This window comes from Phragmites australis, chromosome 14 (assembly GCF_958298935.1).
Source record: "Phragmites australis chromosome 14, lpPhrAust1.1, whole genome shotgun sequence".
In the NCBI taxonomy this organism is placed as follows: Eukaryota; Viridiplantae; Streptophyta; class Magnoliopsida; order Poales; family Poaceae; genus Phragmites; species Phragmites australis.
In genome coordinates, this window is record NC_084934.1 from 10085190 (window position 1) to 10157278 (window position 72089).

General features: G+C 42.9%; 2 protein-coding genes across 7 annotated transcripts; both read right to left on the reverse strand.

Moving 5' to 3' along the window:
* Positions 1–29865: 29865 nt before the first annotated feature.
* On the reverse strand, positions 29866–34261 carry LOC133891100 (ras-related protein RABA2a-like). Its single transcript, XM_062331803.1, has 2 exons — positions 33921–34261; positions 29866–30525 (listed from the first exon to the last, which is right to left on the reverse strand). Exons 1-2 carry the CDS (start codon positions 34101–34103, stop codon positions 30022–30024), a joined length of 687 nt encoding a protein of 228 aa, XP_062187787.1. The 5' UTR covers positions 34104–34261; the 3' UTR covers positions 29866–30021.
* Positions 34262–37114: 2853 nt separating this feature from the next.
* On the reverse strand, positions 37115–46570 carry LOC133890767 (phosphatidylinositol N-acetylglucosaminyltransferase subunit A). 6 transcript variants are annotated; one of them, XM_062331298.1, is made up of 11 exons: positions 46179–46570; positions 44602–44698; positions 44414–44501; positions 40747–40881; positions 39805–40377; positions 39377–39531; positions 38807–38897; positions 38598–38714; positions 38349–38452; positions 37981–38071; positions 37115–37900 (listed from the first exon to the last, which is right to left on the reverse strand). In XM_062331298.1, exons 4-11 carry the CDS (start codon positions 40867–40869, stop codon positions 37808–37810), a joined length of 1347 nt encoding a protein of 448 aa, XP_062187282.1. In that variant the 5' UTR covers positions 40870–40881; positions 44414–44501; positions 44602–44698; positions 46179–46570; the 3' UTR covers positions 37115–37807. The 6 variants fall into 6 exon arrangements, with proteins under 6 accessions (XP_062187282.1, XP_062187279.1, XP_062187283.1 ...); XM_062331295.1 differs by lacking the exon at positions 46179–46570 and adding an exon at positions 45421–45539; XM_062331299.1 differs by lacking the exon at positions 44414–44501.
* Between the last annotated feature and the right edge of the window lie 25519 nt (positions 46571–72089).

Sequence of the window (72089 nt, forward strand, 5' to 3'; positions counted from 1 at the left end):
CCTTCAAGATGCTGGAGGAATTTTACTTCTCCGGCATGGAAGCACTGCCTTCAAGATGCCGGAGGGATTTACCTCTCTGGCACGGAGACACTACCTTTATGACCGAAGAGTCCGATATGCCAGACCCTAGGCTGCAGCATCGATGACTGAAGAGTCCGATATGCCTTTAATCTAGGCCTTGGTTTGGGAAAATCTTCGAAAGTAGTCCCAGAGGGTTTTGTCCGGTTCCTACCTAATAGTGAACAGGCTTCCGAAGGTCACCAGCTCAATAAATGTGCCCTGGAAGTTGCTGTGAAAGAGGTCTCAAAGTTGGGACCAGGCGTGAATAGCACCAGGGTCCAGTGCCTAGAACCAGCATATGGCTACCCCTTCCAGGATGAGAGTGAAGCATTTAGCCATGGTGGCCGGTCTGCCTCTGCTGGCCTCTATGGCGAGGGCGTAGGAATGCACAAACACATCAAGGTCTGAGTCGCCTTTAACTTAGGTAGCTTTGAAGTCTGGTCTGCAGGTCGGCTTGTAGGCAGAGTTGTAGTCTTGTAGAGGATCCTCACAACGCTGGCTCCAAGGATCCAGAAGCTGAACGTGATGGGTCCTAGTGTCGAAGAGATCATCGGCCCAGAGGGCCTGGGCCGGAACAGCGCAGGTTGTCACGGGGGTGGCGGTGGTCATGCAGGTATCTTGTTGCTTGACCCTCAGGGCCGCCTGTAGCTCCTCCATATGGGCCAAGAGTGCCACCAAGCGCAATTGACGCTCGGGTGGATTTGTGTTTTTAGCGGTGGCACCGACCACAGCCTCTAGGGGCGCAGCGGTGGCCTCGCTATGCCGTTGTTGCTGCTGCTAGGCATCCGAGGAAGGGAGCCCTTTGGCGGTGGCTATAGCTATGGTCATGGTCGGGTCGGTGGTGGTTGTAAAGCCCTCATTCCTCCCGGTTAGGGGACCGTCGTCAACATGGCCTGTGCTTAGTCATTCAGACTTTCGCATAGGCGTGGCTGGGGGTCGACCATCGTCACTGCGGCCTTGGTGGTATTCTTCTTGGGTGGCATCCTACTTCTCTTAGCACTTCTGTGTCCAAGTCCCCACTGTTGTTGCAAGAGATCATTTTGCGCTAACAAGTACGGTGAGAGTTTCTTCTAAAGAGGAGACTCAGGCTTGGAGACGAAGTTTGAGAGTAAGGGGTAGTGCGAATGTATTAATAGTAGAAAAGATTGGGGCTAGGGGGAGTATCACTATATGTGTTTGTGTCTATCTATCCTCCTCCTTCCCTAGATGATCATGGCCCCCTTTTATAGGGTTGTACATAGCTTGGTGTACAAGTTATCACTATGTACAATATCTAGGGCCCAGCCGAATTACATGGCCTTATCCTGGATAACTACTTTTAACCCTACATAGAAGACAAATATCTACCATAGCAACTATTGCGGTACAAGCAACCCTGAGGGGTGAGCAAATAGCCAATTGCGGCCCGACACCGCACTGTCTGGGGTGTCAGGATGACCTCTATTGTACTAGAGTGTTAGGATGAGCACCACTTGCACCGACATTAATTGTCCGTCACTTCATGTCAGGTTGGTTGCAGGGGGTGTCCTTTCTTCCCCGATATTATCTCTGGAGACCTGTTACATCTTCAAGCTTCTAGAAGGCCACATAGCCACTGGAGGGGTGGGTTCAAAGGGGTCCATAGCCTCCGGAAGCCAGGCCTCCTGCTGAAAGTCCGGAGATCGAAGGCTCTGAAGGGACCTTTGGTAGCGATCCCTTAGCATTGTCCGTAGGCTGGTCTATTTCCCCCAACTGGAAGGATGACCAGTGATCCCCCTCTAGCAGATCTTTCTTGAGGCTTGATCACTCACCCCGTAGTCTTCAGGAAGCCTGCCCAAGGTTCAGAGGCTGGGGCTACGGAAGGCATGGCTCTGGGACACTAAGGCTTCCCTGAAGCCCAAAGGCCCAAAAGCAGCCTCCGGAGGCTTAGGTCCATAGGCATATGCTAGTTGAGCCAAGGAGCCATCGAGGGTCCTTAACAACGACCCCCAGCAAGACTCAATGCTTGAATAAGATACAAGGAAGGATTAGCTTGAGGATGAAAAGATCTTGGAAATCAAACAACTCATCAAAGATGGCAAAGCCCTGGATTTCACCGAAGATGAGCAAGGCATAGTGTGGTACAAGCACAAAATATGTGTTCTGGACGTGAAGGCTATTCAGGATACTATTTTAAGAGAAGCTCATGACTCACATATTCCATTCACACAGGGGGTACCAAGATGTACCGAGATCTTAAAGATCAGTATTGGGTATGGAATGAAACGTGCAGTAGGAGAATATGTGGCTTTGTGGGACATCTGTCAATGAGTCAAAGCCGAGCATCAGAGACCAGTAGGACTGCTATAGCAATTGAAGGTATTCGAATGGAAGTGGGAAGAAATTAGCATAAATTTTATAGTGGGCCTACCTCGAACACAGTCGGGATATGATTCCATATGGGTCATAGTCGATCAGTTGATAAAAGTAGCTCACTTCATTCCCATCAAAGAAACCTATCAAGGTCCGAAACTAGCTGAGTTGCATATGTCATGGATTGTGTGTCTACATGGAGTACCTAAGATAATTGTATCTGATTGTGGTAACCAGTTTACTTCATGATTTTGGCAACGTCTACATGAGTTCATGGATACAATGTTGAATTTCAGCTCAGCGTATCATCTGCAAACTGACGGACAGACAAAAAGGGTAAATTAAATCCTTGAAGATATGTTGAGAGTGTATGCTTTGAAGAATGGTAACAATTGGGACAATAATTTACCCTATGTGGAGTTCTCGTACAACAAGAGTTATCAAGGCAATCTCAAGATGTCTCCTTTTGAGGCCTTGTATGGAAGGAAGTGTAGAACCATGCTATTTTGCAATCAGACTGGAGAGAGCCAAGTATTTGGCCTAAAAGTTCTGAGAGAAGCAAAAACACAAGTGCAAGAGATTAGGGATAATCTGAAAACTTCTCAATCAAGACAAAAGAGCTATGTGGATCACCGACGTCAAGAATTCACCTTCGAAGTAGGAGACTTTGTGTATCTCAAGGTGTCACCTATAAGAGGTCTACACAGATTCAAGGTCAAGGGAAAGCTTTCACCTCGATTTATTGGCCCGTACAAGATACTGGAAAGATGAGGAGAAATAGCATACCAACTTGAGTTACCACCTCAACTCTCGGGAGTACATGATGTTTTCCGTATGTCACAATTGAAAAAGTGTCTCAGAGTTCCCGATGAGCAACTACCGGTAGAGGAACTATATGTGCGAGAAGATCTCTCCTATTCAGAATATCCGGTCAAGATTCTTAAGATGTCAGAATGGGTTACCTGGAACAGGAGAGTGCGTATGTGCAAAGTGTAGTGGAAGCATCATTCGGAAGAAGAAGTTACCTAGGAAAGAGAAGATGATCTGAAGACAGAGTTTCCCCATCTCTTCCCTGATCCTTCTGAATCTCGAGGAGCCCACCGTGAAGCCACACCTGCCTTCTCCTTTCGAAGAGCCCACCGTGAAGCCGCCTTCTTCCGCGCGCTGCTCCCTCACTGAAACATAGGGCCTACGTGTCATCCCCCACCTCTGATCGTGCCAGTCCCCTTCGTCGGCCCTACCATGAACTCGAGCCACCCCACGCCCCATTATGGCCAAATCTGAAGCCTTAACTCCCCATCAACCTCTCTCACCATTCCCTATCTTCAATCCCTCTCTCAGATGCTCAAATCAATGAGGAAAACTGATGGCCTTATGGCCATTGATGCCAACCATTTCTTCTCTGTGCTCGGCCGCTCCGCTCTCTCCCTACCTATAAGAAGGATGCCACCTGAACCGCAGTGAGTTTCTACATGTCATCCACCCACTCACGCCTCGCTTCCTCGCTCATAGCACCATCGTTGCTCGCTTCTTCTCTACCTTCGGTGAGTGGCTCTGCCGCTCCTTTTCTTCGCCGGTGGACCGCCTCTAACCTAGCCGGTCCTCTCTTCACACTCGCAAGAGCACCAAGAGGTTTCCCCGACACTCCTCGCTGCCTTCCCGCCACTTGACGACCTTCTCCACCATGCACTGATGACCACCACTGCCTGTCTCTGATGCCAGCCGTCCCTGGTCAGCCTCCGGCCCCCCGAGCATGCCCACGGCACCGCGAGAGCGCCAGGACACCTTCATGACCCTCGAATCCCTCTCATTGCCACCAAATTTTTTGTCCCGTTGAGCTGACCGAACTCCACTGCTACCTCATCATTGCAAGCCATCCTCCGAGCCTCTCGACATTGAGAAGCCCGTGGTGAGAACCCCCACGCTCCTTTCTTTCTTTTGCTCTAATCCCTGTTGCAAACGGAGTCTGGACGCACTAGTTCGCATCTACGGTGAGCCTCCGGCTATGCGCCACCATAGCCCATGCCATGGTTCCTGTGTCGCACCGCCATCGATGACTAGAACCCCCCTAACCTTTCTAGTTTTTAATATTAGGTCATGTCTTTTATAGAAAAGCCCCTAGATCTTTAAACACTTATAATGTTTTCTTATGAACTCTCTTTTAGGAGATTCTTGTCCTCACGCAATCGTAGCAACATGTATTTTTGTTAGAATGATTTATTTAGCATTTTACTATTGTTTAATGTACTATTATTAGATAGTTGCATATGGGTTTTTTTGTATGACGATAAATAAGAGGTGAGCAGTTCGTGAACCTTCATGACCAGACTTTTGAAGATTTTGAGCAACCATCTGCTGAAGGCAAGTGTCCTTGAACATCTTGTACCTACTTTCGGATTTTATGAGTTGTTTATCCTTCTTGTATGCTTGTCTAAATTGGAATCCTATGATTAGGGTTTACTAGAATTTGTCTGATTTTCCTGATCACCATTGAATAAGTTCTTGGAACAAAGGGTAGATACGCTAGTCGCTATCATGGTTAGGTTATAATTTTAAACATGACTAATATCTATGCAACATGAACCGAAAATGGTAATTTTTGTATCAATATAAAATTTAGGGATCCTTGCAGGATGGTTGGCTTGATGATGGTGCGGGTATGCATGTGTGCGTGGAGCACAGTTGGATTGTGGTTTGTACCTATGTGGGATCTTAAGGACCGATTCTTGAAGCATGTAACCTGGCTAAACAGCACATCCATGAGGCTTATATGGGTACGGTCTGGCCAATTAATTTGCCATCCCTTCGATTATATAGGCTCCAGTGGATGGTTGAGTGGCACAAGAGGGGGCCTCTGCAGTGATGAAACCTTAGTGTGTGCTTACGGGTCGACGGGAGCTTTGTAAAGGCCTTGTAGTGAGACCCCGCCTTTACACACCAGAAGTGTGAAGCAATACAGGAATCACAACTCGTGGGTAAAATGTGCAAACTCTGCAAAGTATAGAGCTGGTAGATCAGCTATGCTCACGGTCAAGAGCGGCTTGAATTTCTTCTTGATTAGTTGGAATCAGGGACCTGGGATGAATGGTCGAGTAGTCAATAATGGGATTATCTAGTGAGTTTTGGTAGTTGGATGAAATCAAATGAGTTATTCCTCTTGTTTAAGTTGTGCCTTCACATTTAGTAAATAAGATGCCTATTCTTGGATATATAGGATAAGTTTGCTTAGTGCAGTAAACAAGTGTCTAACCTTTTCTTGTCTTAATCCCCATGTCATGCTTTCCTACACTTGTGGAGTATATTATGTACTCACACCCATTGCTTCTTCTCTTGCATTCTACCACTATTCAGAAGCTGACGATGAAGTTGCACCCTATGATGGAGTGGACTTCAACTCAGAGTTATTTTTCTAGGCTAGTGTTCCCCCGGTGGATGCATGTGGATGATGGAAGACCCTCTGGTGCTATAATTTTCTTTTTGCTGTGCTTTTATTTTAGACCTACGGGTCCTTTTATAATAATTCTAATGATAATGTAATTTTGGCACTATGATGATACACTAATGATGTAACGCATGTATGGAACTTGATTCTGGCATACATGTGGATGCACCTGGTTTTGTTCCTTCAAAAACTGGGTGTTACGTAGTGTTGAACCTTCTGGGAGTGCATCATTATGTAGATCTAGTAGCAGATCAAAACTTCTATCGGTCCATCCTATGAGGAGTTTCACATGGAGTAATATAACTAGGAAACACACCTTTGAGTAGTTCTTGCAACTTAGTTACAATTCTTGACTATTATCCTCTACTAACTTTTGAATAGCCTCTCATTCTTCATAAGGCTGCTGAATTGCACTGCACCATCATCTTCCCAAAGCTAAGTCCTGAAACAAATCCGAAATATCATCATCTTCGTTAGACTCCTCCCTAATCTCATCAAAACCACATTTCCCATGGTTTATAGAAGAGGAGCTAGCGTCTCCATGTATGTTCTATATTTTATACTTTTTTATAAATCCATCACATATCATGTGTTCGCACACTTCGCTTGCCTCTTTCCAAATTGAATTCACACACTTTCTGCATGGACACAATATTTTGTTTCCTACCGCTGAATTTCTAAATGCATAGGCTAGGATACTGTTCACCCCATGTAAATAAACCTTTCTATGCCTACATACATATTATATGTTAAATCCATGTTGAATACACAGAGCAGTTATTAAATCTGAACTTTTTTTGGTTGTACCTATCATCATTCATCGATGTTTTATCTATATTGCACCTTTGTGTGAGATGTTTCAAAATCGAATCAATAAACAGATAGTAAGCATAAAAATTAGCTGCCAATTTTAACTAGAAGCATACTCAAGCAAAAAATAAAATAAACAATATGAATATAATCAAAAGTCACATCTACATACTAATGACATTTCCACTTCCATTATAAAGAAATCTACTATATAGTAAAAGCTATCCATTCTCTTAAATTTTACTACGCCGCATCACCATCCCTGTTAAAAGCCATCGGATCTGCTCATCGGTACATTTATGTTGGGGTCTTTCTGGAATCTTCGAATCGTGATGCTTGACAACCGGGTCCTTCCTCTTTCTTCCAGGTCCTTCCCCTCGTCCCCCTCGATCTCTCTCGCTTTCCAAATCGGAGAGGCGCTGCTCCCACTGCCTCCTCCCCTCGCCAATGCGTGTCTCCCATGTCGCCGCCTAGCGCTCTCCGGCGCTAGCACTGACGCTCACCACTGAGCCACGCCGCCCCATGCTGCTGCGAGCAAGGACCCCTCCGGCTTTCCCGTGCTCTCCTCCCCACTACCTCCTATCACGTCCCAAATTCCATAATCACGTGGTTAAGCTTAATCATGCATCATTAGCGTCATATTTATTTTCGAGGTAAATTATTTTTGCGCACTACAACACTTTGTTTGAAATCAATTGGATGAGAGAAAGGAATCCGGGAGAGAAAAGGATTAAATTCGCAGTGAAAACAGACCCTTTTCACTTACCTGTGGGCCCCACATGTGGCCCCACCCTCCAACCACTCCAAAATGGCAGCCCACCTGCCCTCTCTCTCTCCCACCTGCTCCCTCACTCCCACATGTGCAGCAGCAGCTCCCCCTCCCCACTCAAGCTCTCACTCCCTCTCTCCATTTTCTTCCAAAATCCGAGCTCATGTGAAGGATTGGAGGTATGCATCTGGTACCATTGCATTCTAGAGCTCATAAGCTACTCATCCATCCAATTCATTTTTGTTTTATCGAAAGATTCGAGCCGGATTTGACGTCTTTTGGTGTTCATGGTTGAAGCACAAGAAACACCAGAGTTCTTCGATTTCCCTCCATTTCCTCCTCTTCCCGACGGTCACCCAGCTCCACAAGCATCTTGAGTAAGTCTCTTAGGCTCCCCATGGCAAGAATTCGTGGTTTGATGGATCAATTTCGAGTTTTAGCAAAGTTCATGAGTTTTTGAGATTTTTGACCAAAATGAGGATTTAGGTAAGATTTGAGTTAGGAATCGAGTTGCTAGGCTGATGAGTGAATTCTAGACTCCATAAAATATCTCAAACATGTTCCTCTTTTGAGGGGAAAAGATCGCAAATCGATTTGGCAAAGTTTCCCCTCAAATAGGAGCAGTTCTGGAAAGTCCAGAACCTCCGAAAAATTGTCAGGAGGTTCCGCAATCCGGAACCTTCACAAAAAAGTGCAGATAGTCTGCAAAAAAATACGGATAGTCCGCAAAAATGTAGAGATTCCACATAAAAGTGCGGATGGTCTGCAGTTACTATTTATCAAGCGCGTTGAGACTTGTAAAATTCATAATTAATTCATCCAAACACCAAACGATGTGAGACCAGTTGCGTTAGCTTCGTATGAGTGTGAACTATGTGTTAAAAATGTTGGAACTCCGGAAAATATTTTTGAGAATTAGGGAGTTAATTAAATGTGTTTCAGCTTGTTTAGGTCACGGTTAGTTGTTGCCATGTCCTAAAATTATGAAACCACTTTTGCTAGCCTTGTATTAACATGCTCTACACATTAAAAATACTATGACCATGAGATGAGTGTTTGAATTCCGTTTGTTAATGAAATATGCGCTGAGGTTTAATAAATCATTGAAATGGTTTCAATCTTTAACATTTCCTATTAATTGAATCTAAGCCCCATATATAGTGTATGACCATGTTTAGGTAGAGTGATTCTAGTGTACAAGTTGAGTCGATCAACGAATCAGCGAAAACACATTTCCTGACAATGTCTGGAGTGACCGGAAAAATGTCCGGAAGGTCCGGAGAAATCTCCGGATAGTCCGGAGAATCCCTGAATTGTGCAATGTCCGGATGTTCCGCATAATTTTGCGGATAGTCCGCATATGTCCGGAGGTTCCGCACTTTCGGCAACTTTTCAAATTGGTTTGAGTCCCAATTTTGTTCCAGCTCGTATGTTTGCACTTTTAGCATGTTTTGCGCATCTTATAGCATGCATTGTTGCATTTCATCCATACTCATGGCATTGCACGCGTTATTCTTTTTAGAGAACGCCGATCCGACTATCCCGGAGGCCGAGTTCGATCCCGACGTGCCCCACCTTTCTGATCCAGGGCAGCAAGGCAAGCTACTAAGCATATTGTGTAATTGGATAAGTCTAAAATTGATGAACTATGCTTATGTATGTATGCATGTTTAGTGAGTCAGTGTCGGGTACCAATGGGTAGAACCTATGCCGATTGCATTCTTCTTCCGTGAATACTTGTGTATTTACTTTCCTTGTAACCTGGAGAGGTTGTCAATGTCTAGGTATGAGTTCAAATTATATACTTAGTCATCCTTAGGTCATTCAGTAGAAGTCGAACAACGGCGCATTCCGTTGTTCGCGAGCATAGGACCTCCTTATGGTTACATACACTTGTTGAGGTTGAGATGGTTGTATGAGTGGTGAGAATGAGACGAGATGTGGGCGGTGCTAGGATGGTGTTTTATCCTGCCTGGATGTGGAGTTCCCCTAGGTAGGTCGGTAGAGAAAAACCGGACACCGTAGGCTGCTTGCATCGTTTAAGGCCGATCGTCGGGGTAGTTGGCTTTAGCACTTGCCTTACTCACCACATGCCGATCTAATGGTAAGGCGAGTCGAATACCTTTGCAGCTGTGGCTTTGTGGCCGTGGATATGGACCGTGTGAGCGGGCGGGCTTGTAAGTGGTACTAGTTTGCTCCGGGAGTAGTTCTAGTATCGCTGCGCCGAGCGATGCATGCCCCACACGGTTGGGGCTGGTTGGGAAAGGTTTTCACGAGTACCCCCTTGTGTGCACTTTAGCGGGTGGCACAAGCCGTATGGTCTTCGTGTCGTGTGGGTCCAGGAGTATCCCCTGCAGGGTGTATAAATAGTTTGAACTGCCACGCTCTCAGTCATGAGCATGCTATTGTTTCATTTGCACCTGGTCGTAGAGTTTCGAGTATGGTTTGTGGTTCGATATGTGGGATATGGTGATGTGGGCACTTGTTACTTTTTGATATACATGTTGTTACAGTCGCTCACACATATGTCTAGGATGCTTAGTGCACATGTTTTACTTAACCTGTGGTTCATCCTTGCTAATGATCAATGCATAATCCTTGGAGTCGAGCTATGTATATGTGCTCTATATGGTTTAAGTCTTGCGAGTACCTTCATACTCATGCCTGCGCTTTCAGGTACTGCTATTGCTGAGGGAGAGGCGGTGTTTGGCTACTTCGTGCCCGCCGATGTAGGTGGTGGGTAAGAGTAGTGCATCCTACTCTGGTTTTATCGTGCTTTTGTGATGGAGCCTAAGGGCGTATGGCTCCATCCCCCCCTTTTGTTGTATAGCTTTTATTCTTCCGCTGCTTAGTTCTTTTGCTGGTTAGGAGTTGAGCAGGTTTTAGCTCTCTTTTTGCTGTAAATTGTGATAACTTGTTGCATGCTTAAGAACTTGTAATATAATGTTAATTACTCACTCTTTCTTAAGCTTTGTTGTGATGTACATGCTGGAAAGGCATGTGTTCCGATCTTGGGCACAAAACACATGTCGGGACTACCGGGATGATATTCTGGTTAATCATCAAGGTTGTGATTATGAATAATGATCCTCCTAGTGATTAATTGGAATATTGTTTGGACGGTTCCATACAGCATGATATCAGAGCTTGGTTTAATTAAGTAGCCTAAACACAATTAGAATGTTGTTTAGTAAGTGTGTCAAACCCACTAAGCAACCAACTAAAGTTTACTTATGCATTTTCCTGTCAATATGTATGAATCTGCTATATTATGCCCCTAAGTATAACATATGTGGTTGTGATGCTTGATGGGGTGAGATGCATTTAAGAAAGATACGTGTAGTTCAGAAGCAAGCATACTTCCATGTTTCATTGCTCATTTTGCATCATGCCTTTGAACATGCATTTTCATCATTATGTGGTATACGGATTCAAATAAGCGAGATCCGACATAGCAAAATAGTATTAGTTGGAGTTTGATTTTTCACCTATGTCGGAAATAAACATTCACCTCTCTTTCTTTTCATTGCCATAACAGGATGAGAACCCGTGGCAGTTTGGGAGATCTTCCCAAGGGTTCTGATGAGAACAACCTCCACCGCCTCCACCGCCGAGCATGGCAGAAGTGCTCATGCAAATCGAGCAAAACTGTTAAGCTCAGACGGCGCTCCTCAAGGCTCTCGTGCGCAACACGGCCCCTCAAGGAGGAGGTGGGGCCGGGCGCTGAGATGATTTCTCGGATTTCTTGTGGACTCAGCTGCCTACTTTCACGCGTGCTGAGGATCCACTCGATCCATGCACCTCGCCAATCATCGGGTGTCTTGGGCGGAGTTCCGCTAGGTATTCCGTGATTTTTACATTCCTAATGGCCTTATGGAGATCAAGAGGCAAGAGTTCATGGACCTCAAGCAAGGAGGCAGAATCGTCATGGAGTACGTGCAGGTGTTCAACCACCTTGCATAGTATGCTCAGGATGAGGTCGACACCGACGAGCGGAAGCAATACCTCTTTGTCAATGGCCTCAACTCAAAGATGCAGGACCGGCTGTCCGCACACGAGTTCACCAACTTCAACAAGTTGGTTAGCACGTCCCTCACGATGGAGTTCAAGCTCAAGAACCACCAAGAGGAGAAGAAGCGCAAGAGGGGTCTGTCGCCTTCCGTGGGTGGGAGCTCTCAACGCGCCCGCACGGGGAATCCACCTCCACCATCTCACGTTTCAGCACCGACTACTCCACAACCGATGAGGTTAATGCAGTGTCCGGCCTTCTCTGCTCCCCAAGGACAACCTACAAGACCCGTCAGCTCCCAAGTGAGCGTGACACGTGGCCTTGGTGGCCCGTGCTACAACTGCGGCCGTGTTGGCCACTACGCTCGGGATTGCCCCTACCCGAGGTCGGGAGCCGCGGTGACAACCCCAAGGACACCACCAGCTCAGTCTGTGCCACAGTCCTCTCAGGCGACCCACATCCCCAAGCGTGGTCAAGCACGTCACACCACCACCGAGGACGTTCAGGAGGGTAAAACCGTCCTGATGGATAAGTTGCATATGCGTTCTAACTCTGTCGTTACACCTGCAGTTGTTCTTTTTTATTCTGGAGCTTCTCATTGCTTCATAGCGGCAACTTATGTTTGGCATCATGGGTTGACAGTTAGCACCATCCCCACACCTTACCTCATAGATGCGCCTGGAGCCAAGATCCTTATTAAGCAATGCGTGTCCAACACCTCGGTAATCATCAATGAGATGTCTTTTTGTGTGAATTTGTTAGTAATGGACTCGAAGGGGATAGACATCATATTGGGGATGAACTAGCTCACCAAGAACAAGACCGTGTTAGATTGTGTCCAGCAGACAGTTACTCTAAATGGTCCGTCTGGCATCTGAATTCAATTGAAGCTAGAGGGTGTCAAATCTTGTCTCTTCGCTTTGAAGGTTGTCCCCACCCTAGATCTGTTGAGTATTCCTGTGGTGTGGGAATTTCCAGATGAATTGCCAGGAATGCCGCCCGACCGAGCAGTTGAGTTCTCAATTGATCTCATGCCTAGAGCGGCTCCAATTTCCAAGAAATCTTACAAGATGTCGTCAGTTGAGCTGAAGAAGTAGCTTCAAGAATTGCTATCTAAGGCATTCATTCGTCCGAGCTCCTCTCCCTCGGGATGTTCAGCACTCTTTGTGAAGAAAAAGGATGACACTCTACGGATGTGTGTTGATTACCGTCCGCTGAATGAAGTCACAGTGAGGAACAAGTATCCTCTCCCTAGGATTGATATCTTGTTCAATTAGCTAACCGGTGCCCGAGTCTTCTCGAAGATCGACTTGAGACTGGGCTATCATCATATTAAGGTCCGGCCAAAGGATATCCCAAAGACGGTTTTCTCAACTCGCTATGGGCTATATGAATTTACCGTCATGTCCTTCGGACTGACGAATGCACTAGCATTTTTCATGTATTTGATGAACACGGTGTTCATGGAGGAATTGGATAAGTTTGTCGTGGTTTTCATCGACGACATTCTCACATACTCCAAGACTGATGTAGAGCATGTAGAGCACCTCTGTATTGTTCTTGGCCAACTCAGAGATCATTAGCTTTATGCTAAGTTCAGCAAGTGTGAGTCCTGGCTCAGGGAGGTAACTTTTCTAGGTCATGTTCTGTTAGAAAACGGTGTTACAGTTGACCCAAGCAAGATGCAGGATGTGCTCAATTGGGTTGAGCCCAAGAATGTCACTGACATCTGAAATTTTCTCGGACTCGCGGGTTATTACCGCCGGTTCATCGAGAATTTCTCCAAGGTTGCCAAGCCAATGACTGAGTTACTAAAGCAAGGCAACAAGTTCGAGTGGTCAAGTGAGTGTGAGTCCGCTTTTCAAACTTTGAAGAAGTTTCTCACCATCACTCCAGTTCTCATTCAGCCGGATATGAGCAAGGGTTTTGATGTCTATTGTGATGCTTCTCGCATGGACCTGGATGTGTCCTTATGCAAGAAGGTAAGGTTGTCGCTTATGCCTCATGACAGTTGAACCGCCACGAGGAGAATTATCTGACACATGACTTAGAGCTGGCTGCACACTCTAAAAATTTGGTGTCATTATCTGATGGGGACTTGTGCCGTATCTATACGGATCACAAGAGTTTGAAGTACATTTTCACTCAAGCCGATCTGAACATGAGGTAGCGAAGATGGCTCGAGTTGATCAAAGATTATGAACTGGAGGTTCATTATCATCCAAGCAAAGCGAATGTGGTCGTCGATGCACTAAGCCAGAAGGCTCATTGTCATTGCCTTAGAGTTGAGCCCGGGAATTCCACATTTTGTGACGAGTTCCACCAGCTTGGGCTCGAGATGGTCATGAATGGATTCATTGCCAACCTAGAGATCAAATTCACTCTTCTAGATGAGATCAAGGTAGCTCAGAAGGATGACAAAGGCATGGCCGAGTCCAAGAGAAGATGAAGATCGGTCAGGCCTTATGCTTTTCTGAAGATAAGCAGGGCATTCTGTGGTTTGGGAACCGTCTCGTGGTTCCGAAGGTTGAGGCTTTGAGGAAGAAGATCCTTAATGAGGCTCATGATTCATTGTTGTTCATTCATCCGGGGAGCACAAAAATGTATCAAGACCTCAAGCCATGGTTTTGGTGGACTCACATGAAGTGAGAAATCGCTCGGTATGTCTCCGAGTGTGATGTCTGCCGAAGGGTGAAGGCCGAGCACCTCAAGCCAGCCGGTACGTTCCAGCCTTTGCCTATTCCTTCCTGGAAGTGGGAGGAAATTGGGATGGATTTATTACCGGCTTGCCGAAGACCTCGAATGGGTACGACTCTATATGGGTGATTGTGGACCGATTGACGAAGTCCGTTCATTTCTTGCCCGTCAAGACCATATTTTTGGCCAAACAATATGCGGAGTTGTACCTCACCACGATAGTTTACCTTCATTGTATTCTGAAGAAGATTGTCTCCGATCGAGGCACGCAGTTCACTTCTCATTTCTGGAGGAGCTTCCAAGAGACTATGGAAACCCAGCTTTTTCAAAGCACGGCATATCATCCTCAGACAGACGGTCAAACTGAACGGGTGAATCAGATTCTTGAAGATATGCTATGTGCGTGTGTTCTCACTTATGGGAAGAGGTGGGACCTATGCTTGCCATTCACGGAATTCTCCTACAACAATAGCTTTCAAGCACGCATCGAGATGTTGCCGTTTGAAGCTCTCTATGGCAGAAGGTACCGAACGTTGCTAAATTGGTCCGAATCCGGCGAACGGACTTTCCTAGGTCCGGATTTGGTTAAGAAAGCGGAAGATCATATTCTGAATATCCGCAAGAGTCTTCTCACGGCTCAATCCAGGCAAAAGAGCTATGCGGATCGTCGCCGTCGAGACCTCGAAAAGAGCTATGCGGATCGTCACCGGCGAGACCTCGAGTTCGCAATTTAAGATCATGTGTATCTCAAGGTTTCACCGCTCAAGGGTGTTCATCAATTCCAAGTTCGAGGCAAGTTAGCATCTCTATACGTGGGACCATTCCAGATTGTTGCTCGATGTGGAGAGGTGGCATATCAACTGGACTTGCCTCCGTCCCTCTCTGCCGTGCATGATGTCTTCCATGTGTCGCAACTTAAGAAATGCCTCCGAGTTCCAACCGAGGTCGTTGATGTTGCACCTCAAGGGTTGCAGCTAGATCTTACATATTGTGAACGACCTATCCGGATATTGGATGTAGCGAAACGCAAAACTCGGCGTCATTCCATAAAATTCATCAAAGTCCAATGGAGCAACCACACCGAGGATGATGCAACTTGGGAGCGTGAGGATAAAATCTGCACTGAGTATCCCGAGCTCTTTACGAGCTTGTAAGCGTTGTGTGAGTTTTGTACAATTGGGACCTCTTGCATGTCTATGCTCATCACTATGTGGATTAAAAGTATTGCTTTGGGTTCCATCACTCACCGCGTGATAGTATCCACCGCGTGGTATCTCTCACAGCGTGGTTCCTAGACTCATCGTCCTCTCCTCGGCTTGTGCCGAATCTCGGGACGAGATTCTTCATAAGGGGGGAGGTTTTGTCACGTCCCAAATTCCATAATCGCGTGATTAAGCTTAATCATGCATCATTAGCATTATATTTATTTTTGAGGTAAATTATTTTGGCACACTAGAGCACTTTGTTTGAAATCAATTGGATGAGAGAAAGAAATCCGGGAGAGAAGAGGATTAAATTCGCAGCAAAAACAGACCCTTTTCACTTACCTATGGGCCCCACATGTGGCCCCACCCTCCAACCACTCGAACGGGACAGCCCACCTGCCCTCTCTCTCTCTCCCACTGCTCCCTCACTCCCACACGTGCAGCAGCAGCTGCAGCTCCCCCTCCCCACTCAAGCTCTCACTCCCTCTCTCCATTTTCTTCCAAAATCTGAGCTCAAGTGAAGGATTAGAGGTATGCATGTGATACCATTGCAATCTAGAGCTCATAAACTACTCATCCATCCAATTCGTTTTCGTTTTCTCGAAAGATTTGAGCCGGATTTGATGTCTTTTGGTGTTCATGGTTGAAGCACAAGAAACACCAGAGTTCTTTGATTTCTCTCCATTTCCTCCACTTCCCGACGGTCACCCAGCTCCACAAGCATCTTGAGTAAGTCTCTTAGGCTCCCCATGGTAAAAATTCATGGTTTGATTGATCGAGTTCGAGTTTTAGCAAAGTTCATGAGTTTTTGAGATTTTGGACCAAAATAAGGATTTAGATTAGATTTGAGTTAGGAATCAAGTTGGTAGTTTGATGAGTGAATTCTAGACTCCATAAACTATCTCAAACATGTTCCTTTTTTTAGTGGAAAAGATCGTAAATCGATTTGGCAAAGTTTCCCCTCAAATAAGAGTAGTTTTGGAAAGTCCGGAACCTCTGGAAAATTGTCCAGAGGTTCTGCAGTCCGGAACCTCCGCAAAAAAGTGCGGATAGTCCGCAAAAATGCGGAGGTTCCGCATAAAAGTGCGGAGGGTCCGCAGTTACTATTCATCAGGCATGTTGAGGCTTGTAAAATTCATAATTAATTCATCCGAACTCCAAACGACGTGAGACCAGTTGCGTTAGCTTCGTATGAGCGTTAACTACGTGTTAAAAATGTTGGAACTCCAGAAAATATTTTTTACAATTAGTGAGTTAATTAAATTTGTTTTGGCTTGTTTAGGTCACGGTTAGTTGTTGCCATATCCTAAAATTATGAAATCATTTTTGTTAGCCTTGTATTAACATGCTCTACACCTATGAGCCATGAGATGAGTGTTTGAATTCCGTTGGTTAATGAAATACGCGCTGGGGTTTAATGAATCATTGAAATGGTTTCAATCTTTAACATTTCGTAGTTAATTGAATCTAAACCCCTTATATAGTTTATGACCATCTTTAGGTAGAGTGAGTCTAGTGTTCAAGTTGAGTCAATCAACGAATCAATGAAAACATATTTCCTGTCAATGTCCGGAGTGACCGGAAAAATGTCTGGAAGATCCGTATAAATGTGGAAGGTACGGAAAAATCTCCGGATAGTCTGGAGAATCCCTGAGTTGCGCAATGTCCGAATGTTCCGCATAATTTTGTGGATATTCCGCATATGTCCGGAGGTTCAGGAGAATTCTCCGGAGGTTCCGCACTTTTGGCAACTTTTCAAATTGGTTTGAATCCCAATTTTGTTCCGGCTCGCATGTTTGTACTTTTAGCATGTTTTGCGCATCTTATAGCATGCATTGTTGCATTTCATCCATACTCATGGCATTGTACGTGTTATTCTTTTTAGAGAACGCCGATCCAACGATCCCGGAGGCCGAGTTTGATCCCGACGCGCCCCACCTTTCTGATCCAGGGCAGCAAGGCAAGCAACTAAGCATATTGATCCCTCTTGTGTAATTGGATAAGTCTAAAATTGATGAAATATGCTTATGTATGTATGCATGTTTAGTGAGTCAGTGTCGGGTACCAATGGGTAGAACCTAGCAGAATTGCATTCTTCTTCCGTGAATACTTGTGTATTTACTTTCCTTGTAGCCTGGAGAGGTTGTCAATGTCTAGGTATGAGTTCAACTTATATACTTAGTCATGCTTAGGTCATTCGGTAGAAGTCGAACGATGGCGCATTCCGTTGTTCGCGAGCATAGGACCTCCTTATGTTTACATACACTTGTCGAGGTTGAGATGGTTGTATGAGTGGTGAGAATGAGACGAGGTGTGGGCGGTGCTAGGATGGTGTTTTGTCCTGCCTGGATGTGAAGTTCCCCTGGGTAGGTCGGTATAGGAAAACCGGACACCGTAGGCCGCTTGCATCATTTAAGGTCGATCGTCGGGGTAGTTGGCATTTGTCTTACTCACCACATGCCGATCTAATGGTAAGGTGAGCCGAATACCTTTGCAGCTGTGGCTTTGTGGTCGTGGACATCGACGGTGTGAGCGGGCGGGCTTGTAAGCGGTATAAGTTTGCTCCGGGAGTAGTTCTAGTATCGTCACACCGAGCGATGCATGCCCCACACGATTGGGGCTGGTTAGGAAAGGTTGTCACGAGTACCCCCTTGTGTGCACTTTAGCGGGTGGCACAAGCCGTATGGTCCTCGTGTCTTGTAGGTTCAGGAGTATCCCCTTGCAGGGTGTATAAACAGTTCAACTGCCGCGCTCTCGGTCATGAGCATGCTATTGTTTTATTTGCACCTGGTCGTAGAGTTTTGAGTATGGTTTGTGGTTCGGTATGTGGGAGATGGTGATGTGGGCACTTGTTACTTTTTGATATACATGTTGTTACAGTTACACTTGTTCAGTTGTTAGATGTAGGGTAGTTTTCATATGTTTTGGTAAAGTTTCAGTCGCTCACACATATGTCTAGGATCTTAGTGCATATGTTTTACTTAACCTATGGTTCATCCTTGCTAATGATCAATGCATAATCCTTGGAGTCGAGCTATGTATATGTGCTCTATATGGTTTAAGTCTTGCGAGTACCTTCGTACTCATGCTTGCGCTTTCAGGTACTCCTGTTGCTGAGAGAGAGGCGGTGTTTGGCTACTTCGTGCCTGCCGATTCAGGTGGTGGGCAAGAGTAGTGCATCCTACTCTGGGTTATCGTGCTTTTGTGATGGAGCCTAAGGGCATATTGCTCCATACTCCCCTTTTGTTGTTTAGCTTTTAGGCCTCGTTTGGTAGAGCTCTGGGAGTTGATTCCGCGCTGGAATCGCTCCCAGCGCTGCCAAACGGGCTGGTCGGGGAGTGATTCCGCGCGGGAATCACTTCCCGTTTTGTATAGCGAGGTGGGAGCTGAAAAAACTAGCTTCTACCTAATTCCTGACTGATTCTCCTCGATTTCAACATAATATTCTCTCAGGAATCACTTCCATCACTAGCATACCAAACGATTTTACAAACAGAATCACTTTCACCACAGAATCACTCCCACTCTACTTCCACCACAGAATCAAAGCTCTACCAAACAGACCCTTAGTCTTCCGCTGCTTAGTTCTTTTGCTGGTTAGGAGTTGAGCAGGTTTTAGTCTCCTCCTAGCTCTCTTTTGCTGTAAATTGTGATAACTTGTTGCATGCTTAAGAATTTGTAATATAATGTTAATTACTCACTCTTTCTTAAGCTTTGTTGTGATGTACATGGTTGAAAGGCATGTGTTCCGATCTTGGGCACAAAACACGTGCCGAAACTACCAGGATGATATTCTAGTTAATCATCGAGGTTATGATTATGAATAATGATCCTCCTGGTGATTAATTGGAATATTGTTTGGACAATTCCTCACACCTCCTCCCACCTACCAGCGCATGACGCCCACCTCTCCGCTACAGAAGGAGTAACAGGTGGGGATGCAGCCTTACCTGGCTGCGGGAGGAGCACCGGTGGAGCGTGGCGCATGGATGAGCCCCGCCACGGGAGAAGCGAGGGGATGCCAAAGCAATGAGGCCGCACATCCATGCCTGACCCCCTAAGGAGCTGCGGGTGCCACCCTACCCCGTTCGCTCGGCCTCCCACCGCGTTCTTAGCCTCCCTGCCGGCTCCGGCCTCCCATCACACGCTGCTCCCTCAGCAACCCCCCACTGCCAACGATGCCTATCCACGGCAAAAACATCTTCGAATGGTGAAGAACCTGAGCGGTCAGAAATGACCACCTGCATTTGATAGACGATGGCCTACATTGCCGTCTGTGTGCCCACGTGTTGTGCTTCCTGCAAAGGAATGATGACGGTAGAAGATGCAACCACCAGTGACCGGCTAGCCTTCAATACATCTTCAGAAGGTGTAGCCCGAACCATGCACTGAGAGCGGCCATGGCAGGTCATAACCTTCTTGTTGAAAGGAGTTACCACAATGAATTTTGATGCTACTGAACTGGACAGCATGCTCGCCAACGCATGCTGTGCCTATGCTAACTTGCCTCTGACATATTGTACCTCCTCAGCGGTACAGTCCAGCTCATGACTCAGCTCCAAAGCTAGGTCAGTCTGCTCTCCAAGCCTAGTAATGCCTTATGTGAGGACGGGTTGAGCAGTGATGTTGGTGAAGCCACTGATGCACTGAGGGTAGTGGAGAAACTAGGTGAATCTTGATAGGATACTCCATGTAGGTGAGATCCTCTCCAACTTCTACTTCCTCTAGGGGCATCTATTCCTCGGGAACTCATAGACATTTCTTCAATTGTGATACGTGAAAAACATCATGAACATCTGCTAGCTGAGGGGGTAGCTCCAATTGATATGCTACTTCTCCTCATTTTTCCAACACCTTAAAAGGTCCTATAAACCGAGGTGCAAGTTTTCCTTTAACTTTAAATCTATGGAACCCTCTAATCTGTGAGGCTCGTAGATATACGAAGTCACCTACTTCAAAAATAAACTCACGACATAGATGATCAACATAACTCTTCTGTCGTGTTTGAGTTGTTCTTAGAATTTTCCTAATCTATTGTACTTGACTTTCTACTTCTCTCGGAATTTCTGGGCCAAACACTTGACTTTTGCGAGTCTCATTCCAGTACAACAGTGTCCTACATTTTCTTCCATACAAAGCTTCAAACGGCGACATCTTCAAACTAGCCTGATAGCTATTGTTGTAGGAGAACTCTGCATAGGAAAGATTGTTATCCCAACTTGTCTTGCTTTTCAAGGCACAAGCTCTCAACATATATTCCAGAATTTGACTTACCCTCTCGGTCTGACCATTGGTCTGCGGATGATATGCCAAACTAAAGTTTAACTGGTATCCAATGACTCATGTAGCTTTTGCCAAAACCTGGTGGTAAACTGCCTTCCTCTATCATACAATATCCTCTTGGGTACTCCATGCAAACATACAGTTCAGGCGATATACAACTCAGCAAGTTTAGCTCATGTGTATGTGATCTTGACTGGAATAAAATGAGCAACTTTCATCAATCGATCCACTATAACCCAAATAGAATCATATCCGAATTGAGTTTGGGGCAATCCAATGATAAAATCCATACTAATATCTTCCCATTTCCATTCTGGTATCTTCAAAGTTTAAAGCAGTCCAGTGGGTCTCTGATGTTCAACTTTGACTCTCTGACATATATCACATAATGTTACATACTCAGCAATCTCTCTCTTCATACCATACTACCAATACCGATCTTTAAAATCTTGATACATCTTAGTGCTTCCAGGATGAATAGAATACGCAGACTCATGTGCTTCTGAGGGCATTGGAAAGTAAAGTGTCCCTCTACTCCACAATGGAAACAAGGTTTTCCTTTGGTGGAGACTTGAATGTTGGTGCCAGTGTTGTTGTTCCTTTGAGGGGTCTGATTTGAAGTGCGGGGTGCTTGAGAGTTGGAGCGCTGGTACTGTCCTGCATTTCTGCAGGAGCTTTGATTTGTAGTCAGGATCCTAGGTTGATTGTACTGCTGACCAGAACGATTCATAGATCTAGACAGTGAAGAGTCATAACGGGGCCTGGTGTTGCTGCCTGACTGACCTGGGCGGTCCATCTTGCACTTGCGCTCAATCTTGTTTCTCTTGTGCTCCAAGGTAAGAGCATGGTCTACAAGGGCATGGAAGTTTTTGAAATCACGAGAAGCCAGAGAATACTACAGTCCATCATTCAGACCTTCCAAGAAACAATCTTGCTTCTTCTCATCGATATCCACATCTTTTGGTGCATACTAGGATAGCTGACTAAATCCAGTGACATACTCACTCACAGTCATTCCTCCTTGCTTGAGTGCCAAGAATTCCTTTATCTTGATCTGGATAGCTCCTTGGGGTACATGACGAGCACGAAAAGCATTCTTGAACTCCTACCAATTGATGCTATCAGGTTCTTCATGAGCTACGACATAAGAATCCTACCAGTCTACGGCAGGTCCCATCAGCTGGTGTGAAGCGAACAGAATTTTCTCTCCAATGTTGCACTAAGCGACTAAAAGCTTCTTCTCGATGACCTTGAGCCAGTCATCAGCGTCCATGGGTTCAATAGCATAAGAGAAAGTAGGCAGCTTAGTCCTTTGGAATTCTCCGAGCTTGTCACGGGGTTGCTGTGGTGGTGCAAGGGCAACGGCGAGGGGGTTCTGTTGCATTTGAGCCATTATTTGGGCCACTCCTTGTAGAATCTAAGTTTGTACTGCTAGAAGCTGCTCGAGGGGAGGCTGCGGCGGTGGAGGTGGATTGTCATTGCCTTGTCCATGACAAGCATTGCCATTAGCGTTGGCGCAATTCCTTAGGTTCACCATTTTACATAGAGATGAGAAGATGAGTAGAAGGGGAGAAAGGTAGAACAATAGCAGGAAGAACGGACAAGATAAATAGATATAGACTCCCAAACTAACTATTATATTATTATTATAAGGATGCATTCGTGAAGGAGCTCTTCACAATACATCACATCACGCACTCGGATAAAGATCCAAATCATTACATAGCACGCTACCAAAGTCAACCAACTCACTAACTAGTAACACAACCAACTCACTAATTATCACACGGTTCCAACGACTCCTAACATCTAAAGGATAACCTCCTAAACCACACATAACTCTGTTGGAGCCTCAAGGGTGATGGTGCTGGGAAATGACAGGCCTGGAGACGGTGCGGAGAACATGGAGTCTCTTCCTCAAACTCAGAGTTAGAAGAAGAAGAGTCCCAATAGTCTGGATGATGGCACTTCTTGTTGCGTAGCTCACGCTATGCCTAAGCTAGCTTGCCTCTGACATACTATAGCTCCTTGGTGGTACGGTCCAGTGCACGACTTAGCTCCAAAGCTAGGCCAGTCTGCTCTCCAAGCCTAGTAGTGCCTTCTGCGAGGAAGGGTTTAGCAGTGATGTTGGTGAAGCCACTAATGCGCTGAGGGTAGTGGAGAAACTGGGTGAAGATCAGCTCTTCGTTGCGGCGGTGGAAGAGGACCAGGAGGGCTTGGCATGCGTCATCACGGATTCCATCCTCTAAGGTAGCCCTTGGTGAGATGGCGTAGTGGATGCTCGTCACTTCATAGGCTCCACGCTCTGGTACCGAACCTTAGATCACCACTTCGACTTTCCACTCAAGAGGAGCATCGGCGTACTCAGTCTTTACTCCTGTGTACTCAGGTGCCTTCTCGAATCCCAGACTGTGGAGTATCTCCCAAAGCTTGGCGGGGAACCATCCTGCATAGTGTCCATCAGAGTGGTAGATGCAGGACCAATGTGGAACATGGGGCAGCTGAGGTTTGCAACGGCCATGGCACAAGTCGGGGAAAATGATGGAGCAGGAAGACGACCACCACACTCTTGCGAGCAATCTGATGGGTGAGGGCCATCTACAATATTTTGAAAGGGAAAGAAGAAGTTAATAACAGGGTTTAAACAGAATCAGCCAAGAAAAAACAGAAAAGCCAAGGTAGAGTTTTCGAAAATAGTTTTCTTTATCTAATTAATCCTTAAAACTCGGCAATTCTAACTAGGCTCGCATCCTACGATTAACACGGCTCTGATACCACCTCTGTCACATCCGGTTTTATAAAGGGACAAAACCAGATGTAAACCGCATGCATGCCAGGATCAAGTTTAATACATGCAGCAATTTCATCAGTGTATCACACATAGTGTCATTATTGCAACGTTTTACTTAAACAAAATAGATAGACTCCAAAGTCTTTAACTAAGCACACAAACTAAACACAGCGAAGCTCCCATCTTTCACAGGTAATTGACCAGGGGCCCACCAGCTTAGCAATCTTTATCTTCATCGATGTAGTAGTCTGGTTCTTTTGCATTGTCTGAGTAGCGTTTGATGTACATTTGGATGGAAATAGCAAGTGTGAGTACATGTCGTACTCTGCAAATGTGGGAAATAAATGACATGCAAGCTTAATTAAAGGAACATGTTGTAATATGTTAAATTTGCATAAACACCAACTATGCTATCATAGAGTTGTAAAAGCATCCTATTTAACTATGTATTCATCACTAGACTTCCAACTCCTAGAAACATCTCCTCATGTTTCCCAGCCACCTGAATCCCACATCAGGTTCCCAAACCAAACCAACTAATCATGTGAGGATCCAAGTCTTTCATGACCATGAGCACGGCTGATATATCAGATTTTACACTCTACAGAAGTTGTCCAGCTTTCTGCACGAGTCGTGAATTCCTTGTTGACATATCCGTGAAACACTTAACACACGGCCATGGTGTGTCGCCTGAAATATCACTGCAATGCCGTTACAAAGTTTCATCCAGTATGTGCACGCCCGCTAGGTTTCACCACCGTCAAAGTGGTTTTCACACCACCTAGAAGCCCCCTTTTGCGCCTTGTAGTTTCCAATGAGTTTTCACCCTTCCCTTCCACTAACATCTCATACCACTAACCAAATGGTTCTGGCCTTAGCTATCCCTACACATCTACTCTTCCGTTTGGCATGCACAAAAACTAAAATCCACAAATTAATAGGCTAGGCATGTCCCATACCAGGTCTCGTGGTTGGTACGATATTTCTTGGGTTGTGGCTCCACGAACCCATCCTTACTTAGTTCACTTGAGAAAACACTAAACCAACTACATAACCATCATCATAAAAAACACTGCTTTGCTCAAGGCCTAAGGTTCTATGTTGCTATACCATTACAAGAATTTTCCAACTCATAGTTGCATAGTTCATTAGTCATGTTCAACTAACTACCCATCCATACCCTTGTGCAAAACTAAGCATAAGCTACCCTTCATAACCACTACTGACAATTAGGCGATAAGGAATATATGGAACATGGTACTATAAGTAAATAGGATTAAGAATTAATAGCATGCATGTTTAAAATAAAGAACGTATTTGAAAAACTAGGATCAAAATGTTCAAGGACACTTGCCTCTTCCAACTTGCTGCTTAGACTCTTCAAAGACTTTGTCCTGGTGATTCTCGAACTGCTCTTTGTCTGCTCTCGAAACACACTGAAAAAGCACACAACAAAATTAACTAAGAATAGTACACCAAACAATAGCTAACATCTATGGAAAAAAGGGTACTAAAAGATAGTACACGCTGCTACGAACACGAGAGCGCAAAAATCATCTAAATCAGAGCTAGGACGAGAAAGTTACGCTAAAAACAAGTTTAAGGTTAAAAGTAAAAAAGAAAAGGACTTTTTTGAATAAAATAGAAAGGTTAGGGACCTTTTGTAAAAATAGAGGGACCTATCTGCAAATATTGGGAAGTTTAGGGACTAAACTGTAAAAGACATGGGCTTTTAGATAAATATAGAGAAGTTCAAGGCTAAAGTGCAAAACTTCCACTTTTCATGAATTAAAATAAATTGGAAAGCTGACTGGATAAAGGCTCTGCTGACATGGTGGTGACTGGCTTTACACATCGGCTCTTTGCTAGACAATGATGTGGCGCTGACTGAGTCTATGGAGGGGACACATGGCAACTCATGACTGGATGATGAAGGGGTATTATTGGATCTAATCTCATCCGTCGGCTTTAGATCTAACGGTCGGGGAAGAATGGGAGGCTAGGGAGGGGCAACCGGCGACGGAGAGTCTCGGTCATGGTGGCGTATGAGGAAAAACATGGCTGACTCGCCAGCGCACAGTAAAAACCTTGTCGCCAGGCACAGGGAGCGATGATGAGCGACAAAAAATGGTACGAAGGCTAAGGCGAACACGTTTGAAGGCTTACCTCGGATGGTGCGGTTCGGGAAGGTAGTCGGTGGCGGTGGAGGCTTCGGTGACGCACGGGTTCACGATGGGAGGCAGCTCCGATGACCGAGACGCAAAGATCAGCGCACCCACGCACTCAGAGGACAACAACGAAGCTCACATGCAGCTCATACACGGAAAATCTCTGCTTATTTCGGCCGGCAGCGAGCAGGAGCGAGCAGCAACAATGGTGGGCGGTAGTGGCCTAGGGTTCGAGCGAAATCAGATCAATGGGAAGGGGGTCCTGACTTATATAGATGGGAAACACGAAGGGTGGTATGGATTTGGCTGGGAGTTTGTTAGGATTTGGGCCTACAGGGGGTCCTGACTTATATAGATGGGAAACACGAAGGGTGGTATGGATTTGGCTGGGAGTTTGTTAGGATTTGGGCCTAGAGGGGTGGCGGATCTCATCATGGCTGGCTCGAACTCAGGAAACGCTTCGAGCTCGACTCGAGGATGAAGACCACCACGGGCCCACTCATCAGCGACACTGGAGTGGAAATGGAAGGCGCTCGGACGCCTTCCGTAGCAGGACAATAGCAGGCGCGTGCGCAAACTGGGCCCAGCCTTAGGCCGGCCCAGGCGGAGAGGCGTGGGTGGAAGCGACTCAGCCCAGGAAGAGGGAGGGTGGGCCGCTGGTGAAAAAAGGAAGAAAAGGAAAAATAAAGAGGTTTGGGCCTAAGGAAGAAAAGCGGCTTTTCTTTTTATGATAGCATTTTCAAACTTTTCCAAAATTCAAACGGTGCGCCTCAAAGCTTTTCAAAAATTTATAATTTCACACAATGAAACCCTAATGCATCTATTCCAGCATGAATGCATACAACCAAGGTATAACCTATGGCAAAAATTAAATTTATTTTAGAAAATAGATTTTATCATATTCTATTCAGTTAAATCCTAATTAAATTCTAGCAAAATTTGAGGGAATTATAAAAAACTAGGGTGTTACACCAATGCAGCCCCATCCACCTGCATAGGGACAGAAGCTGGGTTGTTGCTGGTATCCTGAGAAAAAAATTACCTTTCGCTTTCTTTTTTGCTTAGTCCTGAGATGTGTCGTGGTCATCGTCAAGCAGATCATCCTCATAACCATTAAATTCAGCATCAGAAGAATTAGACATCGGGCCATCATTTGAGACAAAACCCTTGTCTTCAAGTGTGAAGGTGATTTCATATCCCACACAGCCAAAGACCACATATGACTTAGTAGGCAACAAATTGGATCCATAAGATCAATCTAGACTCGAGCAATGCCACAACTCCTTAAGCATTGCATGTTGATTTCCAACGGGGGCACCTAACACTATCACTATAGCCTAGATTGCCATATAATGCTGAAAGGCTGGGGTAATACCCGCTATATGCACCCAAACCGATTCCAGATGAAACATCGGGCTCGGCTCATCAGATGACTTCCATTCTCCAATGGAAACAGTAGCCCCTTGAGCTTTGAGATGGAACTCAGCATCCACCATCTTTCTCAGCTCATCCGAGTTCGGAAAAGCCACAAGATAACTATCCGCTCCCTGTGAAACTGCTTCCCAGTTCCAGTCGGAACGGATCTTTGGTGGTGACTGTAGATTTCAGCTGTTAAATGGTTACCTTTAACCTTGAACAATGTTTTTGGTGGTGACTGTAGATCAATTCCATTATAACCGGCTTGAACCACTTCAAAAACCCATCTTATCAGCACCATAATCGAGCATCAATGCATTCAGCTTTAGTAGATTTAGAATTGGGCACCTAGTGGAAAGATGATCACCATGCTTGTCGCAAATGACACAGTAGAGAACTGCATCACACGCCTCTATCGAGTGCCCCTTCATCTTGCACTGGAAGAAGAAAATTTTCTTTTGTCTCTGCTTACCTTCCTTTGCTTCGGCAGCCTGAGACAAAGGACCGGGGACGCAGCCAAACCAGGATAGAGGTAAGTTGCTACCCTCCTGCAACCTTAGGAAGCCGAGTGTTTGTCCTGTGCTACGTCCTCGACCTCCCAACCAAGCACCAAGGCTAGGGCGTCCCCTAAAGGGAGGACGGCGGGACGAAGGACTAGCCCCAAACGAGAAGTGTCTGCCTTGGCCAAAACCAGGTCTGGCCTGTCCCCCGAATCCGCCAAGAGTGCTAGCCGACTAGGCATCGGAAAGCGACTTGAAAACGGGAACAGAAGATTACGCCGACATGCTCTGGCCATGACCGCCGAAGGGCCTAGAAAGTCCTACTCTGGGCCACCTAGATCCACTGGCTGTGGCACCTGGTTGGCTATCGAGCCCACTAGTCCCCTTTCCTGGTTCATCACCACCATGTCCCCCGGCTGGAACACCGGCAACCCCCCGAGCCTGACCGCCACCAGCAACTTATCATTTAGTCGTCTTAAGGAATCATTTCCATCGTATAGGTTTTACTTATGCTTTTGTCTTCCTTCTTTCATGACCTCCAAGATTTTTCTCTCTAGGATCATAGGGTCTTCTCATCAGCAGATCAATAAGGGAGTGATATGTTCTGAAGCAACAGGTTGGGTGACATGTTCTTGATTTCACGTAGCACAATACTTTGTGAAATAGTCCTAGTTGTAATTCTGATAGGAGATAATGTTATCAGAGCTTGCCGAGCTATTGTAAGTGCCACAAGCTTTCACCATCCTAGAGGTCGGATCCATAAGGGAGTATATGAGCAAGTTTCAAAAAGCAAAGGCCCCTCTGGTCTAAGAACACACGCTAAAAACTCTTTGTAGTCGATGAGGAAAAACGTTCGTAAAACTATATTTCAGTAACCGTCTGGAAAAGGTGGCTGATAATGAATGTTTCTTGAAACACTGCACATATAACTTCTGAATTCTTCGGGTAGGAGATCAGGCTAAGTTCTTATGATGAGCCACGTGCATCTGAGGTGAACTGAGTTAACAAAAAGGGCAAACACATGGGGTCTCATTCACTTTTCGTTTTCTTTTGCTTTGTATTCGGCAGTTGCCTTTTTCACTTGCCCTCTTTGATAGGTTCACTAGCAAAACCTGTTTCATTTCTCCGTCAAACCTAGAGTCGAAAGTGACTAGGGAACAACCTACTTCCCCATAGTTGGGTGATTTCTTTTTCTCATTGGCAAATGTTTTAGATACACGCCCCCCTTATACACACACCTATCTAAGCGGAATGTCATAGTCCGTATGGTTTTGTGAATCAGGCATCCATCTTGGATGTCGATTCCTCCAGGATGTAAGTCACTTGAAAAAAACAATGTTAGAGAACTACGACGATTGAAGGGTTGCAGGGATTATTACAAGAAGTTTGTACCAGGGATATGGAGCTGTCAACAGGACTATAGTTGAGTTGTTAAAAGTTTGGAGAAGAAGCAAGAATTTCAGTTCTAGAATTTCTCGTTGCTAGGTAGGTCTCGTTATCTCTTCATTCAGTAGTTAAACTTTAACACTAGAGGTCGAATCCATCTTTTTTATCTTTCTTTACTTACTCAGGTGATCTAATTAATGGGCAAGCAGAGTATACAAAATCAATGACCATTCATGATTGCGAAGGCCAAATGCAGAGTAATGGAAAATAAGGTCATTCTTCTGTCTAGCTGCTGGTCAATGCCCTGAATCTCTAGGACTCTAAGCTACGAGCGAAGGATGAGAATGGCACTCAAAATATCCACATATAATTCGTTCAACATTTTTGTTGACAATAGAATTATTTGAATACATGGACCAGGTGCTTAGCATATAATGACAGTGAAGAACTGAATACATGTTAAATTAAGGTAAAACTTATGTGTTTATTTTTTTTAAGCAATGTGAAGTCTAGAGAACAGGTTTCTGTTCCAAAAAATCCGAGAAAACATTGAAGAGATCTAAAGGAAACAATGTTAAGCTTGGATTTCTACCCAAAAAAAAAAAAAACCTCTCTGCAACTTGCATGACCAAGACGAAGCATCTGTATAACTCTTGCCGACTCCACATGTGCAACAACAACAAAGAAGCCTTTAGTCAAAGGCAATGCTAATGGCTGATTAGTGACCATCCAGTCAAAGGCCATACAGTAACTAATGGTACTGCAACTTCTTTTTGTAATTCCTTCAATATACAGTTAGAATTCCAGGAGACAAAGGTTAAATGATAGACGATACCAGAACACAAACAATACATGCAATGAAATATACCAATCATCCACCACCTACTGCCATCATTAGACATTCGCGGTCAACTTGGTTTTATTGGGGGGTCAACAGTACTTCTACAATAGTCAACCCAACAAAATTACAATTGCAAATCATATGAATATCTGTCTAGTGTGTAAGAGACTGGCGTAGTACAGACTTTCCTTCTCAGCTGAAACAATACACAGTTCCTCCCACAGAAGCTACCAGTGGAACATGACTATGCAGGTCAAGTTGTCAGACATTTATTCTTTTTACAAAGAATAGATATATAAGGACACCTGAAGAACTACCATTTAGATGGCCCTGACGAGCAGCACTGAGATGTTAAACTGCTGGAATTTGTGCCCGACACTTGAATGGATTGTCCCTCTCTAATGTTAACAGACCCAGATCCAGACTCCTCGGATGGCAGGGTCTTCTTGCTGATTATTCGGTAGATCTCGGCAAGCACAGTCTGAAAGGCCTTCTCAACATTTGTTGCATCAAGCGCAGAGGTCTCGATAAAGAACAAGCCTTCACTCTCTGCAAAGCTTGCTGCATCCTCAACCGCGACAGAACGGAGATGCCTGAGGTCGATCTTGTTGCCAATGAGCATGACAACAATGTTGGAGTCAGCATGATCTCGGAGCTCCTTCAGCCACCGCTTCACGTTCTCAAATGTCATTACTTTGGTGACATCATAGACTAACAATGCCCCTACAGCTCCACGGTAGTAAGCACTGGTAATTGCTCGGTACCTTTCCTGCCCAGCAGTGTCCCATATTTGAGCTTTTATAGTCTTCCCCTCCACCTGAATTACAGAAATCAAGTTAGTTATGCTGTAGCAGATGGAAAAAAAAAGATCTCAATATTTCAGAAACGGCTGAGGTTTGCACACATAAGGGAAAGGCAAGGCGCATGCTGAGAACTGAATTCATTTAATAATCTGATGACAAAAGGAACCATTCTTCTTTGCAAAAGGTGGAATTAACAAGGTTACCAGATTGTTCAGATGATAAGTTACTTCCTATACATTCTGAGCTTCAAGTAAGTAGTAGGTTATAATTGATTTCATATTTCCCACAAAAAAAAATCATTTTTTAACTAAAGGCAGGAATCCTGACATTTCATATAAGAAAAAGGTGCCTCATTATTTAAGGGAAAACAAGGCCAAACCATACACTCTCGGTTAATTAGGGAATACGGGGCTAAAACCACAAGTGCACTGTAGGCAAACAACTTAGCTAAACTAGGCTAGAGCACCACAGAATGACCTAATCCACAGAACCTAAACAACTACCTAGCTAAACTAGGCTTAGTGTGGTCAACGTCACTGCTGATCTAACCATCAGCCACCCAAGCGCAGGGAAGGACCTCCAAGGCGCCGGCGCCTCCAAGGAGATCACGACGTCAAAGGTGCTACCGCCGCCCGACTAAAGAGCCGAAACTGGGTTTTCACCCGGAGAACCCCCAAGTGTGAGTGGAGGCACCACGACAACGCCTCCAAGGAGGGGAGCGGCACTCAGGGTATCACAATCACTGGCACTGGCAAAAAGCCGGGCAAGGATTTTGCCCGAAGCCCCTGCATCCCACCAACCCCACAGAAGAAAGCCTAACGCAACCGAACCGCACACGCCCAGACCGCAACCGCCAGTCCCGTGTTGCCTACGACGTTGCCACCGATTCCTCGCCCATGCGCCACCCACAGTGCCACCATCAAACCTTATAGCTCCCTACAGGCTAGATCTAGGTGGAAAAGACAAATCTGGCAAGGGGAGAAGCCCATGAGACACAGGGAGGGCGGGACGAGGGCAAGTGCCGTGAAAAGAAGACTAGCAGTTAAGCCTCAGCACAGATCCAGCGTCCCCGTACGGGTCACACCACCACGCTAGCGATCACCGTACCGGAAGCGAAGGAAAGCGCTCCGAGAATACGATTGGTCCTGGCACTCGTCGCTGCTGAACCTGCAAAACACGCATGTAGGCCCACACAGCCATCATGCAGTCCGCAATTGCGCACAAGCTCTGATCACAGCAACAGCCCGTGCCGACCAAGAAGCACCCCAATGAGGAGCTTGAGGATGAGGAAGCCGCCGCCACTGCAAAGGGTGCTCGTGGAGGGGGTGTGAGCAAGGATGCGCTTGCTGCCCGCTTGCAGGCGACACAACAGCACAACAAGTAGGTCTGCATCCATGAGGGGTAGCTCAAACCAGGTTGCCAAGCCCAATCTGCAGGCTGCCCCATCGGATCTGCGCATCAGCAACCCACTGAGGGCACCACTTGACCGGATCTAGCCACATCGGTGAGTGACAAGAGACAGCAGAAGGAAGCAAGTGGGCATCCACTATGAGCTTAGGATCTGAAGGGAGGACGAAGGGGAGAGAAAGAAGGAAGAGAAAACGAAAAGGGGCCACGAACAGAAGTCTTTGGCTCTGCCGCTAGTCGTCGCCACCATCTACCAGCCGGTGATGATGGTGGCGGCCGAAGATGGGTGCTCAACGGGGGTTGTTTGGAGGGAGACAGGGTCGCCCTTCGCGACGCCAAGGGGTACAAGGGTTGCAGCGTAACAAAATTGATTTTCCTTGTTCTATTGCAGCGTAAATTTCATATTTGGTCCCAAGTTCTCTTATCATCCATGGCTGAATATACTATAAGTAATAATCCATAAAACAAGTGTAAGAAAGTTCACGATGTAATATGCATTAATCTTAAGAAGTGTTCCTGAAAATTCTCATGGAGTAGCCAAGCAGTAGAACTATTGTTCATCCTGGCCATCTGCAGAATGGTAGTCAACTAACTCTATCTTGTATGGCATTTCATAATTGTAAAAGGTCTATGTATTGATATATTATCAACTAGCTATTTACCCATGTTTATCGATTCGAATACTACTTCACATTCTAAGCACACCATGACAACTTTCATGTCTACCCAACCTTCAAGCGTCATAATCACTTACATAAGCTTTTTTCTTCTTCCTTGCCTATAACAATTTATGTCCATAAAAGAAAAAAAAGCAATCTAGGTCTGGGATCAAGGAACCACTTCAAGGGAATACTTACATTACTTTAGAAAGCAATTATGCAGGTGCCTGTGAATCCATCTGAGAGGAAAAAGATCATTGAAGTATCCTTACTATTATGAAATATCGAATGAATCTAATCCACAAGTTTTGACAATATACATATGGGCATAGTTTTAGCAGATACTCCCTCTAGTCTAAAATAGATGTTATTTTGACAAGTTGATTTTGGTTCGCAAATAAATGCCATTTCAAGGTTTTGAGGTAACATTTTGCACCAAATACACGTATCGGTTGCTTGTTGATACTAGATAGTTGTGTTATAGAGATGGGTGAGTAATCATTAAGGGCAACTATGTCAGACAGCTAAGTATCAAATCTTCATTGTTCCATGTGTGTGAGCCTAAAACAAGAAGTAATTCACATCGGAGAAAGTACAGTCAGTCAGCAATCAATACATTCATTTTCTTTCATTCAAGGCTTCAACTAACATGGGTCTGAAGGTAACAGTCAAACAGGTCCCAGTCACCTCTTTGAAGTCATTGACACATCTAAATAGCCCTAAACTCGTCAAACAGGGTGGCAGTGGGGAGGGTAATGGATTTGGCACAACTATGCATGTTCACCTAGCTGTGCCGAGTGAGCACGAGATTTTCCCTGAACTTGGTCTGATACACTGCCAAGTTCACCCACCTTCCCCCAACACGCCTTGAACTTGGCCTGAGATGTGCAAGTCGTGGTTGAAGTCAAAGTGGTCAAAAAGTCCATCTTCCACCCAATTAAAGTCTTGAGCAGAAATTTTTGGCTACCACATGCCTTGGGCCATTTCCCATGGTACACAAGTTTGCCCAACCTTGGGCACTGAACGGAACTTCTCATACTAGTTTCTGAACACAAGAAACTACTATACTCCAATTCACTAGCACATGTTACACCAACATCTAAATCCCAACAAGGCCCAACTTCCATTCCATGGGTTTGCACGAATAGCTCAAACAAGACACAATCTCTCCGCAAAATTTCAAAATTAATAGCACGATGGTGCTCGAATTCGCAAAACCCCAAAATACAAGCCATCTCGCTAACGGAAGCAGCACCAAGAAGCAGCAGCAAGAAACAGCACGCAAGCAAGAACCGAAGCAAGAGACAGCAGCAGGCAGTCCATGGAAGGAGAGGAGGTGAGACCTGGAGGGTCCGCGTGGCGAACTCGACGCCGATGGTAGACTTGGAGTCGAGGGCGAAGCTGTTGCGGGTAAAGCGGGAGAGCAGGTTGGACTTGCCCACGCCGGAGTCGCCGATGAGCACCACCTTGAAGAGGTAGTCGTACTCGTCGCCGCCCTGCTCCCACGACGCCGGCCGCCGAGCCATCCCAGCGCCGCTTCCTTTGCTCTTCCTCCCCGCTTCTCGCTGTCGCTTTGGGAGGCGCGACGGGGAGGAAAGGGTGCTTTGTTCGCTTCTCTCTTGGGAAAGGGAGGCGAGACCGCGAGAGAGGATTTCAGGATTTCTCCGCAGTTTTCCTGATTTTCCCACGCGTTCGCGGAGAACTTGGCAAAAACAAAAGTTTGGACCCCTACTTGATACGATGGTTTACAAATTCGTTTAAGGGTCGAAAATCGGAACACAATAATTTTTCAAAATTCACAAATATCATAAAAATCATTCAAAATTTGATGAGAATTCAGTCAAATTTATAAATCGGAGGCAAAATTCTGTCTAAATTGGTATTTGATAACCACTCGAATTCAACTGAAAACCGATCACATATTTCGCATTTTGTTTGTAATTAAAAACCGCTTGATTTCCTATGAAAACCGCTATGTTTTATCGAAAACCACGGTTTTCTTGAATTTTAATAAAGTTAAAAAACCTAAAAAAATAGCTTAATCTTATAAAATCTATAACTAATTCATCTGAGCTTCAAATCAAGTGAAGCAAAATTTGTTCATTTTCTTGTAATATGATCTACATGATAAAAGTATTTATACTCATAAAAAAGTTGTATATTTTTGTGAGAAAATGTATTTACTAAACCTAGTTAAATGTATAGTTAATTCTTTTCTAATCCAAAAATTATGAAACTAATTTTATTAGTCTTCTTACATGATCATATATCTTTAAAAGTACATAAACTCATTAAATAGTTATTGTAACATGCATGATTGTGTAAATGTGTTGCAACTAGATTAATTCATAACTCACTCATCACACCACGAAAATTAATAAAATCACTTTTATTAGTTTACTTATACTATGATTTATGTAGTAAAAATAATAGTAGACATGAAAAAGTTAGCTACAGTGTTTTTTAACATGAACACTTCATGCTGGTGAACTTTGTAAAAATTATGGAGAAATTAATAAAATTCTAAATGAAGTGCAACCAATTTTAAAGATCCTCTTAAGATACATCATTAAAAAAATATGTTTGCATGTTAAGCTTTTTCTTAAAGTGATAGGCCAAATCATCTTGTTCATATAGCCCATTTCAGTATTTTTTTCCAAAATTTCTCTCCATGAAATATGATGCAAAAAACATTATTTTTTAAAACAATTTCATAGAATGTCTTAAAATTGTCTATAGTATTTTTAGATTTTTTTTAGATTTTTTTTTATTTTATTTTGAATTTTTTATTTCAATTTCGAAACCGGTCGAATTTGAAATGCGATGTGGACCGAATTGACCAGTCGAATGGATCGGTGACGTTCGAAGAGGAGGGTGAATTAGGACACTTATAACTAATTTCGGCTCCAAAAATAACATAAGATAAAACTATATCAATTTCTATCTAAATACGATCTAGGTTTATCTAGTGTGTCTACTCTGCTGATCAAATCGTTCGCAACCTATCTAATAAGGTAAATTGCAAGAATGTAAATACGGAAATGTAAATAAGGTAAAGAGAGCAAACTCAGCACAATAATATTTTCTTATGGTACCGATAGCATGAATGCCACCCTTAGTCCACGTTGGAGCTCCACAAAGAATATGCTCCTGATCATTTTGAAGCCACCAAGTCACAAAGATAAGACCTCACCACTAGCTTTTTTTCGGGGTTCTTGCCACCGTGATCACTTTGAAGCTTGAGTCACCAAGACAAAGATCTCCGCGTTCCCACACAATCGTCTTACCGCCGCTCCACACCAAGTTAAAGGGGCAAAACAAGCTTACTGATGAGTCACCAAGACTTGGTACAAGGTTGGATCACTACTTATCTACTCTCTCGGCAACAATCAACTAGCAATACTCTCTCTAGGACTGTAAGCACTAATCACTCACTAATCTTAAACTTAATCACCTTGGATAATCACATTAAGTACTTTAGTGGCTTGGATGTCTTCTCAGGTGTACATGAACTTCTCTGGACTCCAATAGCATGCAACCCCTTCAACTGACTGAGTGGGGGTATTTATAGCCTCAAACCCGTAAACTAGCCGTTAATCCAACGGCTCAGAAAAGTTATTAACACCGGATGATCCAGTGAGAACAATAGTACTAACATCGGATCATCCGGTGAGTACACTCTCACAAACTAGCCGTTAGAACTCTACTCAAGCCTCTGCGAACACCGGATACACCAGTGTATATTTCATCTCCATCACCAGACTATCCGGTGAGTTATCCTGAGCCATCCAAACCTTTTCTTCTTCTCTGTTTAAATTGCTCTAGTGTAAGCATCCGATGCACATCACTTTATTACCGAACTATCCGGTGAGTTGACTTTAGCAATCTGAATCAATGCAACACTCTCTAGAAATAATGCTCCGATGTGCATAGACTTAATTACCGAACCATTCGATACATTGATCTTCATTCTGCCTATTTGCACTATTAATTGTCCGGTGTGTGCAACACTTTAATCATCGGACCATCCGATGTTTTGATCTTCAACTTCAATGGCTGCAACTTTCTCTAGACAAAATACTCCGGTGTGTCTTCTCTGATCACCGAAACTTTCAGTGAGGTCTTCAAGCATCTCCCCCTTTGCCAAATATACTCCGATGAATTCAACACCTAAAACACCGAATCATCTGATGTGATAAATCTTTCTATGACTTCTCCAATTTAATCTAACTTTATCTCAGTTGAGGTGACTTTCTTCACATGTGGCCCGACACTTCGCACAGGTCATTTGCACGAGATGTGCTGACCACAGAAGTGAAAGGAAGAATACATAGACGCGTATAAAGAGACCAGACAAGCCAGATCACTTCGAAAAGATCCGATTGGATTTAGTACGGAAACATCACAGCACCATAAAACTCGAAAAAGAGACCATTTAGGTGACGTTTCGAACAAAAGAACTTGAAAAAAAAATCCCCACGGGCATTCTGGAGCTCCCTGTAAAGTTCCTGCATTCTAAACATGGCGCAAATAGAAAGGATCAAATTTATGCGTTACAAAACAGGGCCTTACGATTTACGAACCGTTTGATACACCTTATCAGCTCCAGCCGTGCAGCTTGTGTTCATGCATCAATGATGGGAATTAACCAGAAGACTAAACCAAACTACACATTCTGATGTGCCTTGCACGCAACATAAACATAGTTATTTTGCATGACGCATTGGCACAGCGACATGAAAGATATCTACCAGATCATTGGACCGATCGCATCATGAAGCAAGATATCAGAATGTATTATTACAACATGGTGATCCACACTCAATCTCAATGATTTTGTGATGCTTTTGGTGCGCACCAAGAGCCAATAGCTGGCTATAACTTCAATCTGATGGTAAGAGTGCATATCCGTGGTCCAATGAATACTTGTGTGTATGTTAATGCCGGAGATAAGGACGTGGACCATCCACTTACATCGTGAAAAAACAGTGGAGTTGGCTATGACAAACTCAGACCACAGCTTTAACCAACATGACAAGAAATTTCAAAATGAGGGGTGGTCCACTCTCAGTTACCACTATAGGAGCAAGAAACTTCGAAGGAAATTTCTTAGTAGGATCAAATTATAAAGGTATACCCTGTACGTGGATCAGAATGAATGCTAATGCTGACAAGCATAAGATACCATGACTGCAACTCCAACCGTTTGAAAATCTGGCAAAATCTAAATTCACTTTTCTTGAGCTTCGCACAAATCATCTCTTGAATCTAAATGAGCATGTAGTGGCCCTATATCCGGGACTTCTTCAATACCTTCAGCAGGCTGAGGGAGGAAACTCTTATGAGGATTCCATTGAAATTTCAAACAAAAAAAAGGGAAGAAAAGCATGGAGACACAATTACCTGTAGGAATTTTAGAAGTTGCCACAGTAGGTAATTGATGATCATAACCAGGCAAAACAGTTTTCCCGCCCAAGCTCCACATGTGAGATATCTACATCATTACAGAGGCACCACATGAATGAATTTATTACAATTTTGGTGTGAGTACAAAAATGTGATGATATTGTCAATTGTTTGACCAAGAACCAAACATTATCTGGCACACACAAAGTATAACTAGATTTGGCACGGGAACAGCACATAACGATAAGATAAATTTTGCTGTAGTCAATGATCAAATGGAAAAATCTGACATATATTGTTTCACTTACAAAATCTATTGAAGAAACAAATAGTATTTAACAGTTTGTGTTTCACAGTATACTCACCGGGGAAGGCGATCTAGCATATTAGTTGTTGAGGACTGCATTGCACGATCATAAACAATCTCTGTTCTTTTGGCCACATCATCCCAACTATACAGTTTTTTGATCTAGGATGCACATTAAAAGTAATCGAATCAAAACCAAAGAACTTGCATACTGATCTTGGACTAAAAAAAGAAGCTAAATGCCAAATGCCCACTAGTGCCAGGATCCAATGCTTAGTTCACACAATGTGTAGAGTTGGAGACTCACCCGAAGATGCATAACTTGGGGATCTATGCTAGGTAGCATGTCGATAGCTTTCTTGACAGCTCTTACCATATCTTCTGGAGCTGGTGCTGCGAGTACTATCATGTCATCTGGAAGAACCTGAAAGTAAAGAATTGTTTGAAGGAAACTCTGAAATTGTCAACGGTTGAGGTTTTCTGTAAAAGAGAAACTTAAGATTATAAAGCACATACCTCTGGGACACCTCCAACTCTAGTGCTTACAGTCAACAGTCCACAGCTCGCTGCTTCTAAAATGGCTATGCAAAATGCCTCTGTAAGTGAACTAAAAATAACAAAGGCTAAGTTTCAGTGTTACTGTGTTTTATCCATATACAGGTTGCACCCTTCACATCTGTCACATGTGAAGTTAACTTGTCTATCATCTAGTTTCTGTATAACATTACATTCTCATTAACAAGAGGTCAGAAGATGCAGGATAAGACAAAGAAAACTTCGTACTTCTATTTACCCCTGATCCATCTAACATATATTTAGAGATTCAGAAGAAAATTTCCCATAATGTATGTGAACAAAGCTGTACATTAAATCCTATTTTGAATTTGTGTTCCCAGACCACATATTCACAAGAACACTTCAATAATCTGACATAAGAATATCAAGATTCTACTCCAAGTGCAGAAAAGATATCCCAAATTCATAGTGGCTCAAGACCTGTGTCCAACAAGAAAAAGAGGGGCAAAGGAACTGTAGAAAGTAGAAACCAGATTTTAACAGGAAATGATGTAAGTTTACAAAAATTACCTGTTCAAAAATATATGACCAGAGATCAGAACTGATCGCACTTGGTCATGAGGCACGGCTCCTAACATTTCAACTTTATCCTGAAGGGAGAACTTCTCCCTCATCTCTTCAAGTCGCACACGTTTTGGACCATCACCTCCAACAATAAAGCGTACCTGAAAAGTCCATAGAGTCGTTGATTGACAAAATACAGCCACCTCACTAAATCCAAAACATTGTATACATCAAGAAAGTAATGATGCAAGATGACAACAGCAATGAAGCTGTAATGTCATACACTTTGTTTTATGGCGCAAGAATTAAAAATATCATTGTGATCAAGACAGTCTATGTTTTTATGCTGCGTAACAAAGGCTTCTCCCTTGGTCTACAAATACACAATTTACATTTGTTATTTTGACGCAAAGAGTAGCGTAGCTCCAACTAACCTTGGGAAATAGACAACACACTTCTGGAATGACTTCCACAAGAAGGTCTGCACCTTTTCGATATACTAATCTACTGATCACAACAATAACTATTTCATCACAGCTTATACGCTTGGGAGAGGGAGTAAACATTGCAGTATCAACTGCATTAGGAACCATGAAAACCTTCTCCGGAGATATCCCAGACCTCAGGACAGTGTTCTCTTTGCTTGTATGAGAGACACATATTGCCTGATTAATATCAGAAAGAGTAAACTGCAGCACCTTATTCATGTGAATGCTTCCAGCATCAGCAAAACCATAAAGTGAGTGATCTGTGAAGACAACTTTGTACCCCATCGTCCTAGCATGCATCAATGCTTCATGGCACAGTGTTGAAAAAGCCTGATGTCCATGCACGATAGAAATCTTCTCACGAATAATAATGGTCCTTACAATTGGAAATGTCAAGAATAATGTAGGCAGCGTATTCTGCATCAGGAATGGTCTCCATGGTACATAATAAACCTTTAAACCATTTGTGACATATCGTACTCCAGATCGGTTTCCATACGCATGTGTCATGACAACAACCTAGGCAATGAAACATAAATTTCTTTATATATTGCAAAAAAGAAATAGTTGCTTTCGGTTAACTTTTTTACATAGTGCTTCCTGTCATTAAATAAAGTGGGTATTGGATAAGATCTCATAAGCATGTCCATGTCATCCTTATTGGCAGAAACACAGCATATGTGCAGAATCCTCAAAATCCAAAATAAATTATGCAGATATGAGCAGACAGATTAAAGTGATGGGATCACAAGCATATCCATTAGTTTATCTAATATCCCTGAAGCAGGGATTTGGCAGAATAAAAGGCATATTCAATAGCTTATCTAACAAGCTAAAGCATGGATGAGCAGAACAAAGAACTAAATAGTCCATGAGGAAAAATATGACCTTATGGCCGAGCTTAAGCAGGCACTGCGACAGATAGTAGATGTGGCTTTCTATCCCACCAAAGTTTGGGAAGAAAAAGTCAGACACCATCAATATCCTGTGCTTTCTTCGTTGCCCATCCATTGTGTTGGAAATCTGAAATTCCAAAAATTAATTATAGCATGATGCAAGATAATTGTAGGGTTTACAAAGGGAAAATGACACTGAAGAAAGCAAGGTAGTGAACCGTAAGTCCAACCCATATCAGTCCTATTAACAAAACAGAGCTTAATGAAAGATAAATCACACTCATTCATGTAAACAAACCATGACAGGTTGCCAATAAATTACTACATCAGCTTACAAGTATCACAACATGCATCTCACGTTTTTAGTGAAAGAATAGAGATCGGTAGTTGTAGAAAACATCCATCACAGAGAAATCACTGCATCATAGCTATGCAACTGCTTCCTACCTTGCAGTGCCTACCATGATGTCTTTCCAAAAAAGTACAAAGTAGTCATCACCTCATAATGTGGATCCAACAACAAAATCATCAACATAAGTTTGAACAGCTGGTAAGATTAGAAACAATTTGCATTCACCCAAATTACCACTATGCTCTCTTTCCCTCTGTTATTTCACTAGCAATGTGGTTACTTTGAGTCCCAAGCAGACATAAGCCTAGTACACCGTTTAAAATTACTTCAATCCATCCACATTTCAACAACACCAACCATGTGGTGCTACTTTCCTAAAAAGAGAATGATAAGTATGGTATTGTGAGATATCAGGGTCAGTCAATTTTTGTTTGGTGGAGCTCCTGCTTCTCTGAAAGCAAGGTTCTAGCTAGGTGCCCTAAGAAATAGTTTGGCTGAAAATTCAAGCCAGTCAATTTGGTAACATGGCATTTCGTTGCACTTGCTGGCGCCAACTAAGTTGCTTTTTTTGACACTTGCCGTCTTCTATATTCTTGTTTTATCTATTTCTTCTATGGCTATTTGCATTCTGTATTTGCAATATCATTCATCCCTACATTGTCTTCATTATTTTGGTACTATATAAAGTGCAACCTCATCCTCAATTGGACAATCTAAGTTGTACAAGCAAATTAAGTAGCACTCATTCGTTAGATAGGCCCCCCAACACAGATTTGGCCGACCCTTGCCTACACATCGCCCGACCTCCCCACTCATCGGCAACGAACACCACTTGAGTGGACGCCGGCTACCTCCATTCACTCCCGCGGGTGAGCTCCAGGCACGCGCCCCTAACTTCCTCGGTACCAGCCCGCAAGCTCCTCCCTTGCTGCCGGCTCTAGGCGCCGCCTTTCCCCACCATCCACACCAAGCCTCGCCGACGCCTTGCTTGCTGCGCAACGCCGACGTTCGTGCGGCCCCTCCCCCGTCATCCACGACCCAACGACGGAAGCGGCCCGGTCGTCCCCATCCCCGGCACACGTGACCCACCCGCCTGCGGTTTTCCCTTTGTAGACCTCTGCAGACGCAATTCAAACAGCCCACCCCCTGTGTCAACAACCGAAGCCGTAATGGAGAGCCCTCATCCGATCTAAAGGTATTCCCCAAATTTCACAAGCATTGTTAGGGCAAAATGCGATGTCGAAATCTTGGATTAGGCGATCTGTGAGAACTAGTATTAGCGATTACTACACCAGTAGTACTAGAAAAAAAAAGATTGTCCAGATATGGAGTACCGGTAGTACCAGAAAATTGGCAATGTTAATTGCCCCTATGATATGTCCAACTAAAAGTGACTGCAGTTCATCCAACAACTTAGGTACTTTAGGGCATAATTACCTGATTCGCAGTGTGCTTCACAGTACACCACTTTATAGAAGGTTTGCTAGAGGTACCACTTAAATCGTCCAATTGAGGATGAGGTTACACTTTATATAGTACAAAAATAATGAAGACAATGTAGGGATGAATGATACTGCAAATATAGAAAGCAAATAGCCATAGAAGAAATAGAGAAAACAAGAATATAGAAGACGGCAAGTGCCAAAAAAAGCAACTTAGTTGGCGCCAGCAAGTGCAACGAAATGCCATGATACCAAATTGACTGGTTTGAATTTTCAGCCAAACTATTTCTTAGGGCACCTAGCTAGAACCTTGCTTTCGGAGAAGCAGGAGCTCCACCAAACAAAAATTGACTGACCTTGATATCTCACGATACCAAACTTATCATTCTCTTTTTAGGAAAGTAGCACCGCATGGTTGGTGTTGTTGAAATATGGATGGATTGAAGTAATTTTAAATGGTATACTAGGCTTATGTCTGCTTGGGACTCACTGCTAGTGAAACAGCAGAGGGAAAGAGGGCATAATGATAATTTGGATGAATGCAAATTGTTGCTAATTTTACCAGCTGTACAAACTTATGTTGATGCGGATTTTTTTGTTGGATCCACATGGTTTGTGTTGTTGAAATGTGAATGGATTGAAGTAATTTTAAATGGTGTACTAGGCTTATGTCTACTTGGGACTCACTGCTAGTGAAACAACAGAGGGAAAGAGGGCATAATGGTAATTTGGGTGAATGCAAATTGTTGCTAACTTTACCAGCTGTACAGACTTATGTTGATGCGGATTTTGTTGTCACATCATGAGGATCCACTAAGACATAAACAAACTTCATCTACTGATCACAAACCCCCAAAACATTGGTGGTAATATGTTGCTTTCTATTCCTATACCTCTCTTGGTCAGCCATTGGCACAAAAACATCGATGTGTGTACCATCCAATGCACTAAGACAATCTTCAAACCACTTCCATTTGGAATCCTCGGGTTGTACAGCTGATGGGTTGGGAAGCTTAATAAATTCATGACATAATGATAAAACACCTCTTAAAACCTCATTGAAATGTTAGCCGATTGGCTCAAGCGACCACCCATTTGTGCTGCGAATTAACCTCTCTTCACACCATGCCCCACTTTTTTTCTTCTACAGACACATTTAGGGTATCACACAGACCACACCTCTCACGTAAGACGGCACATACAGAAAAAATAAAGGGGGACAGGAGGGGCATGCATAAGATAATTAGATCTCTACTACATGATCTACTTAGTTAGGTGCAAACTATCATAGCAATAAACATTTGAACCCTGGTACAAATTTCTTAGCATTTGTTTTCTTCTTCCAACATCTCTCTCTACTACTTCATCAACATTAACGATATGTCTAGGCCTTTTCCTATGATACCAATGCGCAATCAAGGTCATTACAACAATAACAAAAGCAGCAACTACCCTCTTTCTTTTCTTCCTTCTCTTCCTCCTTATCTCCTCCTCGCTTCTATTATTAGAAATCAATTCTACATACTCATCCGACATCTAGAACACATGCAAATAGCTTGAATAAGAAATACTATACATAACAAGTGCATATACAGAAAAAATAAAGAAGGGGGACGGGAGGGGCATGCATAAGATAATTAGATCTCTGCTACATGATCTAAGAAGATGAAACTTTGTGAATATTAGGTCCCCCATTCTCCTGATGATCTACTTCTCTAGTTGCTTTTGGGCAAGGTCTCTGGTCAAGTTTCTGCTTATCAGACACTAGTTAGTCATCACCTACCACTGATGATTGGCTATGAAATGAAAACTAAACTAATCACCAGCAGCGTAAGAAGCCAAAAGGTTGAATAAAGGAAACCTACAAGGTCACCCTAGATGCAAAGTTTGCACGGTGCTTTCCTTCATCAGGATACACCATAAAATTTCCCCAGCCTCCGAGATGCAAACTTCCTACAAATAATCAAGGGTACCTTTTTGATTCCTTGAAAGGTTAAAGCTTTTCCAGAGAACGCCAGCAGATATGTCTAAAAGAAAGATGTACGGAACTTACTTTGGAAGCCTCGGTTCCTTATGTAAATTGTCGTGAGGAGAAGTGAAGATGGAGGAAACGGAGACAGACTATTGATGAAGCTGAAAAGTGGCGAGTCCTGCATCCAGAAAGTAAGAAATTAGATGGTTAATGATTCTACCACGCATTGACAAGGAGCCAAATTTCTAATGTCCTGATTCCACACACAAATTAAAAAGGAAAGAAAAACAAGATTCCCTAATAATCTAATCATCCATTCAGCACAAGAGAAGTATTAATAACACAACACTAGTTAATTACGACTGAACATCACATGCTGCATCCTGCAAGCAAATTTCTTTTATTTGTACAATCATTGTGTCAGAGTCTTGTTCGCAGTCATAGAAAAATCCATCAACGAATAACCCAGCTAGAGGAGGGCACAACCATGCGAGCAAAAATGTGCTCTAAATGGGATACTAATAAGTAACAATCGATACAAATCCCAAGTCAAACCCTCGCGTAGAATGGATCTGGCTCTGCCAAAGGTTGCACTTGGCACAGAGAAAGTATGTATATTCGCAGGGATTGCAAGAACGACGCGGCAATACGATGGTCTCTGCTAGAGGTAGCCATATCTGGAGTGGAACGCTCATGCACCCCATGGTTGTCGCTGCTCGGAACGCGGAGTCACTGAGGAATCAGGAGCGGGACGCGCAGCTTCAGCGGCGCGAATGCCGAGACAAAGAACATGCATCAGAACCCAGACCTCGCCGCAGCCACCGCCATCGCCACCACTAGAATTTTGGTGTGCTATGGGTTGAGGGAAGAGGGAGGAGGAGAAGGAGGAGAGGACGGTACCTTTGGTGGCATGTGAATGCTCGGCGGCGGTGGGGAGCGGTCAGTGGCGGCAGGAAGCGGTCGGCGGCGGTTGGTGGTGCCCAGTGGGGGAGCCAAGAAATTCAGAGAGCCTGGGCGAACTTTTAATAATCAAAATAACTAATTAAAATATTAATTAAATATGCTCTAATACGACTACTAGTAGATGTTGCAAACATTAAGCAATGCTGAACAAGTGAATATGTACTAGTAGATGCTGCAAACATTAAGCATTGCTGAACAAATTCATTGACAAGAACGAAGGACCTTTCCCTGCAAATTCATTTAGTGAATCACTGAGTATCTGAATCCTACTGCTACTATTTCAGCAGATTAGCATTTGCTATTTTGCTTACTGCTATCACTGAATCTTACACAAGTGACAAGACCTTCAACTTCAGTCAATCAGCCGTTCAGCACGAGTTCAGAGTTCCGGAATCCAAACCCAGAGCCACTCCAATTCTCCAAATGTACAAAACCCACGGCAAAATCGAATCTAAGCCAAACGCCTAAACCCAACCCAAGCGACGCGCGGTTGGAAGCCACTCACAGACTCACTCCACCGCGAGCGACCCCGCCACCGACGCGCGCCCGAACGACACAGATCAGCCGACGAGCCCGCGCGTGGGTAGGGCAGCTGCCCATTGCCCTACGAGACAGTCCTACGACGCGCCGACGCGGGCCGCCGCCGCGGAGGCACAGAGAACGGTCGGGACTCGGGAGAGGGCTGGTGAACTGACCTGGAGGGGCCGCGACGGCGACGCCTTGAACCTCCAGAGTCCGGATCCAGTCCTCCACCAAGGCAGCGCCAGCGAGGTCTCGCGGACGGTCGGACGGGGAGCTCCGGCAGCGCGGCCTTTCTACGGGTTCTCCCGTCTCTCCGCGGCTCCGCCACTACCCCACCGGCCACGGCAGCGGCGCAGCGCGGTCTCGCCTCTCGCGGACGGGGAGCTCCGGCAGACCGGCACGCGGGGCGAGTGGCGACGGTGTGAGCCTGTGAGGCGGACGCGGACGGCCGGACGGCACGGGGGCACGGGGGCTCGGGGGCGGCGCGGCGTCGAATGGCGGAATGGGGAATTTTTGGAGATTGGTGTCCAGGAGCGGCGTCCCACGGCCGGTTTGCTCGTTGCTCGACGGCTGAGGCCATCTTCAACGGTTATCTTATATTTTCATCTTTAAAAATATTATTACAATATTTCTTATTACTATTACAGCATCTTTTATTTTTTCATTTCCAGCAGTTACCACAGCATCTTTTATTTTTTCATTTCCAGCAGCTACCATATTTTCTATCTTCTACTTTTTTTTTCTGTTCCCGATCCCGCTGTCAGCCTCTGTAAACAGTACACCTACATTGTTACTACAGTACTGCTACAGTACCTGCTTTCTTCTTCCAGATCCACCGCCAAACTCTGTAAACAGTGTTGCTACGCTACGATGCCCCAATTCTGCTGGAGATGCTACAGTGACCATGGAAATACTGTTGCACCGAAACTGCAAATTTGAGGGATCTACTTGGCCTGAGGTCGGTTTGGAGTCCAGCGCTGACAGGTGAGCATGTATAAATTTGACTTTCTATATTTTTATTTGATTATTCACTTATAACATTCTCTTCCTATATTTCTACATATTTTAATGGACTAGTCAAATCTTATTTTTCATATCTCATATATTTATATTTTATTTGTACCTAATTTATTTGTAATGGTCATTTATTTGTAACGGCTATAATTTCAACAGTTAAAATCCAAGCAGTAGCAGTACATACTAAACACTAAAATTTCCCAGATAACTTAGGGTTACTAATAATTTTAGAATTAGTACATTAGTTTAGATGAATATTTTTGAATTTTTCCTGTTTTTTGAAATTAAAGTTATCCCTAAAAATTCAAGGGAAATAAAAAATAATCAAATTTGAGGAATTTTCATTTAAAATTCGTAAGAGATTTTTAATTGGAACATGTTAAAATGGGTTTTTTGTTATTTATTCTATGAGTGCAAAAATCATAATGATTTTAGGAGTTTCAAAAATTTACCTTTTGAATTTATAAAAAGGAGAGAATGGATGATTTTTTTTATGTATTTGGCAACTTGCCAACTTCTCTCCCCTCCCACCGACGTGCAGGGACGCGGAATGGTCCAAATGGATGGCGATGCGTCAAGGACTCGCTACCTTTGCCGAGCAAGGAGGTCGAGATGGCGTATCTACAGGGATGGCAATGTGTTTGTCGTTTTGATGGAGAGCATGTTTTCTCAGCTTTGGACAAAAATAGTGATGGCAATGTGTTCGCCGTATCTGCTGGAGATGCTCTTAGAGGCAGATGTCCAAACCCAACTGCGAATTTGTCGGATCCAATACTAAAATACTACTGTTAAAGTCCATAAAGATTCCATACTGAACTAAGGCGGAGCCCAGGTAGAGGCCCAGAGTGGTCGGGCCCTAACTCCACCCCTGGTGGTGGTGGTGGTGATGGAGGTGACGAGTGGGGGAGTCGGGGCGAGAAGGCTCGAGGATAGGGGAATCGATTTTTTTTCGTTTTTTTACCAGAAATCATGTGTAAGTATCAATGGGCTTCACTGCAATAGGCTGAAATCTCATTTTCAAAATCTATGGTATGAAAATTAGTATGTTCAACAAATCATCTATCGGCAAATTCTATGAAATCTCATAGGTTTTCCAATTCAAACTAATTCATGAGATCCAAATAAACCGTAAGTGAAAATTAGTATGTTCAACAAATCATCTATCGGCAAAGGTCTTTCCGGATTGCCCCCGAAAGCCTTAACACGGTCACTCTCCATGTTTCCTTCACCGTCACTCATCATGTTTGTTCTAGTTCCCATGCATTACTTGCCCGTCGTTGCCATTCTTCTTCTGCTGTGCTCGTGCATCATGAAATGAGTTGAGTGCCGTGAGGACTTGGATTTTTGCGAAGTGCACATGTATATTGTTCTTTCTTCTCAAAGAGGAAGCAATTTGATTTTGGTCACTTATTTGCTATAGTAGTTTCAGGATTCAGAGCACGGGCTAGCTAAGTGGAGGTGTCAATTCAATTCTTTTTACTACATTTTTTGTTTTAGTTTCAATGCAACAATTGAAAAGATCGAATGATTCAAGAGGGAGTGAATTGGACTATTAAAAATTTACTCCCACTGAATTCTAGAACAAATAGCAACCTTAGTCTAGATGAATTCAAATATGACTAGACAATCAAACAAGATATAAGCATGAAAAACAAGCAAGCTAAAACACAAAATAAATACGGAAAGTAAAACTTGCAAGTAAGTAAATGCTCAAAAGTAAATACAGTAAAATAAGAAGATGGACAAGAGAACACCATTTTTTCCTAAGATATTGAGGAGTTAGCACTCTCTAGTCCTCGTTGGAGCATTCACAAAAGGATATCGCTCCCTTTTAAGTCATGAAGTCTCAAGTGCTCATTTCTAGCCCTCGTTGGAGCATTCACAAAAGGAGCATTTCTTGTAGAAAAGAATTTTTGGTTTCAGAAGAAGCTACACTCATTGGATGGTTCGATGAAGGCAAAGAGGAATTAGCGGACTAATTTTTGCAAAGAATATTTCAACGGGTAGTTAAACTTGGTTCTTCTGATCGGATGGTCCGATGATGAACTAATTCGCACCAAATGAATCCACCCTATCTTTTTTTAGCAGTAACGGCTAATGAAAGCTAGCACAATAGGGCTCTGAAGTTTGTACTCACCGGATTATCCGGTGATTATAAGAAGATACTTACCGGATTATCCGATGTTAACAAAAAAGTGGGTTGTTAGATAACAGCTAAATTTGGATCTCTAGCCTATAAATACCCCCTCATTTGGTTTCACTTGGCTCTCTTGCAACCCCAGAAAAACTTATACACTGTGTATGTCATCAAGAAGTAAGAGAGTGCACTTGAGTAAATTCTAAAGTTCTTAATTGAAGGTTAAGTACATCTTGAGTTCTTCGAGAGTAGCAGGTGTGCATCTAGCTATAGTCTAGGTTTGATCTTGGTCAAGTGAAGCTATTGGTTTGTTACTCTTAGTGGTTGGCAATACTTAGCCGGTCTTTGGTGGTTGGAGGTGTCTCGATAAGCTATTGGAGTTCTCGTAAGAGTCCCGGGAAGAGCTATATACTTGGTTTGATGTTTGCTAATCCAGAGATGGAGAAGCGGCCATCATGAATGAGCAATTGAGACTTCGTGACTCAAAGAGGAGTGATATTCTTTGTGGTTGCTCCAACGAGAACTAAGGGGAGTGCTAACTGAATTCGGTAGAAGTAATTTTTTAATAGCCCAATTCTCCCCCTCTTAGGCTATTTGACCCTTTCAATTGGTATCAGAGCCTTGTGCTCTTGATATACTTAAAATCCTAGAGCAATGTCCCCTAGAAATGGAAGTAGCGTGCCAATGTTCGAGGAAAAGAACTTCTCCTATTGGAAAGTTTCCATGGCGAGCTATCTTGAGGCTATTCCCTCGAAATTTGGCTAGCCGTTTCCATTGAGTTTGATCAACCATTTACCGAACAACAAATTAAATGGAATGCTAAGGCTAAAAATGCTATTTATGAGGGAATTAGTGAAGAGGTGTTTTCTAGAGTAATGAGAAGGAATTAGCTCATGGTATTTGGACTGATCTTTGTGAAATTCATGAGGGTTTATAAAAATTCGGGAGAAAAGATATCATGTGCCAATGAACAACCTTAATCAATTTAAGATGCTTCCAAATGAGCTATGCAATGATATGTATTCTCAAACGAATATGCTTGTTGAAGAAATCAATTCTCTTGAACTCACTCAATTGTCTCAAAGAAATATTATTCGTACGATCTTGATGGTGCTTCCCAAGCCGCAATACAACATTGCTATATCTCTTTTTCATGAGAAAGACATCAATGACATGACCATCACCGATGTCGTGGGCAAGATTCGTGCTCATGAGATGTTCTTGTTTGGAGATCAAGAAGAATCCTCCTCTAAGAAAAATCTTGCTCTGGAGGTCAAAATGATTGACAAGAAAAACAAGAAGGTGAAGATCCCATCAACAAGTGAAAGCGACAAAGTTGATGATGAAGATGATGATGATGACTTTGACACCGAGCTTTACCTCCTCATGAGAAGGACCACAAAAATGATATCTAAGTTGGGCAAGAAGGGCTACAACTATGATCCCAAGAATAAATTTCGCTCCAAGAAATTTAACAAGTTCAGTGGTGGAGACAACAAAAAGTGCAACAATTGTGATGAATATGGCCACATATCATATTATTGCCCTCATCCTGACAAGAGAAACAAAAACAAGAGCAAGAAGATTGATGCAAATGAGAATGAGGACAATCACAAGAAAAAGGGTTAAGGCAAGAAGAATAAGAAGCTTTTCAACAAAAAGGGTGGAGCCCGCAAGGCTTATATTGTTGGTGAATGGATCTCCGATGAAAGCTCAAGTGTAGATTCAAGTAATGATGAAGACAAGGACTTCGTGAGCCTCGCCATCACCAATGATGATCTACTGCTACCTCCACCACCTATGTGCCTCATGACAAAAGTTAACAACAAGATGAGTAGTGAGGATGATGATAATAGTGATGATGATGGTCTTTCTCCTAATGATCTATCTAAGCTTATGAATGACTATGCTACCATCATCAAGAAGCAAAAAGCTAAAATCAAGTCTCTTAAAAATAGTAATGCTAAGTTTAGCTCTAGTCATAATGAATTACTTGTTAAATACAATGATGTGTTTAAATAACATGATGAAATAGTTGTATCTAGCAAGTCTCTTGAAGAGAGCAACAAGAAACTAAAACTTGAGCATGTTGACTTGAAACGTAAATATCATGAACTTGAGTTAGCTTATGATGATATTGATCCTAGCATGAATGAATTGCCTACTATTGATGTTATTAAGGTCAATGCATCTATTTCTTGCGATGATCTTCTTGATATCTCATGCACTTCTTCATGTGATACTATATCATCTTCTAAACCTAACCATACAAGGGAGCAAGAACTCATGAATGAGATTGCAAATCTCAATTTATGTGTAGCCTGGTTGACTAAAGGGAGTACAAGCACAAGAAAATCCTCATGAAGAATACCATATACTACAACAAGAGAGGCCTTTGATGCTTCCCCAACTCGGTGGAGAACATCACCAAGTCACCAGAGATTAAGAAATGCATCATCAAAGAAGGTAGTTCATATTGCCAACATTACGAGGTCACCGCCCATTACACAAAGGAGTGTCCAATTCCTACTAAACTCTTTATCACTTTGCCTCCTAAATACAAGTTCACTTTCAATTATCATCATTTCCTATTGCATAAGCTTAAAAGTGAAAAAGTTATGTCTAAATTTATTGGAACTCAAGCTAAGGGCAAGCTTCCTAGGCAACTTTGGGTGTCTAAAACTCTTGTGTCTCATATGAAAGGTACCAAACTTGGTTGGGTGCCTAAACAAAAAGCTTGATTCCATGTGTGTAGGTAAATTATAAAACCGGTGGAAAACATTGGGTGCTTGATAGTGGATGCACACAACATATGACCGGCAATGTAAAGATGTTCACCTCTCTAGAAGATGAAGTAAGCGATCATGACAAAATCACTTTTGGTGATAATTCTAAGGCAAATATGGTAGGTTTAGGTAATGTGACAATCTTAAATGATATCTCTATTTTTAATGTGCTTTTAGTAGAGCCTCTTAGTTTTAATTTGGTTTCTGTAGCTTAACTATGTGATTTAGGTTTTATATGTTTATTTAGTGATGTTGATGTTATCATAACTAGCAAGAAGCATAATGATTTAATCTTTAAAGGTTTTAGACATGAACATATCTATCTTGAGGTTTTTTCCTCTAATGAAGCTAGTTTGACAACATACCTCTTCACCAAGACATCTATGGGCTGGCTTTAGCATCGTCAGCTTGCACACATTGGAATGAGCTAACTCAAGAAGGCATTCAAGAATGGAATGGTGGTGGGTTTGAAGGATGTAGTGTTCGAGAAGGACAAGTTATGTAATACTTGCCAAGCGGGAAAGCAAGTTGCAAGCTCTCATCCATACAAGTCAATGATGTCTACATCAAGAACCTTAGAGCTTCTACACATGGACCTCTTTGGACTAACTACCAACAAAAATCTTGATATTAATCTCTATTGCCTTGTCATTGCTAATGATTATTCGAGATACACTTGGACTTTCTTTTTAGATGACAAGAGCAAGGCCATTGAGATCTTCAATAAGTTTCCAAAAAGGGCTCAAAATGAGTTTGAGGCCACAATTGTGAAGATCCGGAGTGATAACGGCACAAAGTTTAAGAACACTCAAATTGAAGATTATTGTGATGATAGAGGCATCAAGCATGAGCTTTCTTCAACCTACACCCCTCAACAAAATAGTATTTTGGAGAGGAAGAATAAGACCTTGATCACTCTTGCAAGAGCAATGTTAGATTAGTATGGTACACCAAAGAAGTTTTGGACGGAAGTAATCAATACGACATGCCATGCATCCAATCGAGTGTATCTCCACCGACTTTTGAAGAAGATGCCATATGAGCTTCTCATTGGGAGGAAACCCAATATCTCCTACTTCTGAGTGTTTGGGTGTAAGTGCTTTATCTACAAGAAAAGAGAACATCTAGGCAAGTTTGAAAAACGTTATGATATTGGTTTTCTTGTTGGTTATGCATCGAACTCCAATGCATATCCAGTATTTAACAATGCCACCAAAAGCTTTATCGTTCTATGATTGGATCACTTCTTTACCTTACCGCACTTGGGCCCGATATTATGTTTAGTTTATGCATGTGCGCCTGCTTTCAAGCTAATCCTAAGGAATCACATCTTAGTGCGGTTAAAAGGATCCTTAGATATCTAAAGCACACACCTAGCATAGACTTGTGATACCCCAATGGTGCTAGTTTCTTACTCTTAGGTTACTCGGATTCAGACTTTGCTGAATGTCGTGTGGATCGTAAGAGTACTTCAGGTGGGTCTACTTGCTTGGGGATCCTAGGTCTCATGGTCTTCTAAAAAGCAAAACTCTGTAGCCTTGTCCACCACGGAAGCCGAATACATAGCCGCCGGAGCATGTTACACTCAAATCCTTTATATGAAGAATTGTTAGAGTTTGGTGTTTGTCTAGAGAAGGTTCCATTCCTTTGTGACAATGAGAGTGTCATAAAAATCGTAAATAATCCTATGCAACACTCTCACGCAAGGCACATTGATATCCATCATCACTTCCTTAGAGATCATGTGGCTAAAAATGATATTTCTCTTGGTAGTGTAAGATCGGAAGATCAATTGGTGGATATCTTCATAAACCTCTAGATGAAGCCACATTTTGTAGATTGTAAAATGAGTTAAATGTGATAAAACGCCTTGTCATATATATACATTTCATGGTATGTGCTTGTCTAATCTTCTTAAGATAGTGATGAACATGAGTTTTGCTTGAGTTGGTGGCCCCCTAGTTTTACTCAAGGCATGTTGTTGGGTTCACCATGAAGAATCTTGAGGAGCGAAGTACTATGACAAGATAGATTTATTTTATGCTATGCATTCATATGTCATATAGCTTGCACTCATATTTTTTTTTTCATGCACTTGTTATGCATTACATGTACATTAGCGATAGAGAGATCACAAAGAAGGATATCACTCTTTGAGAATGTTGTTCGCTTTCAATGTGAACTTACCACTCTATATGTGTGATTTGATAGATGTAAGTGCTTAACGCCTATTGAGTCATAACCTAACAAATTTAAAGTCTTAATCTTTAAGTTCATAGGCAATATGACTCATACATTTCCTTAGAGTTTTCTCCCTCCTTTTTATTTGGCTCTTATTGCCAATTATGTATGTTATAGCCGCTTTGGCAACTATTTGCAAATGAGTGTTTGAGAGGATAATTATTTCACTCAAACTAATCTAAACATGTGTTTTTGTTGTGTGTTTGTTCGAAGTTTGGACTTAGTGAGAGTTTTTAGTTTAGCAGAATCTTTCTCTTCTCACCGGATAGTCTGGTGATCATTTCTTTCTCCTCATCGGATCATCTGGTGATCTGTGCTTCTAGCTGTCAATGCAGCTTATCCCTGATAAAGGTCCGGTGGGTCCATCCGGTGATCAGTTGACCAGCAGCGGATAATCCGGTATTTGAAAATGGTTTTCTCTCTTAGAAAAGGTTCGATGTTTGCTAAGTGTTCTGGATCGGACCTTTTGGTGTTCAGTTTGTGCTAGTCAAAAATAGCAAGTCAGAAAACCAGTCCGGTGAATTTATCCTATGCTCAGTGCAGTGTTATCGGAGAATCCGGTGTTCAGAATTGGAAATTCTCTAAGAGTTTGTCCGGTGTTCAATTTATTATCATCGGAGCATCCGGTGTTTGAGTTTGGTTTCAGCTGAAGGTTGACATGTTCTCTGCAAGTTTTGGTCTGGTGGCTTGTCCAGTCACCTAGGTTAGCATCACCGGACCTTCTGGTGATTGAAATTTTAGTGGGACCCAAATGTCATAATAAGCGCTCTTCTCGGTCGGCTCCCCTCTCTTTGCTTTGACCTACGCTGCCGCCCATACCCCTCTTGCCTTCGCCTGCCTCGCTGCCGCCATGCCTCCCACTGTCGACAAGGTTCACCACCCAGTTCCACCGGTCGCAGCCCCTGCTCTGCCGCTCCATCGCAGCAGTCGTGCCGCCCTGAGCCACCGTTGACACGCCCTACACTACCATCGCCGCGCCCAGAGCCGCCACCGCCATTGTCCAGTGTCGCTGGCTGTCGAGCTCCTCCCTCATCGTCGACTTCTCTCTCAAATTCATTGTGGTGAGCACAAATTCGAACGGTTCTTCACTTTTGCAAACCCTAGAACCATTTTCTAGCAAATTTACCTCAAATTTCATTCAATTCAGTGCAAATTTGTTACAATATGTTGTAATTCCATTCAATTGTTCTGAGTTAGGGACATGTTGATCAAAGTTTGTGCTTGATTCGATAAATTCATTCAAATTCGAGCAAATTCGTGCAAATTTACCTCAAATTCATGCCAAATTTGATTTTTTTAAATTTGAAGTCAATCTCTTGAAGTTTGTCAATTTCTAGTGTCCCTATCTCGAATCCATAGCATGTTCATCCCAATTTGTATCATTTTCATGCTTAGGGTTCAATCTCGGGTAAATTTCATTTCAAATCCTTAAAACTCAAAGGGCTCTTCATTCATTTTCATCTTTCTACCTGTCAGATGGGTCATCAGCGCGGTGATAAGGGCAAGGGTAAGGCCATTGAGTAGCCGAAGAAGAAGAAGTCAAAGGATCAGAAAGAGATTGATCGTGCCATTGCAGTGGCAGATGTAGCTGACGCTCAGCGAGGTTTTGAGATCAGAGACATCGCTTCACCTCCTCATTGGTCCACCCACACCCGTCCTACCGCGGGGATGGGCTCGATGCCTTCTAGTCAGTTAGGTAGCCAGAATAGGGCTCGTCTGGAGCTAGTGGAAGAGGAGGAGGAGTAGGAGCATGAGCAGTTTGAGCTAGACAGACAGAGCAACCTTAGGTCTAGTGAGAGATACGTTTGGTGACTTGACCTCTTACAACTCACCAAAGATCAAGAAACTGAGGTTTGTGACGATCGATGAGTGGTTTCCCTTGGTCAGAGATGAGGGGGTAGATCGTAGGTTCTGCACTATTATGTAGAAGAGCTTCTTCCACTCTTATCTTAGGAAGAAGTCAAGTCGAGTCAGCACAGGACGCTCAAGTGGCACTACATGCAGTTGGCTGCAGGGGGAGGGGACGTGAGGTAGCACTTTGAGACCATCCTAGGTCTTACAGCTTTGCTCATAGGTGTGGACAGATATGCTGAGGAGTGGGTCAAAGTCTTCTACGGCATAGTGTGGATTGCACCAGAGAGGAACTTCATCGAGTTCATGTTCTAGGGAGAGCAATTCAGATTATACAAGAACATGATATTTGACGCTTTGGGGGTTCAGGCAAGTTCCAGGTTTCTTCACGAGGTCATTCATCTGAACACTGAGCCCCCTCGTCGTCCTCTCACTGGTGGTATGTTTCCCTCTGATGAGGAGATCAGGCTACTGTTCAGGCAGCCTTGGCTCCAGGATCGCCAAGACTGTCAGACATGTTGACACCTGAGGCAAAGATTATCCACTTGGCCGTGAGACACAGCTTGTTTCCGAGGATTGGATACAAAGAGGCTATCATCAGTTTGCAGCAGCGGTTGATCTTCTCTATCCTTACTCACCAGCAATTTGATATCTTGGACCTTATTCTTTGTGAGATTGAGGATGCCATAGCAGAGGGGATGCCTTTGGCTAGACAATAACCGTATGCACACTTTATTTCAAATTTGATTGCTCATGCGATTAGGTATCCCAAGTTCCTCGAGATCTACGAGGACTCTCCTACTTAGTTCTAAGAGTATATCCCTAGTGCTCCTACAGACAGATGTCGTGGTCAGCGTGCCATAGTTCACGCTCCTGAGCAGTCCCAGTTGGGGAGAGGGAGAGAGCAGCAGTTGAGGACCAGGCCCTAGCAGGCCGAGGCAAAGCTCCCTTATGCCGTCTTTGACAGCATAGTGACTCGGACTCAGAGGATGTTGAGTACTTCCCTCTAGTCGCTAGATCTCTTGATGCCAAGGAAGGAGGTTCCTCTCAGGCTGCACCACAGACCTTAGTTCCACTCTCTTCAGCACTTGAGATGACACCTTCTGTACCTCCTGCTGTACCACCTTCAGAGTTTACCCTCTTTCTTCAGCAGATGCAACAACAACAGATGATGATGCAACGATAGATGGCAGCCTAGGCAGAGATGCAGCTGATATGCTTTGCCTGCAAGAGCAGTAGACGGTGCTCATGCAGTCACTCTAGCAGTAGCAGGCCATGTTTGCAGCACTTCAGACAAACAGGGAAAACAACGCTTGGATGTTCTCATTCCTTTTTCAACATACATGTCTTCAGTTGCCAGCTACACCTTCAACACCAGCTTTAGCCCCAATTCCTCTCCCATGTAGTGTTAGTGGTCCAGCGTCAGGCTTCCCTCTTTCAACACTTTTCACCACCGGAGTCTTCTCTCTACCTGCCGGGACTTCTTAGAGGCCAGTGCTTCCTTCGTTGACATCACCTCTGACCACTGAGCCTCTCAGCTATGAGGACTCTCCGCAGCCAACCGTCTCTATTTAGCACCCGTCAGTCAAGCCTCCTTCTGTTGTTTAGTCAGCTTTTGATGAGCTTGAGGATACTCTTCAGCAGACAGTAGCTCAGGGTGTCAATACTTCTAGCTCTGACCCCCATCCTGATGCAGTGTCAACAGATGTTCCTACTCCTTCTGCATTTGTTAAGCCTTCAGCAGGATCACTCTCTCCTATCATCGATGCTGCCACCGAGCTCGTCTCTTTCGACTCTAAGTTTGACGCTTCTCAGTTCGTGGTGCGACCTTCTTCGACATCATCGGCTCCTTCATCTTCTCCAGCTCTAGATGCTTAGATGTGTTCTCTTTTTGGTGCTTAGATGCCAAAGGGGGAGAGTCTAGTGGCATGGGGAGTTGGGAGAGAGTCTTAGCATGAGTGTCTAGAGAGCTTTTATTTCAAGGGGAGTTTAGGAGTTTGGGTAGTTAGGTTTGGTTTGTTGGATCTTATGGATTTTGATGTAATGACAGGCTATTTGGTCCTCTCTATTGATGTGTTTCGCTTGTCATCACATTGTGTTTAAATTCCATACGTGTTTAATTCTTATTATTCTAGCATGATAGGTTGTTATAGTGCTAGATTTTCTCTTGCTTAATTGATATATGCTGTCAATTGCCCAGTATGATAGGGTGCACTTCAATTCATATGTCTATACTGTGTTGTCATCAATCATCAAAAAGGGGGAGATTGTAGCATCTATCCACTAAGTAAGTGGTAAGTGTTTCGGTGATTAATGAAAACCATATCAATATGATTAACAATTTTGTTTTGAAGGGTATAAAAAATTTTAGTTCACAATGATGATTGGGTATTCTTGGTCCCTAAGGCGATTATATAGAAGATCAAAGGATATGTGCATCGAGAATAAGAATCTTCTAGTTCTAAGTATCACAAGGGGGAGGAATGACACTTAGAGTACTATATGTCTTCTTTCTTAGTCTTTTTGGCCGTACTATAAAGAGCAGTTAAGAGTAGTAGCTTGATCTAGATGAGTCTAGACTTGGTTTGATGCACACTTATGAATCTCTAGCTCAAGGTAGCTCATAGAATGTAATACCCTGATTTTCAGAATTTATAACTTTTTAAAAATTTCTAAGATTATTGAATAGCTTCACCAGTAGTACAGGTTTAAAACCTATTTTGTTAATTAATCAATCAATATAGGTTATTATTTTGTGTGTATTGCATGCTGAGTTTTGTTAGGAGCTAAGTAAATGCATTAGAGTCCTTTTTTTTTATTTCTCTTTGATGTTTTGAGTGAAAAAGATTTTAAAAAGATTCTTACAAAACTCAATAGTGAATTAGTTAAGGATCTTAATGGTTAGGATTCAAAATCCTTGAATTTATCATCTATTCAATTCTTGATCATACCTGATCTTTCTCTAGTTCAATTCAAATCTTATCCAAATCTTTGTTTAAAGCTAATCTTTCCTCTTTCTCAAATTCTACCTAAATCCAAATTCAAATTCCTTATCTACTCCTATTCTTGTTCAACCTCATTTTTCGTTTCTCTTAAATTCACTCAAACCTCAATTCAACATCAAACATTATTCAAATTTCTGTGTAATTTTTTTTTCTAAACCCTAGATATACCTAAAGTGTCTTTGGGCACAATTTTTCTCAAGTCAAAACCCTTAGCCAAGTCTTCTAGATGGCCCAATATTGGATCCACAAAATCTGTAAATTTTCGCGGAGTCATGGACAGCCTCGTCTTCTAATGAAGTTTCGGAGTTTAAAATAGTCTCAAATGCAAATCTTGACAATACCAAAGTTGTAAGTCTCATCGAGAAATTCAATTTGATCATATGGAAGTCCATTTTTGGATAATGGAGCTAGGAGTTATGGCCCCCGAAATCAGTGCTGCACAGATAAGTCTGAGTTCAAATAGTTTATCTTGTGGTGCATTTTTAAAAATCAAGATGACGTTTTCAGAAGTTCTAATGAATACTAAAGTTTTAGATATTTTTGAGTAGTACAATTTAGAGTCGAGAAACATCCAATTTGGAGTCTGGACAATAGAGTTATCATCCTTGGAATAGAGAGTTGCGAAAAAGGAAACCGTAACCGACTCGAACTCGAATCCGATTCGTGTTCGGCTTGTACTCCACCTCAACCGGCCGCCCCTAGCCCTATAAATATGAGTTGCAAGCCCTCTCTTATCCCTAATCCACGCCCCTAAGACATAGAAGTCGCTGCTGCCCTGTCCATGCGCCGCCGTTCGCCGGAGCCGCCGCCGCCGCTTGTGATGTGCTACCTCGTCGTCTTCTCCGCGAATCCTCCTTCCTCGACCATCAAAGCAAGGTGAGGACCCCTTCTTCTCCTCCCTTACTACTGTTTTAGCATCATACTAAGTCCCTAGCCAAGCCCTAACCCCGGCCAAAGCCCGATCTACACCACCACGGTCGTCGCCGTCGCGGACAGCCACGCTATAGCTGATTGGCATCGATGTTCCCGACAAACTAGTGCACCGTTCATCATGCCCTTTCATCAGTGCATGTCCCATGATGTTCCCCACGCCCTCACCAACCAGGTCAGCCAGTAGAGTAGCCAAACCACCGGAATCAAGGTCGACATACCCGTTGTCCGTTTTTTGGATGCGTTCTGCTCGCGCACCGGATTTGCATTCGCATTCTCCGTCAATCCGAAAGCCGTATGGATGCACCAACTACGTCACGGCGTGTCCCATCGATTCTTCTACATGATTCTCGGAGCTCATACCCGTTTGTGCAGCGACACGACCAGGACGCCATTGCCAACCACAACACGTTGCAGCCATCACCCGTCTCATCTCCGTTGATCGTTCTTCCTCTGAGGGGATGATCTACCAAAACTCATGCTATAGCATTGTGTTCCTGCGATATATGAACATCTCTGTTCAAACGGTTTCTCAAATTTCATAGCCAATCTCCTAAAATGTGAGTATCTTTGTTGCTGTGTCTGTTCGCGGTCACCACCAAACCTAACAGCAGTCATCGCTGTTTTGCCGCTACCTCATATGACCCCTTCCAAAACCAACCATACCGCTGAGTTAGTCTTTCAACGTTCTACGCCATGCTTCACTCGTTTCACTGAAACGCCATCGAATCCCTACATCGATGTCAGTGGCCACACGTCCGATCGCCATCTCCAATGAAACCCGAACCACCGCCGCTACACAGAGTCACCGGTAGTATCCTTAACAGAGAAGCGCAACATTTAGCCTTTTTGATGCATCATAGGTGGTCGATACTAGATCTCAGCGTATCCCTTATTTAATCCAAGATGATAGTTGCATAGGATACCAAGTCAGACTGCGTCATCGTTCCTAGCCTAGTCAACGAAGTCTGGTCTGCCCTACACTTCTTGAACCATGCATTATGATGTTATCAAGCCTGACACAGTGATTGCACAATAAAATCTTTTTCCCATAGGAAGATAGTTCCGGTAAATCAACATTTCCTTTTTAGCCTAATCCATCTTCTGAAAGCTGTTCTCTTTTCATCTGAACTCTGATTTAGACGATGCTTGCATCTAAATGTTTCTAAAATCAGACCTATCCAATCATAGTGTTTTAAAGTGTTTTAATGATGTTTGCTATGTTGTTCTTAGTGTTTACTTTGTGTTGTTTGTTGGTAGTTCTCGCGATTAGTCGATAATATTTCGGAGCAGTTTGAGGGATTTCAAGACCAAAATTTCGACAACACTGAGCAGCATTGGGTAAAAGGCAAGTGTCCTTGATTATCTTGAACCTATGTATTTAAATGTTTTATTTTACAAATTGTATGCAATGTCTGTCAATATGATGGGTAGTCACCTATGTTAGGGTTTACCTAGTTCTTCCTTTACATTTCTTGAAGCCTAAGTGGTAGTTGATATGAGTCTCTTAGGTAGAATTGCTTAGCTATACTTTTGGGATGTTCGGAAGTGTCATATACATGTTCAGTGGATAAATGCAATGGTGATGATGAACTTGTTAGTAACATGGAACCCCAGGACTTGAGAAAAGAGTTGGTTTGATTATGATGGTTTATGTGGTGGGCTTGTGGATACGTTCCAAGAAATTTGTTGGTTATTTCTCTGTTGGTTTGATAATGGTGGTGGGCTTATGGATAAGTTCTAAGTAGAGATGTTAGGTTTTGTTGGTTATTTCTCTGTTGGATAATCTTTACCCAAGTGTCACATATATGGACCGGTTCGTGGAGCAACAACCCAAGAAATACCGTACCAAACACGAGGCCGATATGAATAAGGGTTAGCATATCAATTGGACACCTGACTGACATTCGTTGGAGTACCAAGACTTAATCAATGGACCATGCTTCGTACTGATTCTCCTGGCGACACACCACTGGTGTGTTAAGTGTTTCGCGAACACGTTAACATGGAAATCATGACTCGTGCCTAAAAGTTGGACAACCTCTGTAGAGTGTAAAACTGTTATAACATCGTGCCCACAGTTATAGGAGACTTGGATCCTCACATGATTAGTGGGATGTGATTATGGGTTGTGGTCATGGGTTTGTTTATGGTTTTGGTTATAGTACACGGAGTACTAGACGGTTATGGTATGCAAGGTGGGGAGCCTTGTATGCTAGGTGTTGGGCTGTATTGTTATATTCACTTAATTGTTTAATGTCTTTTGAGTCCAAATATGTTTTCATTACTCGCATTTACGCAAATATACCATGTGTTAGCCTATTCTTGATATAAGCCCGCATATCATTATCTTTCCTACACTTGCTGAGCGCGTCATGTGCTTACACTTGCTATTTTTCCTATACCATGCGACATGTGTGCTGCTGCTCAGTGAGTGAAGATGTTGAAGACTATCAAGACGAGGTTGTGACGTTCTACGGCATGTGCCTCCTGGTCGGTTGCCTGCGGTATTTTTTGGCACCAGTGCTTTTGTTCCGCTGCAGATATCTTCATAGAAGACAATATATGTCAATTATTGTAAGAGTTTAACGTTTATTTAATAAAAGTATTGCTTTTGTTACTTCACCTGTGACGTCCTTATGTGTGTTGAACATCCTAGGCACACATAAGCTGCATCTAATTTTGTCCGTTAAAACCAGGTGTGACATATAAGTCCATGGTTGAGATGTCATGAAGTTAGAGCTTAAGAAAAGATTGAATTGGATGAGCTCAGTGAAGTTAGCCTCACTGGATAGTCCGATGATGTGACTCTAGTTCTCACCAAAGCATTTCTCTTGGTAGACAGAAAACAAATGAGAAGACCGGATGGTCCGGTGGTTAACTTACTGGTATCATCGGAACATTTTCTTGGTGACACATGTCCTGAATTTTCTGAAGTGTTGCACCGGATGGTCCAGTGTTACCCCCGTGAGGGCACCAAAGTTTTTTCAGCAGAAGCAATTTTGCCAGGTGAAATTGAAGTTGAACTCATCGGATTATCTAGTGATGGAAAGATGGGAGCACCAGAGCATTTCTTGCATAAAAGAATTTTTGGTTACAGAAGAAGCTACACTCACCGGATGGTACGGTGATGGCAAAGAGAAATCACCAGAATAATTTTTGTAGAGAAGATTGCAACATGTAGTCTGGCTTGGTTCTTCTGATCGGATGGTCCAGCGATGAACTAAGTCACTGGATGAATCCACTGGATCTTTTTTCAGTAGTAACTGCTAATGACAGTTAGAACAGTGGGGCTCTGAAGTTTGTACTCACCAGATTGTCCGATTATAAGGAGATACTCACTGGATCAGCTGGTGTTAATAAAAAAAGTCACACCGGATGGTCTGGTGATGAACTAAGTTGGACTGGATGAATCCACCAGATCTTTTTTAGTAGTAATGGCTAATGACAGCTGGCATAGTGGGGCTTTGAATTTGTACTCACCGGATTGTCCGGTGACTGTAAGGAGATACTCACCGGATCATCCGGTGTTAACAAAAAAATAGGTTGTTAGGCAATGACTAAATTTGTATCTCTAGCCTATAAATACCCCCTCACTTGGTTTCGATTATCTCTCTTGCGACTCTAGTAGAGCTTATATACTGTGTGTGTCATCAAGAAGCAAGAGAGTGCACTTGAGTAAATTCCAAAGTTTTTAATTCAAGGTTAAGGACATTTTTAGTGCTTGGAGAGTTTTAAGTGTGCATTTAGCTATAGTCTAGGCTTGATCTTGGTCAAGTGAAGCTATTGGCTTGTTACTCTTGGTGGTTGGCAACACCTAGCCGGTCTTTGGTGGTTGGAGGTGTCTCGGTGAGCTCTTGGAGTTCCTGTGGGAGCCCTAGAAAGAGCTACGTACTTGGTTTGATGCCCTCCAATTCGGAGATAGAGAAGCGGAAATCATGAGTGAGCACTTGGGACTTCGTGACTCAAGGGGAGCGATATCCTTTGTGGATTCTCCAACAAGGACTAGGGGGAGTTCCAACTCCTTGATACCTTAGGAAAAATTTGGTGTTCTCTTGTCCATCTCCTTATTTTCCCGTATTTACATTTGAGCTTCTACTTATTTGTAAACTTTACTTTCCACATTTACTTTGTGTTTTAGCTTGCTTTTTTTTCATGCTTCCACCTAGTTTGATCGTGTAGTCATTTTTCAATTTATCTAGGCTAAGGTTGCTACTTGTTCTAAAATTCGGTAGGAGTAAACTTTTAGTAGCCCAATTCACCCCCACTATGGGCCATTTGATCCTTTCAGCACCGAGACACCTCCAATCACCAAAGACCAGTTAGGTATTGCAACCACCAAGAGTAACAAGCTAATAGTTTCACTTGACCAAGATCAAGCCTATACTACAGCTAGATGCACATTTGCTACTCTTCAAGCACTAAAGATGTCCTTAACCTTCAATTAAGAACTTTGGAATCTGATCAAGTGCACTCTCTTGCTTCTTGATGACACACACAATGTATGAGCTCTTCTGGGGTCGCAAGAGAGCCAACTGAAACCAATTGAGGAGATATTTATAGGCTAGAGATACAAATCTAGCTGTTGCCCAACAACCCTAATTTTCTGTGAACGTTGGAAGGTCCGGCGTACCACTATCTTCTCACATCAGAACATCCAATGTTAACACCTCTAAAAAATTAACCGTTAACTAGTCGTTGGAAACTGTCATTAGCCGTTGCAAAATGCTCCAATGAAACATAAGTTCATATGCCAGATCATCCGGCGAGTAGAACTCTACCAAGCATGGCTGATGCAATCTTCTCTGCAAGAAAACCTATGACAAATACTCCAACATGTAGAACTCTAGTGGCCGGATCATACGGCGAGTGGAAGCAAGCCAGGCAACCCTTTGCAACACTCTTTGCAAATATTGCTCCGACATTTTTCAGGGTAACATCGGATCATCTGGTGTATAGTTAAATTTTTAGTACTGACTTGAATACTCCAACATTCACAACATTTAGAGCGTCGGACCATCCGGTGAGAAGAACTTCGCTAAACCAGCAACTGCAACCCTCTCTACAAAAATTGATCTTGCAAGCAACAAATCAAACAAAAGATAGACATCCCAGTGGAGACCCCAATTGCATTGGAATTTCTCCCAGGGTTGGATCCAAACACGAACAACTCAGATAGGATGCATCATATGATGATGACAGTTATGGTGGTGCTAAGACAAGGAAGTGCAGGTTTTCAATATTTGATTGTCGTTATGAGATTCCCCACTTTGCTATGGACATGTGCTATAGAGGCAAGGAACCATTGAAGGATGCAATAGAACGATATGCATTGAAGATGAAGGTAAATATCTGGTTTCCCAAAATGACAAGAAGATGCTTAGGGTTGTTTGCAGGTGGAAAGGTTGTCCTTGTATTCCGCATGTTTCACACAACTCGAGGACTTATTGGTTTCAAATTGTAATATATAATCCCAATCATGCATGTTCCCCAAACCTGAAAAATAAAAGGTTCTCCACAAGTAGAATCTATGATAATTATGAAAGTACAAGAAGGGATGGGTGTGGATGTGTTGATCACAATGGTTAGTAGAGCAAAGGCAAGGTTTATCTAAAAGGTAATGGATTCTTAGAGTGGTTGTAGCACCTAGGCCCTTAGGTATGGGGTAAGTTTTTCGGTGATTAATGACAATCATATCATTGTGTCTAACAAGTTTCTTTTGAAGGGCAATTAAAAGATTAGTTCACAATATTGTTGGGTGATCTTGGTTCCTTAATTGAATGGTTGAGCAATCAAAGGATGTGAACGTCAAGATTAAAGATCTTGTAGTTCTAAGTGTCACAAGGAGATGAAGGACACTTAAAGTAGCATAAGTTCTCTTTTGTTCTTTGACCGTACTATAAAGAGGGACTAAGAGTAGTAGCTTGACCTAGTTGAGTTTAGATTTGGTTGGATGCACACTCGTGAAATTCTAGCACTAGATAGCCCAGAGAAACCCATGAATGAGTTGAAGTGATGATATGACTTAAAGAAGTTTGAATTGGATAAATTCTGAAAACTCTATACTTGCTGGATGGTCCGACGGTGAAGGCGTTGTACACATTGGAGTTTTTTTTATCTCAACGCTCTTGTACACACCGGATGATCCGGGAAAGAGAAGTTGGTAGCACCGGAGTATTTTTCAAAAGAAGGATTTCGAGTTGAACACGCTGAATGGTCCGGCGCATATGTCGAACGCATCGCCGGAGTAAAGTCCAGAGGATTTCTTTATATTCACTAGAAATGGACTTATACACGCTGGATGGTTCGGCGCACATATTTAAGGCATCGCCGAATTATAGTCCAGAGGTTATGCTCACTCGAAAATGGACATTTACATGTAGGATGGTCCGACGTATACATCAGAGGTTTCACCGAAGCATTTAGTGCAGTAATGGCTAGTAACAGCTAGTTTTGGGTGGACGACTCACACCAAATGGTCCGGTGTTTGGAGCATGTGCACGCCGGATCATCTGGCGTTCACGAAAAATGTGGGTGGTTGGGAAACGGCTAATTTTGGTTCTCTAGCCTATATATACCCCCTCCCCCATTTCATCTCCCCGAGTAATCTTGTGATTTAGAAGTGCTGAAACATTGAGTGTGTGATCAAGAGGCAAAGGTGTGCACTAGAGTGATTTGCAAAGGTCTTAATTGAAGATTAAGGACATCATTAGTGTAAGGAGAGTAGCAAGTGTGCATCTAGCTGTAGTCTAGATTTGATTTGGGTCAAGTGAAGCTATTGGCTAGTTACTCTTAGTGGTTGGCAACACCTAGCCAGTCATGATGATTGGAGGTATCTTGGTGAGCTGTTGGAGTTCTTGTGGGAGCCTCAAGAGGAAGCTTCGTACTTGGTTTGAAGCCCACCAATATGGAGATGGAGAAATAGCTATCACTAGGGAGCACTTGAGTCTTGGTGACTCAAGGGGGAGCGATATTCTTAGTGTATGCTCCAATAAGGATTAGGGGGGAGTGCCAACTTCTCTATACTTAGGGAAAAATTTAGTGTCTTCTTGCCCATCTCTTTACTTTTCCGTATTTACTTTCTTGCAAACTAATATTCTGTAATTCTCTTCTTGTTGTAGCTTGCATGTTTTCTGACTTAGCATTCTATCAAATTTGGTCGCTGTAGTTGCTTTACTATTCATCTAGGATAAGGTTGTCTACTTGTCTAGAGTTCGGTTGAAATTGTTTTAATTAGGGCCTAAGTCACCCCCCACTTGGGCCACTTGATCCTTTCAGTGGTGAGTAGTCAAGGTTGTTTGACTATGCTCTTGAGTTGAAGCAAAGTAATCTTGAAAGCAGTGTGCATGTTTCCCTTGGTCCAGAGGAAGAGGACCATGTGTTTCAAAGAATTTACATTTGCTTGGATGCATGTTGAAGGAGATTCTTAAATGGTTGGATGAGAGTCATTGGACTTGATGATAGCTTCCTGAGGGGTCCTATGAATGGGGAGTTTTTGTCAGCTATTGGAAGGGATGCAAATAATTAGATTTACCTTGTAGCATCAGCTATTGTCGAATACGAGAATGCGAAACGATGGACATGGTTTCTTAGTAACCTTCAGAAATATATATGTTAGGAACAGGTAGGCTACGCTAGCGCAAAATAAAACTTTTCTACTGCGTTTAACTAGGAAACCATATGGGTAGGAGATCATATATCATTACCACTAGATGTGCAGTGCAACAGAAAAAGAGTTGGAGCAGACCGATCCATGTCGTGCACGTCAATGTAGAGGAAGTAGTCGAACTCAGTAGGGTTGTCGTAGATGATTGACCTCCTAGTTGGGATCAACTACCTAGTCCGGTTTCCGTGTTGGGAGTGTTCTAACTAGTCACAATTACTTGTCGAGAGTGACATTGAGCTGATCAGCATCGTAATAGCAGCATCACCTCCACATACCGACACGTACTGGGTGGAACATTGAACACTGGTGTGCTAGCACTGCACATGCAACTAGGGTTTCGAGAGGTCGGGTGGAGAGGGCGTGGCTAGGGTTTAGGAGTGGCTTAACCGTGTGCGCCCTCCCTACACCTATATAGATCCTAATATGGGCTCCCACATTGGTATCCCATTAGGACTCTAATTCTTCACGGATCTGATTAAACCCTCTTACGAATCCAATTTGTGTGTCCTGTTCCAACCCATTAAGTGTGTGACTTGTTAGGTTTATGTACAAACAGCTATGACTCGAAGACCCCTTTTTGAACCAAAATCAACAGCGGTTCCTAGCAGGGCTTATTGACACCCGAATATACATAAAGATCATACCGGCTAAACATTGATATACACTTGCACCAATTCCTTTGTCTCACGATACCAGTCAAGCTCAAGGTAAGACATGTGCCATCCTTGTGATAGCTTGACAATTCACTCAATCTTGTAACGGATTACTAAACTCGTGATTAACTCTTTAATCAAATTGGCATGACCATGCACTTTCTAATCTAACCACATTAAAGGGGCTTAGAGATATCTCTTCCGTTATACAGGAGGGGCAAATTTCATCTTGATCGCTCACACCCCACAACATATTTCATGGAAAATCCAAAAGCTACCTTATAACTACCCAGTCATAGAGTAGGTTTGCTAGCCCTTCTGAGTGCCATTACACAATCTAGGAATCAATGACGATCTTAGGTCTAAGTATTCTGCAGGTACACCATTTGAGATTACAACTAACGACACATCATATAACAATCCTAGTAGTATCTTAATGTGGGTCGATCCAATATCATGTTCTCTAACATGTGTCCACATTATTGATTTGATATCTCTATATATATAATATGTGAAATATGATCATCAATCAATACATATGCTAGTCTATGAATCATTATGGTCCCACCTAATGATATATGAATAGGGTTCACTTAGAACAAATCACAATAAAACAAAGAGCTTCACAAACAATTCATATACTTGCAAATTAATGTAAGGAACCGAATAACATATTGTTCAAAATTACATAAATATAAACATGATATAATCATCTCTATGATTGCTTCTAGGGCATATCACCAACAATATAAATATCCCTTACGATGCTGAATGATGGGTGTTCCTCACAGACCAACAGAAGGTAATTATGGGTGAATCTAGTTCTATTGATCTTTATATATGGATTAATCTCTAGGAAAAAAATATTGGCCAGTACGTTAGTAGAATTTAGCCCATTGTTTTAGCACATGTTTGGTCTCACACTGTTAACTTCTAAAAATTGTACAAAAATTAATAAAAATAATTTAGGGCTGAGACCACTTCTAAAATCGCTTATTTGTGTACCCCTACACATGAAAAATAATGAATGACATGTTAGGTACTTTCTTAATGTCAACCTCGTTTTTAATGCTTGTTCTTTTAATTATGGGTCTTTTTGGACGGAATCTTGTTAATTCTTTTAGAACATGTGTTTGTGCGTATTACCGCACATGATTCCTTACTTACTACATTCATGTGCATTTTCATGGGATTCGGATCACATTGCATTGCATTTCACTCATGCTCATCGCATTGCACACACTCTTTTATTAGAGAATGAAGGCTGGAGAACAATGTTGGCGTGATTGAGAGTGATCCAGAGGTTGTCGATGTTGATTGTGAAGTCAAAAATCAAGGCAAGCATCTATGCATATTCCACCCTTATTTTAAGTTGGATCTATGTGTTGTTTAATTTAAACAAATTATCACTAAATGTATGTCATGCACCTTTAGCGAATCAATATTGGATTTTGAAGGTGGATCCTATATGTTGCATTGTCTATACTAGCAAGGCTTATCGTTCACAAGCTTTAGGGTATATTTGTGTTTCATTAAATTTAAACATTAAGGGTTAATGAGTTCATGAGAATGAGGCGATATTTGGGCAGATAATAGGGATGGTTCGGGAATGGAGTCTCGGATGTCATAGACCTGCCTAGATCATTTAAGTACTGACCATGGTTTACCGTTGGCTTAAGCATTTTTTGTACTACCACATATCTAAATAGGGAAAAATGAGCCAATTATCTCATTGCATACCAACATTTAGCATATGACTCCATGGTGTGTGTGTGGAAAAGAGTTACGTGTATGTGATAAAATAGAGGAACGAGGGACCTAGTGTGTACCCTATCGGGGCTAGGTACTCGGCACCATGGAGATGGGTCAACCGGGCGAGAATGGGTGAGAAAAATGTTGTCACGAGGGTCGAGAGGACGGACTCGTATCGTATGGGTAAAGCTGTACTCCCCTCTTGGGTGTAAGATCAGTTCAAATTGCCACGCTCTCGGTCATGAGCATGCTTAATATCCATCTGCATTAATCATCGAGTTTCCAATAATTGGGTGAATGTAGTTGTATGTGGTATGTTGGGAGTTGGCTTGTGCATGTCTATGTTGAGAAGACCTTGTTTACTTGTTGGCTATGTTTATGTACTTGTTGTCATATGAGAATAGCTTATGTTGTTTTTTATGTTAGTTGCTTACACCATATGTCGTTTAATGTGCTTTTTGCTCAATTCAACTTAACCTTGTGACCTACTCCTTGCTACTCATTCCAATTGCATAATTCTTATAGTTGGGTTATTATATGTACCCATATGAGTAACTCTTGAGAGTACCTTTCGTACTCATTATGCTATTGCTGAGTTTTTGTTGATGAGGATGAGTTAGTCTATGGCTACTTTAGGCAAGAGTAGTGATGTGCTACTTGTGGTCACTCAGTGGTGCTTTAGGGAAAACTGCACCTCCTCTTTTGCTGTTTTTAGATGATACTTTTTACCGCGTAGTGATATTAACTTGCTAGGATTTGAACTTGATGTATTTCGTTAATTGTAGCACTCGTTTGATGTCATTTTGGAGAGCCCGAATATGTTAATTGGCTCTCATTCTTTAATATCAGCATGTAGTACTTTAAATTGTGGAACTTGTAATGATTCTAAAGACTTGTAATATATTTAAATTACTTTCTCTTTCTTATGTCTTATTATGATAAAGCTTGTTGTAAATATGTGTGTTTCGATCTTTGGCATAAAACACTTAACGAGATTACCGGGATTGTATTCGCTTTAACCATTTGTGGCTGTGATTGTGGCTTTGAGATGTGGATTAGCACATGACATGCCAAGAGATGGGCATGTGCTAGCTCTCTTATTGGATGATCGGTAGATTTTCTTATTTCAAATATAATTTAGACGGTTCTCACACCCCCTAATACAAGTATGGCCACTCGATGCATACCCCTTATGACATCTCAATTCTAGGTCCTGCATGTACTCGTCTCCATAATTACTACATGGATCAGTGAAGGCAAAAAGGATAGACATCTTTGTCAAATATGGTCCAAAGCATTTGCACAACGGTGAAGGCTCCTTCCCTGTTGGCTTCAATGATTTGTTTGACCTCTTTAACCTTGATGCTCTGGACATGTCACTCCTGAGGTGCTTCACATTATAATGGATTTTCAAACGTACCTTTCAATCATTTATAGCACTATATATATACATATATCATCTAACTCGTTTCTTATGTATATATATGCATTTGATACAAGAAAATATGGTGAACAAACACCTTGTTGCATATCTTGACCATGATATTTTCGCCCTACAAAGCATTGAATCAGACCAAGAACTTGTCCTTAAATTCCTTGCAAAGCCATTGTCACTTATCAGCACCATGGACTACTTCATTTTTCTCTATAACACTGATGATCATTAGTTTTTAGTGGTTATAATTTCTAAAGTCAACAGGGTATGGTACATGGATTTCATAAAGACACAACCACATGACTATTATAGAGTGCAAACAGTTATCGATACGTGAGTTCTGTCAGACTAAGTCCATTTCAGGTTCTTTTCTAATTCTAGAACTCAAATTTATGTTTTTGTTGTATGCATGTAGAGCTTTCGAGAGATACATCCGTCGGAAAGGAGGTGCACAGACGAACGGGTCAACCAAACTATACCATTCTTTCAAATTCCCGGTATAGTAAAATCTTTTAAATACGTTCTTATTATTACTTTGTCTCTAACCAACTTTACATATATATATTTTTATGCTTTCTAGCGTTACCAGCAACTAAATGTAACACACATGG

What these genes read in the sequence shown, in the direction of transcription:
- LOC133890767 (XM_062331294.1), bottom strand. An exon ending in TGCTTAAGCTCGGCCATAAG is followed by an intron (nt 40,378 to 40,746) that starts GTCATATTTTTC and finishes TTCATTGCCTAG; the next exon opens with GTTGTTGTCATGACACATGC. An exon ending in ATGCTAGATCGCCTTCCCCG is followed by an intron (nt 38,072 to 38,348) that starts GTGAGTATACTG and finishes GTAATGATGTAG; the next exon opens with ATATCTCACATGTGGAGCTT.
- LOC133891100 (XM_062331803.1), bottom strand. Translation starts at nt 34,103, where the DNA reads ATGGCTCGGCGGCCGGCGTCGTGGGAGCAGGGCGGCGACGAGTACGAC. An exon ending in TCGCCACGCGGACCCTCCAG is followed by an intron (nt 30,526 to 33,920) that starts GTCTCACCTCCT and finishes TCTGTAATTCAG; the next exon opens with GTGGAGGGGAAGACTATAAA.